This window comes from Chiloscyllium plagiosum, unplaced genomic scaffold, assembly GCF_037043375.1.
Source record: "Chiloscyllium plagiosum isolate Xiang-an unplaced genomic scaffold, Cpla_swu_hap1 HiC_scaffold_35, whole genome shotgun sequence".
NCBI lineage: Eukaryota > Metazoa > Chordata > Chondrichthyes > Orectolobiformes > Hemiscylliidae > Chiloscyllium > Chiloscyllium plagiosum.
The window spans coordinates 62,292,803-62,364,891 of record NW_028270173.1 but is presented as its reverse complement, the minus strand read 5'-3'; the positions used below and the strand labels follow the sequence as shown (position 1 = coordinate 62,364,891).

The 72,089-nt window shown below is 44.3% G+C and overlaps 2 protein-coding genes and 1 pseudogene across 3 annotated transcripts; 2 read left to right on the top strand and 1 right to left on the bottom strand.

The window, feature by feature from the left end:
- Positions 1–9,423: 9,423 nt before the first annotated feature.
- On the top strand, positions 9,424–11,849 carry LOC148141052 (putative G protein-coupled receptor 139). The gene is made up of 2 exons (XM_087979066.1): positions 9,424–9,493; positions 10,933–11,849. Exons 1-2 carry the CDS (start codon positions 9,424–9,426, stop codon positions 11,847–11,849), a joined length of 987 nt encoding a protein of 328 aa, XP_087835192.1.
- Positions 11,850–23,512: 11,663 nt separating this feature from the next.
- Positions 23,513–28,783, top strand: LOC148141051 (putative G protein-coupled receptor 139). The gene is made up of 2 exons (XM_087979065.1): positions 23,513–23,582; positions 27,867–28,783. Exons 1-2 carry the CDS (start codon positions 23,513–23,515, stop codon positions 28,781–28,783), a joined length of 987 nt encoding a protein of 328 aa, XP_087835191.1.
- A 14,170-nt stretch (positions 28,784–42,953) lies between these two features.
- LOC122541635 (uncharacterized) lies at positions 42,954–64,054 on the bottom strand (annotated as a pseudogene). Its single transcript, XR_015753122.1, has 2 exons — positions 63,866–64,054; positions 42,954–49,425 (listed from the first exon to the last, which is right to left on the bottom strand). The product of XR_015753122.1 is annotated as an uncharacterized LOC122541635 (transcript).
- Positions 64,055–72,089: the final 8,035 nt, after the last annotated feature.

Genomic DNA, 72,089 nt, shown 5'->3' with positions numbered 1-72,089 from the left:
TTCTGTTTGTTATTTTTTCGGGCAACAGTTTTTGTTTTTGTTAAAGACGTTGACATTAACATTCCTGTGCAGATATTTTCAGTGACTGACCACCATGGTAACCAAACTGAAGCAATACACTTCTTAATATATCGAAACAGTTTAAACTCTGGCATCTGATTTGCCCAATTTTACAGTCAGTGTAGTCCAGACGACACCCTTTCAAAATACCAGATGTTGTCTCTCTCTTAAAATTGAATAGAATATTTCTGCAAAGACAAATTTGAATATTAACTAAAGTCCTACACCTTACCTTCTCCGCTCTCACCTATCTCCCAATCCATTTAACACATAGCTCCTTCAGCTCCACGCACGTCATTCAAATGCTTTGGTCTTGCTACCAGGAGGCGACTATTCCTGCAATGATACTATGAGGTCCTGATTATTAAAACAACACATATCTACAGAGTGTCGAAAAGGTATTATGGCTCACAGTTCTTCTGCAAGACCTCTGCAGATTCACTGATCATTTTATTCGGATCTCTACCCCCTGCGTTCCGTTGATCATTGTCATCTCAATTCTGAATTATCATCAGTTCAGTTTGATGCTGTGCTCTGCGACATACAGATGAGCAGCAGGGATGTAGGAGAAAGGTACATTGTAGACCTACATGGCACCATGACACCATGACTCTCATACTTGAGGAAACATGTTCTCCACGTCCAATCTGTTCAGGCCTCTCTGCATTCAGTAAGTTTCAAACAGATCCCCTCCCTTGACCTTCACTATTCCATCCAGTGCAGAGTCCTCAAACGCTCCTCATATGACAAGCCCTTAATCCCCGAAATTGTTCTTGTTAACATCCTCTTGATTACGTTCAACTCCAGGGCTTCCTTCCTCAGATGTGGGCCCTAAAACTGCTTACTATATTCCACATGCAGTCTGACCAGAGCCTATGCAGTCTCAACAGTACATATCTTCAAGTGAATTCTATCCTTCTTGAAATGAATGCGAACGCTGCATTTTTTCCCAAACTCCCAACTGAACCGCGTCAAGACTGTGGTCAGGCTAACCAGTCCATTGTCTCCTGCCTTCTGCCTCCCACCATTCTAAAACAAGGGTGTGACATGAGCCATTTTCCAGTCCCCTGAGATCCTCTCTGACTCCAGTGATTTACTGAAACTTTGCGATCAATGCCTCTACAAGTGATAACTAGCTTAATCAGAACTCTCGGGTGTATTTCATCTTATCCAGATCTTCAGATCTTTCAGCTTTCCCAGCATCTTCTTATTGATGGCCCTTACACTCACGTCCGCTCCCCAATTCTCTTGAAGTTCAGGTATACTGCTGGTATCTTCCATTCTGAAAACTAATGCAAAATTCAGTTCCTCAGTCATTTTTTTGTTCCCCATTACTATTTTTTCCAGTCTCATTTCGAAATGGTCCAATCATCCCCGCTTGCCACTTTATTCTAGTTTAGATATCGAAAAAAATACTATTGCAGTCTTCTTTTATATTACTAGTTAGCTTCGTCTCACGTTTTATCTTGTGCCGCTTCTTGCTTTTTAAAGTTCTCCTCTGTGGGTCTTCTGATGTGCTGTCAAATGTGTTCAAACATAGACTGCGACGCTGATGTCTGTTTGAAACTCTGGGAGGATGACGAATGCTATTCCCACACGAGAAATCTGTTTCAAACATTTAACAGGTTGTCTGTGAAAGCAGCTGCAATAAGTGAGGCTTCATTCAGATGGGACAATGAAAAGTTTAAATTTCCACCTCAGAAACAAGAACAGAAGTTGCTGGAAAAGTTCCGCGCGTCTGGCAGCATTTGTGCAGAGAAATCAGAGTTAACATTTCGGAGCCGGTGATCCATCCTCAGGGATGTTCTAAGGAAGGATCACTGGATCCGAAACATTTACTCTGATTTCTCTTCACAGACACTCCAGATCTGCTGAGCTTTTCCAGCAACTTCTGGTTTTTTTTGGATCTGATTTGCAGTATTCGCAGTTCTTTCTATATTTTTATTAAATTTCCACACAAGATCTGCTGATTAAAGTCACCTCCATTTCCCCGGTCAGTTTCCCAAGTTTCTGGAAACGCAAGCTGCACCACAAAGATTTGGATTGATTGTGAGAGACGTCAATCAGAGAGCCCACCCACTCTGCCCATTGTCTCCTCTTCCTCTTCCAGAGCTGGTTCACTTCCTATAGGGACTGAAGACCAAGGAGGAGATGGTGAGTGAAGGAGAAGCTTTTATACAAATTATATCCCGTAATATCCACACCAATCTTCAGGCAGTCTGAGTATCCTGTGGGCAACCAGGATGGAAATCTCCCTAATGCTGTGCAAGAAGATCCAGCTAAGAGAGCTTTGTGTTGAACTGTTTGACTGGAGCTCTGTGTTGGATGTTGAACGTTTTATTGGAAGCATTTCCCTCTGATTTCCAGGCTGAGCTTTTTTTTTAGATTACATTACATTACAGTATGGAAACAGGCCCTTCAGCCCAACAAGTCCACACCAACCCGCCAAAGCGCTACCCACCCATACCCCTACATTTGCCCCTTCACATAACACTACGGGCAATTTAGCACGGCCAACTCACCTGACCTGCACATCTTTGGGAGGAAACCGGAGCACCCAGAGGAAACCCACGCAGACACGGGGAGAATGTGCAAACTCCACACAGTCAGTCGACTGAGGCGGGAATTGAACCCGGGTCTCAGGCGCTGTGAGGCAGCAGTACTAACAACTGTGCCACCGTGCCACCCACGTTGTTGATGGCTCATTCCTAAACATGTGAAGATGAGGTATAACTTTGTCAAATTTCTGTTTTCAAATCCCACAAGATCTCCCACAATACTATTTTTGTACTTCCTCAGAAAGGTAATTTAATATTTGCATTTATATGGAGCGTCTCACAATAAACATGTATTCAAAAGCATTTTATAATCAATTCCGTTAACCTCGCACCATAGTCATTCAGCTGCTGTACCTGGAGACACCATCATTTGAATGTGTTGTCATGTGTTCTTGTGAGTTTGGATTTGATAGCGTTTCTCAGTGACGTGGCTGTTAGCTGAATTTGGGATGTTCTATCTTTGTGAATGTAATGTATCGAATTTCTCAGGAGAAATCAGGTCCGTTCAATCAGCTACATCGAAGCAATATTTTCCTCAAGTTTCAAGCACTTCCCACTCAGAGTGCTTTCTTCAATCACATTTTTAAAGCAAGGGGAGAAATTACATATTGAATTGTATTAATATTTCCCTGAGGACTGTTTTCTTAAAATGATCTGCTGATAGTGATCATTTACAATTTAACAAATTGACGACATAACTGTTCCTCACTTACCCGTTGACTGTTTGAAGGCCGAGAATACGCTCCTAACAGCAAGATTACTCCCCTTAAACTCCTAAGTATTACCCACACCGCCTCAGTTGACAACCCATCAAATATGTTATCCCCATGCTGCAATCACTGACTTCCTCTCATGCCTGACCACCACCTCTCATGTCTGACAATCCTACCTTCCTGAATGATAACCTGCCAACCTTGTCCCTCCTTCGAACACGTTCGTGAGATAGCACAAAATTGCTGCTCCGTGCGTCAATCCACGCACTTAATCCATCTGTCTTGTCTCTAATTCTCCCGGGATTAGGTCAGAGCCCCTACAGACTCACTCCATTCCTTTGAGAGACCACATGACTGAACTCACTTGCCTTGGTTCCTGTTCTAACCTATGCTGTGTTGCTATTGAAAACAGTGTCCCTTGCCCCTACTGAGCTGGTTGAAACGCCTGCTAACAGCACAAGCAAACCTTTACACCAGGATATTCGCCCCATTCTGAATTAGATGCGGACTGTCCCACTAATAGAGTTTGCACCTTTCACCAGAAAGGTCCCATTGATCGAGGAATCGCACACCCTCCCTCCTGCATCAACTGTTGAGTCATATATTCTTTTGCTTTCTTCTTATATTTTTATGCATGCCAGCACGTGGCTGTTGGAGTAATCCTGCCATTCCCACCTTTGAGGTTTTGCTTCTTAATCTATTTTTCTCGCTGGACTTTTGCTGTATGTTATAGTACCAGTATGCCCCACGATCTCTTTCTTTTCACACTCCTCTTCAGGATACCCTGCAAACACTCAATGACATCCTTGACCCTGGAGTCACGTCCACAACTGCAGAAATACCTAAATAATGAATTCTTATCATCATTGTTCTTCCTACCTTTTTCCTCTCCTCCCGTATAGTCAGACTATTTGTGGAACAAAAGCCTGGCTCTCATTGCACTCTTTAAAGGTACCAGCTCCATCCTCAACTTCCAGAATAGAAAAAAGAAGAATTTGTGACCAGGTAACTCCTACCTGATTCACTGAACTGCCTGATGATCACACATTCCCTTCTTTTCAACAGTCACTGTAAATGCAGTGTGACCACCTCCCTGAGCTGTTATCCACTTACCTCTCATTCTCGTGGATGTGCAGTGTCTCAGAAACGCAACTGAGCTCGAAAACCTGGGACTATAATTTGGGCATTTCCTGTACACATGATCATCCTGAACACTGGTTGGGTCAGTGACTTCACACCCGCAGCAGGTCTCATTTCTATACTGCTGCCTTCACGTGCTAGGATCTCACTATCCTTAGTCTTCCTTCCACTATTATTAGCTGAAGTTAACTTTGTTCTTCAATAATTTTATGTTTTCTCAAATAAATGTGATTTCAAAAGAGTTCCTAAATGCAATTCCCTTACCAGCCATTCAACTCGTTGCTTTGCTGTGACATCACTTCTAGTTCAGCATTTTCCATTTGTTTGAACATAAGGTTTTTCCCAGACTTGCCTGAACCAATTCCGAGGAACGAACCGCATTATTAGCCTACTTCTGTTATCTGCAGAAACATCCGTCTGGCGACACTTTTGAATCAGAACCAACCTGCAAATAATGTCTAGTCTTGGTCTCATGAATAACTTTTTTTTGTTTGTTGTGTTTATTATCTAGTGCAAGTTGTTAATCACACTCTATAGGTTAACCTTATCTCACAGTTCCCAATTCAAATCTCCAAACCAAAATTCACAGATGGATAAAAGCTTAAAATAATAAAAATTCAGCGAGGGCTCTAATACCGCTGACATTTATTGCACATCACCGAGACTTTCGGCTTCCTTGACAACACTTTCTCACATGGCGACAGTGAGTACTGCAGATGCTGGAGATTAGAGTCAAGAGTGTGGTGCTGGAAAAGCACAGCAGGCGAGGCAGCATCTGAGGAGCAGGAATATCGACGTTTCCGGCAAAGTCCATTCATCACTTTCTCACACCGTGCTCTTGTCGGGACACCACTGCATTATCCGACGGTTCACAAGTCCCGTTGCAAGTGTCCCCATGATTCCTTTTCCACGATGAAACTTTACAATGGACCTCCTTTCCAGCTCATCAGCAAACTGCCTGCCCATTAACGCCCCAACGCCCTCACCACCCTGACAATTGGAGATGACAGGGCATTCCGCCTTGTCTGACCCACACCCTGCATTTAAGCCTTCAGCTGTCATCTAACTTTCAGAAAAGTGACAGTGATCCCTTTGTCCCCGTTTTCCATTCCAACAGCTTCTATTTGAAAGATTCATTCTCCGTTATATCCTCCAACTGCATTGTGATGGCACCAGTGAATATGTCTTCACTTTGGTCAGAATTACGACGAGACCGTTTCCCGTTTTGACATACTTTTCATTCCTTTGTCACTGAGAATCTCAAACAATACAAACTGTAACTTGTTCCATTGACTCCTCTCTCCTCAATTTTCTGCACCCATCTTCGGTGGAGTATCAATTCATTTGCATCTCTTTCAATCAGGTTTACTGTACAACTGCTTGCAATATTTTCCGTGGACACGGAACTCCACAGAGGAAACGAGCTTTCTCAGATTCTGTCAGTTTTATAATTGAAGATAATTGATATTGAGAATCTTCAGTTCAGGCAGATGACACAGAAAACACCGGCGAAAGTATGGAGTTTTATGAAGATAAAGTTACAGATTCATACAGCTTCAAAACAGACCATTTGGTCCAATCAATCTCTGCCGACCATCATTCCAAATTAAAGTAGTCGCGCTGGCCTGCACTTGGCCCCATATGCCTCCAAACACTTGTTAATCATGAACCTACCCAAATGTGTTTTAAACTTTCTAATTATACCCGCATCCACCACTTTTTCTGGAGGTTCATTCAGCACACGAACCTCTCTGTATGTAAAAAAATTGCCCCCATATCTTTAAAATCTTTCTCCTGGCACCTTAAAAATACGCCACATGAAAGTCCCACCCGAAGGAAAAGACACCAGCCATTAAACTTATCTATACCCGCATGATGCTATTAAACTCTATAAGGTCATGCCTAAACGTCCTGTGCTCCAGTGGAAAAAAAAGCAGCCAATCCAGCCTCTCCCAGTAACACGAACCCTCCATTCCTGACAACATCCTGGTAAAACTTTTCTTAATGCTTTTCAGTTTAATAATAGTCTTCCGATAATAGGGCGAGCAGACTGAGTATGGAATCCAGAAGAGGCCTTCCCAACGTCTTGTATAACCTCAACATAACTCCTGTGCTCAATGGTCTCATCCAAAACAGTTGGTTTCTGGATTTAATGAAGAGAAATTCTGATACACATCTTTCTTGCTGCAGTTCATCTTCCTGTGCCGTGAAAATATATATAACAGTCAGAGCATTGACCAGCAAGATGGAAGCAGTGATCAAAAACAATAGTTAATTCAACTAAATCCGACTCTTCCATGTAACTGCTGTGTAATTTTCGAACTTCCAATCGCAAAATCAGGATGCATTGTTGATGTAAATCAGGTGTTCAAATCGAACGCCGAAGACAACGATTTTAAAACAACCGACAGATCGTTCCTTTCACGGCTACTCACATTTACTTTGTGCAATGACTTATCCTCCAGTTCTGGAAGTTAAGTCGTCATCAAATTTTCAACAGCACTAGCAACTACTGTGCAAACCCGAATGTTAGCGATTGAATGAACCAATGAGTTGCTGAAACGGGACATGAAAGGTTGACGTGAGCAATTAACGATGATTAATCCGCCAAAGTAACACCAATGATAACAATCAACAGATATGCCGATTACATAGTCACCGGAGTGTGATTGAGACACCCTGGAGAAACCACGTTCACACCAGATGAGGATTGCAATCTTCATTACATCAGCTGCAAAAGGAAACCAAACAAAAGCTGGTAATCGCCAGCAGTTTAAACAAACACAAAATGACTGACTTGCATCATATTTATGACAGGATTATGGCATTCGAACCCAATATTAGCATGGTTAGAATTATGCATTTGGAAGGATTTTGACATAATTTGAAAGCACAACATATGAAATACATTAGTCAAGATAAGCAAATTCAACAAATAACATGGAATAACATAAGTTGAGTGTTTCCTTGAGATTTTAAAAACATTTTCTTTGGGGTTGACCCTGTTCTCTTGCAATGGGAAAATAAAAAAGAAACGTGCAGGAGATGTTTGGTCAATTAGCTGTGTGAATAAAGGGACGGCGGAAAAAGCAGCTGTAAATATTTTAAACGCAACAGACAAAAAATACAACAGTATCATCTGAAAATAGTGAACATTGAGCTGAACGAAAGTGTGATAAATGGCAAGCAGTCACGACCAAAAATGAGATTTAAAGCCATGTTAACAATGTGGCCACAAGAGATGGTCAGAGATTAGGAATCTCGGGGTAAGTATCTGTCACCACAAAGATTGCCTATCATCCACAAGTCAGGAATGTAATGGAATATTTTCCACTTCCCTGAGCAGGTGTATCTCCTGTCGCACTCAAAATGCAGGCCAACAATCAGAACAAGGCAATCTGCTTGATATAAGTCGCACCTACCGCCTTACATATCAACTTATAGATATACAGTTGCATTAGGGTGTTCTAGTACAAGAAGTGTTACAGTAGGTCATCTGTACGGGCTTTCAAAACCATTCCCTCAACAATCTAGAAGGATAAGCACAGTACAATCATGGGAATGCGATCAGCTGTACATTCCTTTTTAGCCACATTGGACCATGACGTGGAATGGCATATGGCCTTTCCTTAACTGTTGCTGGATAAATTTCCTGAACCTCAATTCCGAACAGCACTGTGTGTCGCTACACCCCGCTGAGTGTAATAAGTCACGAAGGTGACTCATCATTCCCTTCATCATTCACTTCTGACTTCCGAAGTGTTGTCCAATTATCAGACACTTGCTTGTCGTCCAATACTGGTTAATCAGAAATTCCTTTCAACTATCTGTTGGGAAGCCTGAAACAACTGCATTCCGTCTCCACTACAAGCCTATTCCGTTTCCTGATTTCATCCTTCTGCCTGGCAAAACATTGACAGTAAGGTCGTGTGGCCCCAAGCATGCTGCCACATTTGCTTTCAACGTGAGTTTCTAACCTCACATTCATGCCATCAACAAAACCGCGCATTCCAGGATTTGTAACATTTGTATCACCATTATCTCAAAACCTACAGCTGCAACCCTCCTTCAAGTCTCGTTTCCTTTGGACAGGACAATTTCCACACATTCAAGTCACCTTACACTATAATTACCCTGTATAAACTCCGGACAAATCCAGTCCCATTTTCTCCCTCGCCCAATTATTCTGAGACGTTGTCACTCCTCTAAATCTTTGCTCTTGAGCATGCTCCACTTTGCCTCTCCCAATTACACAACGATCTCACCACACCAAGTACTTTGTGTACCCACTCAAATTTCTGGGAGTTAACTGCTGCTCACAATTAGGGGGAAAAAGAAAGGATTTGGCAAACGTCAGCTACTTGGCGAGCTTATTGATGATTGGGACCGTTATCCAGTGTGGATTATATGGAGGTAGTGGGGTCGGATCGAACCTGGTACAAGACTTCCTATCGAACAATGCACATGCGATGCATGATTACTTTGACTGTTTACAAGGATTGATCACTGTTTAACCAATACTGCGAACCACAAAACCTTTTCTTAATCAGTTCTGCATCCAGATCAAGAATAAAACCATTACAAGTCAAATGCTCCTCCTATAAACGTTGGAGTCATGGTAAACACCGCTGTTATCCAGCACAAAACTAACTTAATGGCACTGTCGCTGTTGATCAGTTTTTGACACGAGAGATTCTGGCACATTTTGGAAGAATTTAAAATAAATGTGAAACAATTCTGCTTTGTATCTTCCTAATTTAATATGCTAATTGGATATTTGCCTTGGAAGAAAAAAAAATTATTAAGGCATAGAATGACTCATATTCCCTTGATGCCTGTACCTGCGGGGATTTCTTCCAAACATTTATAAGGAATCGCCTGGAAACGCATTGGCAGTCATACAGTCAACACCCTGTTCCTGGTAGATCAGAATTTGGTGTTTCTAAACAGAGATGGGTTATCCTGTAATTTATCAGATAGATCTAATTTTCTACCCGGTACTTGCAGTCATCGGTATTCCAGGTAAGACACTGAAACGGAATGGTATTGTTGGGAATGGATGGCAACTGTCCATGTTATTGATTGGCAGTTAGTTAATCACAATTAAGTGTACAATCCTTGTTTGGAGAACTGTTTTTATTCACTCATCGACATGGGTATCAATGGCTGGACCAGCATTTATTGCACGCCCGTAATTGTCCTTGAGAACATGGCGGTAAGCTCCCTTTTTGAAGCTCTGCAAACCTTGTGATGCATGGTGGGAAATCTAGAACTTTGACCCAGGGAAGCAACCCTGACAAATGTCAACGTCAGGACTGTGACTGGCTTGGAAGGGAATTTTAGTTGGCGAGGTGGGGTGGGTGGGGGTGTTTCCATGTATCTGCTGCCATTGTACTTCTCGATGGAAGTAGACATCTAGTTTATAAGGATGAGTTGTAACGTGTGAACAGGTTGATTGAAATTATCAAACGTCATTGTCTTGATTCTCACTGCAATTTTTACCCGAAATAATAAACTTCAGCGCTCACTACAAGGTTAAAACGATCTATACTTTACACACAAGCATTAAACCTTTTCCCAAAATGTGTCAATTACGCAAGACCCGGAAACAAATTATCTTTTTTGAAAAAAAGAAACTAAACCTTGGATTTGACTGCGAAATGTGAATATTAAATAATTAAGCAGTTATAATCTTACTTCGTGTTCATATGTTGTTTCAAGAGAAAAAATTCAGTTGTTACCCAATTCCAAACTTGATTTCATTGTATTTGTGACTGATTTAAATGGAAGTGGAATTCTGATCATTTCTGCTGTTCGCACATATTTTTCTTGCCAGATTTTGCATTTTGTATTCTTTCAGGTTTTACTTCACAAAAATTTTTGCAGATCAATTCTGGTCATCATCAACAATCCAGGTCACTGTATGAACTGACAGACTGTCATAAAATATCGTAACCTAACCCTAATTGTCTCACTATTGCATAGACAATGAGAAAACAAAACACAATTATGATGTCTATATTCAATAAGACTTTCCAATATGTTGCGCGTGTACTTCGCATCAGCACAAACCAATCTGAACATGGGTTATGTGCACTCTATGTTTAATATCAACAATAACATAACTATTCGAAGGTTTGCAGACAACAAGGCGGTAGGGAACCTTTGAAGCCTGGGTATTTCATTTACGGGAAAATGCCAGAGGCGGGACATTGGTTAGACACATCCTTGTATTTATTTTTTGCGTTAGTAACGTTGCCACTATCTGAAATGAAACTCTTAATTTAAAGTGAATGTGTTCATAGCCTTTCATAAATTTGCTACTGATTTCTGTGCCTACCTGAGCACAGCACTTGAGCACACTTTATTTCAATGCTTATAAAATCAAATTCAGTTGATGCAATAAAAACAAGATATTGGGAGAGTATGAAACTAAAATTTAGATCTCACGTTCTTTACAGTTAACTTGGTGGCTATTGTGATACTCATTCGAGGGAAGTGTGGTCTCTCCAAAAGCGTCACTTGGTACCTAGGATCTATGGCAGCAGCAGACCTAGCAGTAGTTATCATTGATGTTCTATTACACCGGATCAATAACATGTATTTGCCGATTAGTTTCCTATATCTGACTCCTATTTGCACTGTAAACTTTGTCATGTATATTATAGCTGTGGACTGCTCTGTCTGGTTCACTGTTGCCTTCACTTTTGATCGCTTTGTAACAATTTGCTGTCAGAAATTACAAACGAAATATTGCACTGATAAAACAGCCAAAATGGTTATCGTGACTGTGTGCGTGTTGAGCTGTCTGAGGAGCATTCCATTTTACTTTTCAGATGAACCTGCCTTTATCATTGACGACGTACCATGGCATTGTGTGCCGACCACTGCCTATCTGTATTCCCCCTTATGGAAGGTATACGAATGGGTTGACAGCATCATAACTCCTCTCTTGCCATTTTTGTTAATTCTGATATTCAATGCTCTGACTATTAAACATATTATATCAGTGAATAAAGTTCGTATGCATCTGCGGAGTAACAGTGCGAATCAGAACGACCCAGAGATAAAGAATCGGAGAAAATCCATGATTTTGCTTTTCACTATTTCGACCAATTTCATACTCTTGTGGTTGACATATGTTGTGTATTCGGTAAACTGGCCAATGATTAACTTTAATTATATTGATAAATATTACAACAACTCGACATATATTCTACAGCAGGTTGGGTTCATGTTGCAGCTCCTCAGTTCTAGCAGCAATACTTGTATCTACGGACTAACGCAGAGGAAGTTCAGGGAGGAGCTGAAGAATGGGGTGAAATATTTCTTCACACTGAATGGAAAATTATGCAAGCAACCAGGAACGAGCATTTAATTTTAAATTTTACTCCCTTTCATATTCCTTCAATTTCAGTGAGCACCTGAGAATTAAATAGAAGATTTAATGCCATTTTCCATAATTACATGCAATGCCTAAAACGTTCAGAATGTATTTTATCAGGAAAGCAAAAATAATCAATGTGCATAGATTATGGAACTATCGGATCTCATTTGCTGTCTGGTGCATTTTGGTTTCCAAAACTATTACTTTGTCGGAAAATTGACATTGACCAGCATGAAACACTGTCCTTGAGCATCGGTTCTTCTAACATACCCTCGAATAAATGTTTGGATCAATTCATGTAATGATTTGTTTCGGGGCTAACCTGATGGAAATGTGAAATTTGCAGAAACGGGTTTCTCAGAGAAGAGACCAAAGTAGCATCAAATGCGGTCGAAATCTATGATCGTGATTGATACCATAATTCCCTTCTTCCCTGAGAACATGTGCAGAAAGCCCCCAGATATTTCAGTCCCTCGACTACAGATCCAGTGCTATACCGAATCTACAACACAAAGTGATCATGCCAGGTGGATTCTCGCTCAATTCTCGCAATATTGGTCTTGAAGTACACAGCAAAGCACATCATTATCACAATCGAAAATGCTTTGAAATGTCTTTACGATGTTTTCACTATCTCCGTTTCAAAAGGTGTTTGAAGTTCGAAGGCTTCGTCACTGCAATATTTTCCCTCAATTTTGATTGAATCCTGCCTTATCTTACCTCTTAATCCTAAATATCCAAGGCCATAGCTATATTTATCCTGAGCAGGATGGTTCCATATTTGTGTCTTTATCTCCTGCCAATCTGTCTTCAGAGAATAGTCCTGTGCATGAATTCAACATGCTGCTCCTTGCGCTCATTTCCTCTCCACTAATAACCACTCACCACCTCTTCAACCGCATCCAAAATGGGCAATTTTAATCTTAGAGCACAAAATCATGAGGGGTAAGAATGGAGTGAATACACACGGTCTTTTCCCCGGGGTGGGGGAGTGCATACTGGAGAGCGTAGGTTTAAGGTGATAAGAGATAAATTTTAGTGGGGACCTAACGAGCAACATTTTTCACGCAGAGATTGGAAGGTGTAAGGAATGAGTTGCCAGAGTAAATGGTGGAGGGTGATGCAATAACAACACTTGAAAGGCAACTGGATGTGTATATGAATAGGAAGGGTTGAGAGGGATGTAGGACGAACGGTCGCAAATAGGACTAGATTAATTTACGGTATCTGGTTGCCACGGGCGAGTTGGATTGAAGAATCTGTTTCCGTACTGAATAACTGTGTGATCCTATAATGTGACCCTGTTACCTTTGGCTCATTCCACTTCTGGTAACGCTCAATTCATGTACATTGTTAATGAAAGATGCCGGTACTGGTGGTAAGTGACCTTAATTTGGCTGGTTTGTGAAGCAGATTTTAGCCAAAAACTCGGATTCAATTCACTTACCGGTGAGATTACCAGGAGGTTTACAACATCTCAACCTCGGTCCTCATCCGTGGCATCGTGACCCCCAGGTTAAACCACCACGTGTCATCTCTCTCTCGTGGGAGAGCAGCGTTGTAGTCCTCTGGGACTGTGGCAACTTTGTTAAAGTAAAGGTAATTTGGCTTTTGGATTTAGTACTGTGATGAGTACATGCTTTGTTAAAAGTCCCGGAAGTAGATTTTCACTGGCGATTTCAACACACTTTTTAAGAAAGCGTGCATGTAAAGCAAATTGAGATATATTGAAATAAAAACGGAAATGCTGGAAAACATCTCAAAGTGTCTGGCAGAACTTACTGGGAACGAAACTGAGTTAACTTTTCAAATCTAGTATGACTAATCTTCAGCACTTCGGAATTTCATCAGAATTCGAGCGTTCACAGCGTTTTGCTTTAATTTGACGAGATGAGCTACATGGGGCGTTAATTAGAGTCATAGAGTCAGAAAGATGCACAGCATGGAAACAGACCCTTCGGTCCAACCCGTCCCACCTGCCAGCACCAGGCCCATATCCCACAAAACCTTTCCTATTCATATACCCATCCAAATGCCTCCCAAAATGTTGCAATTGTACCAGCCTCCTCCACTTCCTCTGGCAACTCATTCTATTCACGTACTCTCTGCGTGAAAACGTTGCCCCTTAGGTCTCTTTTATATCTTTCCCCTCTCACCCTAAACCTATGCCCTCTAGTTCTGGACTCTCCGACCCTAAGGAAAAGTGTTTGTCTGTTTGTCCTATCCATGCCCCTCATAATTTTGTAAACCTCTATAAGGTCACCCCTCAGTCTCAGACGCTCCAGGGAAAACAGCCCCAGCCTGCTCATCGTCTCCCTTTTGCTCAGGTCCTCCAACCCTGGCAACATCCTTGTAAATCTTTTCCAGATGGGCCAATGGGCTGAGAAGTGGCAGGTGGAGTTTAATTCAGATAAATGCGAGGTGCTGCATTTTGGGAAAGCAAATCTTAGCAGGACTTATACACTTAATGGTAAGGTCCTGGGGAGTGTTGCTGAACAAAGAGACCTTGGAGTGCAGGTTCATAGCTCCTTGAAAGTGGAGTCACAGGTAGACAGGATAGTGAAGAAGGCGTTTGGTATGCTTTCCTTTATTGGTCAGAGTATTGAGTACAGGAGTTGGGAGGTCATGTTACGGCTGTACAGGACATTGGTTAGGCCACTGTTGGAATATTGCGTGCAATTCTGGTCTCCTTCCTATCGGAAATATGTTGTGAAACTTGAAAGGGTTGTTGAAATGTCCTAATTTACGTCTCCTGGCAAACAGATAAACAGATGACCAAATCAGGTTTCAGTGGAGAAAATTAATGTCAACAGAAAGATGAAGTGGTGGCAATCTCCAGGCTTTCAAAGCTGGAAAGAAGGCGCCAGGCTTTCAGAATTGGAAAAAAATCAACCGTTTTTAACTGTTCAATTGGACAGCGAGTTTCCTGAAAATGAGTTCGGGAAAAAACATCATTGGATTATTTGCTCCGTGTGTATATTGCAGACTGAGCAAGAGCAGTGAAGAAAATCGCATCTGATCAAAATGTAGAAAGTCTGAGGGGTATGTTTTGCAAGCTTGTGAATTGAGTAACAAATTACAGTTAAGGTAGGAGTGATCCTTCACTGACATTAACTGACTGTTGTGAGGATATTGAGATGGAAGAGAGTTGATTCTCTATTTTCTTGCTTCTGTTTCAGAAAATATATTTGTGCTTTGTCTTACTAAATAGAGCTTTTTTTCTGTTTGTTATGTTTTGGGCAACAGTTTTTGTTTTTGTTAAAGACGTTGACATTAGCATTCCTATGCGGATATTTTCAGTGATTGACCACCATGGTAACCAAACTGAAGCCATACAATTCTTAATGTGTCGAAACATTTTAAACTCTGGCATCTGATTTGCCCAGTTTTACAGTCAGTGAAGTCCCGACGACACCCTTTCAAAATATCAGATGTTGTCTCTCTCTTAAAATTGAACACAATATTTCTGCAAAGACAAATTTGAATATTCACTAAAGTCCTACACCTTACCTTCTCCGCTCTCACCTATCTCCCTATCCATTTAACACATAGCTCCTTCAGCTCCACGCACGTCATTCAAATGCTTTGGTCTTGCTACCAGGAGGCGACTATTCCTGCAATGATACTATGAGGTCCTTAATATTAGAACAACACATATCTACAGAGTGTCGAAAAGGTATTATGGCTCACAGTTCTTCTGCAAGACCTCTGCAGATTCACTGATCATTTTATTCGGATCTCTACCCCCTGCGTTCCGTTGATCATTGTCATCTCAATTCTGAATTATCATCAGTTCAGTTTGATGCTGTGCTCTGCGATATACAGATGAGCAGCAGGGATGTAGGAGAAAGGTACAAGATAGACCTACATGGCACCATGACACCATGACTCTCATACTTGAGGAAACATGTTCACCATGTCCAATCTGTTCAGGCCTCTCTGCATTCAGTAAGTTTCAAACAGATCCCCTCCCTTGACCTTCACTATTCCATCCAGTTCAGAGTCCTCAAACGCTCCTCATATGACAAGCCCTTAATCACCGAAATCATTCTTGTTAACATCCTTTGGATTACTTTCAACTCCAGGGCTTCCTTCCTCAGATGTGGGACCTAAAACTGCTTGCTATATTCCACATACAGTCTGACCAGAGCCTATGCAGTCTCAACAGTATATATCTTCAAGTGAATTCTATCCTTCTTGAAATGAATGCTAATGCTGCATTTTTTTTCCCAAACTCCCAGCTGAACCGCGTCAAGACTGTCGTCTCCTGCATTTGTGCAGAGAAATCAGAGTTAACATTTCGGAGCCGGTGATCCATCGTCAGGGATGTTCTAAGGAAGGATCACTGGATACGAAACATTAACTCTGATTTCTCTTCACATATACTCCAGATCTGCTGAGCTTTTCCAGCAACGTCTGTTTTTTTTTGGATCTGATTTGCAGTATCCGCAGTTATTTCTATTTTTTTATTAAATTTCCACACAAGATCTGCTGATTAAAGTCACCTCCATTTCCACGGTCAGATTCCCAAATTTCAGGAAACGCAAACTGCTCCACAAAAATTTGGATTGACTGTGAGAGACGTCAATCAGAGAGCCCACCCACTCTGCCCATTGTCTCCACTTCCTCTTCCAGGTGTTTACTGGAATCATTTCCCTCTGATTTCCAGGCTGAGTTTTGTTGATAGCTCATTCCTAAACATGTGAAGGTGAGGTATAACTTTGTCAAATTTCTGTTTTCAAATCCCACAAGATCTCCCACAATACTATTTTTGTACTTCCTCAGAAAGGTAATTTAATATTTGCATTTATATGGAGCGTCTCACAATAAACATGTATTCAAAAGCATTTTATAACCAATTCCGTTAACCGAGCACCATAGTCATTCAGCTGCTGTACCTGGAGACACCATCATTTGAATGTGTTGTCATGTGTTCTTGTGAGTTTGGATTTGATAGCGTTTCTCAGTGACGTGGCTGTTAGCTGAATTTGGGATGTTCTATCTTTCTGAAAGTAGTGTATCAAATTTCTCAGGAGAAATCAGGTCCGTTCAATCAGCTACATCGAAGCAATATTTTCCTCAAGTTTCACGCACTTCCCACTCAGAGTGCTTTCTTCAATCACATTTTTAAAACAAGGGGAGAGATTACATATTGAATTGTATTAATATTTCCCTGAGGACTGTTTTCTTAAAATGATCTGCTGATAGTGATCATTTACAATTTAGCAAATTGACGACATAACTGTTCCTCAATTACCCGTTGACTGTTTGAAGGCCGAGAATACGCTCCTAACAGCAAGATTACTCCCCTTAAACTCCTAAGTATTACCCACACCGCCTCAGTTGACGACCCATCAAAGATGTTATCCCCATGCTGCAACCACTGACTTCCTCTCATATCTGACCAACACCTCTCATGTCTGACAATCCTACCTTCCTGAATGATAAGCTGCCAAACTTGTCCCTCCTTCAAACACGTTCGTGAGATAGCACAAAATTGCTACTCCATGTGTCAACCCACGCCCTTAATCCATCTGTTTTGTCTCTAATTCTCCCGGGATAAGGTCAGAGCCTCTACCGACTCACTCCATTCCTTTGAGAGACCACATGACTGAACTCACTTGCCTTGGTTTCTGTTGTAACTTATGCTGTGTTACTATTGAACTAACACAGTGTCCCTTGCCCCTACTGAGCTGGTTGAAACTCCTGCTAACATCACAAGCAAACCTTTACACCAGGATATTCGCCCCATTCTGAATTAGATGCGGACTGTCCCACTTTTCGAGTTTGCACCTTTCGCCAGAAAGGTCCCATTGATCGAGGAATCGCACACCCTCCCTCCTGCATCAACTGTTGTGTCATATATTCTTTTGCTTTCTTCTTATATTTTTATGCATGCTAGCACGTGGCTGTTGGAGTAATCCTGCGATTCCCACCTTTGAGGTTTTGCTTCTTAATCTATTTATCTCGCTGGACTTTTGCTGTATGTTATAGTACCATTATGTCCCACGATCTCTTTCTTTTCTCATTCCTCTTCAGGATACCCTGCAAACACTCAATGACATCCTTGACCCTGGAGTCACGTCCGCACCTGCAGAAATACCGAAATAATGAATTCTTATCATCATTGTTCTTCCTATCTTTTTCCTCTCCTCCCGTACATTCAGATTATTTGTGGGCCAAACGCCTGGCTCTCATTGCACTCTTTGAAGGTACCAGCTCCATCCTCAACTTCCAGAACAGAAAAGAGAAGAATTTGTGACCAGGTAACTCCGACCTGATTCACTGAACTGCCTGATGATCACACATTCCCTTCTTTTCAACAGTCACTGCAAATGCAGTGTGACCACCTCCCTGAACTTTTCTCCATCACCTCTCAGCCTCGTGAATGTGCAGTGTCTCAGAAACGCAACTGAGCTTGAAAACCAAGGACAATAATTTGTGCATTTCCGGTATACATGATCATCCTGAACACTGGTTGGGTCAGTGACTTCACACCCGTAGCAAGTCTCATATTCTATACTGCTGCCCTCACGTGCTAGGATCTAACCATCCTTAGTCTTCCTTCCAATATTATTAGCTGAAGTTAACTTTGTTCTTCAACAATTTTACGTTTCCTCAAATAAATGTGATTTCAGAAGAGTTCCTAAATGCAATTCCCTTACCAGCCATTCAACTCGTTGCTTTGCTGTGACATCACTTCTAGTTCAGCATTTTCCATTTGGTTGAACATAAGGTTTTTCCCAGACTTGCCTGAACCAATTCCGAGGAACTAACCGCATTAGTAGCCTACTTCTGTTATCTGCAGAAACATAATACTATTATCCGTCTGGTGACACTTTTGAATCGGAACCAATCTGCAAATAATGTCTAGTATTGGCCTCATGAATAATTTTTTTTGTTTGTTCTGTTTAATGTCTCGTGCAAATTGTTAATCACAATCTATAGTTTAACCTTACCTCACATTTGCCAATTCAAATCTCCAAACCAAAATTCACAGATGGATAAAAGCTTAAAATAATAAAAATTCAGCCAGGGCTCTAATACCGCTGACACATCGCCGAGACTTTCGGCTTCCTTGACAACACTTTCTCACATGGCGACAGTGAGTACTGCAGATGCTGGAGATTAGAGTCAAGAGTGTGGTGCTGGAAAAGCACAGCAGGCCAGGCAGCATCTGAGGAGCAGGAATATCGACGTTTCCGGCAAAGTCCATTCATCACTTTCTCACACCGTGCTCTTGTCGGGACACCACTGCATTATCCAACGGTTCACAAGTCCCTTTTCAAGTGTCCCCATGATTCCTTTTCCACGATGAAACTTTACAATGGACCTCCTTTCCAGCTCATCAGCGAACTGCCTGCCCATTAACGCCCCAACGCCCTTACCACCCTGACAATTGGAGATGACAGGGCATTCCGCCTTGACTGACCCACACCCTGCATTTAAGCCTTCAGCTGACATCTCACTGACAGAAAAGTGACAGTGATCCCTTTGTCCTCGTTTTCCATACCACCAGCTTCTATTTGAAAGATTCATTCCTATTTGAAAGATTCATTCTCCATGAAATCCTCCAACTGCACTTTGATGGCACCAGTGAATATGTCTTCACTTTGGTCAGAATTATGACGAGATCGTTTCCCGTTTTGACATGCTTTTTCATTCCTTTGTCAATGGGAAACTGTAACTTGTTCCATTGACTCCTCTCTCCTCACTGTTCTGCACCCATCTTCGGTGGAGTATCAATTCCTTTGCATCTCTTTCAGTCAGGTTTACTGTACAACTGCTTGCAATATTTTCCGTGGACACGGAACTCCACAGAGGAAGGGAACTTTCTCAGATTCTGTCAGTTTCATAATTGAAAATACTTGATATTGAGATTCTTCAGTTCAGGCAGGAGACACAGAAAACACCGGCGAAAGTATGAAGATAAGGTTACAGATTCATACAGCTACAAAACAGACCATTTGGTCCAACTAATCCATGCCGGCCATCATTCCAAAATAAAGTAGTCGCGCTTGCCTGCACTTGGCCCCATATCCCTCCAAACACTTGCTAATCATGAACTTACCCAAATGTGTTTTAAACTTTCTAATTATACCCGCATCCACCACTTTCTCTGGAGGTTCATTCAGCACACGAACCACTCTATATATAAAAAGATTGCCCCCATGTCTTTGAAATCTTTCTCCTGGCATCTTAAAAATATGTCTCATGAAAGTCCCCACCCGAAGGAAAAGACACCAGCCATTAACCTTATCTATAACCGCAGGATACTATTAACCTCTATAAGGTCATGCCGAAACGTCCTGCGCTCCAGTGATGAAAAATGGCAGCCAATCCAGCCTCTCCCAGTAACACGTACCCTCCATTCCGGGCAACATCCTGGTAATTCTTTTCTGAATGCTTTTCAGTTTAATAATATTCTTCCGATAATAGGGCGAGCAGACTGAGCATAGTAATCCAGAAGAGGCCTGACCAACGTCTTGTATAACCTCAACATTACTCCTGTGCTCAATGGTCTCATCCAAAACAGTCAGTCTCTGGATTTAGATTAGATTAGATTAGATTACAGTGTGGAAACAGGCCCTTCGGCCCAACAAGTCCACACCGACCCGCCGAAGCGAAACCCACCCATACCCCTACATTTACTCCTTACCTAACACTACAGGGAATTTAGTATGGCCAATTCACCTGACCCTGCACATCTTTGGATGGTGGGGAGGAAACCGGAGCACCCGGAGCAAACCCACGCAGACACGGGGAGAACGTGCAAACTCCACACAGTCAGTCGCCTGAGGCGGGAATTGAACCCGGGTCTCTGGCGCTGCGAGGCAGCAGTGCTAACCACTGTGCCACCGTGCCGCCCACAAAGTGAAGAGAAATTCTGATACACATCTTTCTTGCTGCAGTTCATCTTCCTGTGCCGTGAAAATATATGTAACAGTCAGAGCATTGACCAGCAAGATGGAAGCAGTGATCAAAAACAAGAGTTAATCCAACTAAATCCGACTCTTCCATGTAGCTGCTGCGTAATTTTCGAACTGCCAATCGCAAAATCAGGATGCATTGTTGATGTAAATCAGGTGTTCAAATCGAACGCCGAAGACAACGATTTTAATACAACAGACAGATCGTCCCTTTCACGGCTACTCACATTTACTTTGTGCAATGACTTATCCTCCAGTTCTGGAAGTTAAGTCGTCATCAAATCTTCAAAAGCACTTGTGCAAACCCGAATGATAGCGATTGAATGAACCAATTAGTTGCTAAAACGGGACATGAAAGATTGATGTGAGCAATTAACGATGATTACTCCGCCAAAGTAACACCAATGATAACAATCAACAGATATGCCTGTGCCATCGTCACCGGAGTGTGATTGAGACACCCTGGAGAAAACACATTCACACCAGATGAGGATTGCAACCTTCATTACATCAGCTGCAAAAGGAAACCAAAGAAAAGCTGGTAATCACCAGCAGTTTAAACAAACACAAAATGACTGACTTGCATCACTTTTATGACTGGATTATGGCATTAGAACCCAATATTAGCATGGTTAGAATTATGCATTTGGAAGGATTTTGACATAATTTGAAAGCACAACATATGAAATACATTAGTCAAGATAAGCAAATTCAACAAATAACATGGAATAACACAAATCGAGTGTTTCCTTGAGCTTTTAAAAACATTTTCTTTGGGTTGATCCTGTTCCCTTGCAATGGGAAAATGAAGAAGAAACCTGAAAGAGATGTTTGGTCAATTAGCTGTATGAATAAAGGGACGGCGGAAAAAGCAGCTGTAAATATTTTAAACGCAACAGACAAAAAATACAACAGGATCATCTAAAAATAGTGAACATTGAGCTGAACGAAAGTGTGATAAATGGCAAGCAGTCACGACCAAAAATGAGATTTAAAGCCATGTTAACAATGTGGCCACAAGAGATGGTCAGAGATTAGGAATCTCGGGGTAAGTATCTGTCACCACAAAGATTGCCTATCATCCACAAGTCAGGAATGTAATGGAATATTTTCCACTTCCCTGAGCAGGTGTATCTCCTGTCGCACTCAAAATGCAGGCCAACAATCAGAACAAGGCAATCTGCTTGATATAAGTCGCACCTACCGCCTTACATATCAACTTATAGATATACAGTTGCATTAGGGTGTTCTAGTACAAGAAGTGTTACAGTAGGTCATCTGTACGGGCTTTCAAAACCATTCCCTCAACAATCTAGAAGGATAAACACAGTACAATCATGGGAATGCGATCAGCTGTACATTCCTTTTTAGCCACATTGGACCATGACGTGGAATGGCATATGGCCTTTCCTTAACTGTTGCTGGATAAATTTCCTGAACCTCAATTCCGAACAGCACTGTGTGTCGCTACACCCCGCTGAGTGTAATAAGTCACGAAGGTGACTCATCATTCCCTCTTCTGACTTCCGAAGTGTTGTCCAATTATCAGACACTTGCTTGTCGTCCAATACTGGTTAATCAGAAATTCCTTTCAACTATCTGTTGGGAAGCCTGAAACAACTGCATTCCGTCTCCACTACAAGCCTATTCCGTTTCCTGATTTCATCCTTCTGCCTGGCAAAACATTGACAGTAAGGTCGTGTGGCCCCAAGCATGTTGCCACATTTGCTTTCAACGTGAGTTTCTAACCTCACATTCATGCCATCAACAAAACCGCGCATTCCCTGATTTGTAACATTTGTATCACCATTATCTCAAAACCTACAGCTGCAACCCTCCTTCAAGTCTCGTTTCTTTTAGACAGGACAATTTCCACACATTCAAGTCACCTTACACTATAATTACCCTATATAAACTCCGGACAAATCCAGTCCCATTTTCTCCCTCGCCCAATTATTCTGAGACGTTGTCACTCCTCTAAATCTTTGCTCTTGAGCATGCTCCACTTTGCCTCTCCCAATTACACAACGATCTCACCACACCAAGTACTTTGTGTACCCACTCAAATTTCTGGGAGTTAACTGCTGCTCACAATTAGGGTGAAAAAGAAAGGATTTGGCAAACGTCAGCTACTTGGCGAGCTTATTGATGATTGGGACCGTTATCCAGTGTGGATTATATGGAGGTAGTGGGGTCGGATCGAACCAGGTACAAGGCTTCCTACCGAACAATGCACATGCGATGCATGATTACTTTGACTGTTTACAAGGATTGATCACTGTTTAACCAATACTGAGAACCACAAAACCTGTTCTTAATCAGTTCTGCATCCAGACCAAGAATAAAGCCATTACAAGGCAAATGCTCCTCCTATAAACGTTGGAGTCATGATAAACACCGCTGTTATTCAGCACAAAACTACTTTAATGGCACTGTCGCTGTTGATCAGTTTTTGACACTAGAGATTCTGGCACATTTAGGAAGAATTTAAAATAAATATTACATAATTCTGCTTTGTATCTTCCTAACTTAATATGCTAATTGGATATTTGCCTCGGAAGAAAAAAAGATTTATTAAGGATTGGAATGACTCATATTCCCTTGATGCCTGTACCTGCGGGGATTTCTTCAAAACATTTATAAGGATCGCCTGGAAACGCATTGGCAGTCATACAGTCAATACCCTGTTCCTGGTAGATCAGAATTTGGTGTTTCTAAACAGAGATGGGTTATCCTGTAATTTATCAGATAGATCTAATTTTCTACCCGGTACTTGCAGCCATCGGTATTCCAGGTAAGACACTGAAACGGAATGGTATTGTTGGGTATGGATGGGCAACTGTCCATGTTATTGATTGGCAGTTAGTTAATCACAATTAAGTGTACAATCCTTGTTTGGAGAACCGTTTTTATTCACTCATCGACATGGGTATCAATGGCTGGACCAGCATTTATTGCACGCCCGTAATTGTCCTTGAAAACATGGTGGTAAGTTCCCTTTTTGAAGCTCTGCAATCCTTGTGATGCATGGTGGGAAATCTAGAACTTTGACCCAGGGAAGAAACTGTGACAAATTTCAACGTCAGGACTGTGGCTGGTTTGGAAGGGAATTTTAGTTGAGTGGCGGGGGGCGGGGGGGTGGGGAGTGTTTCCATGTATCTTGTACTTCTAGATGGAAGTAGACATCTAGTTTATAAGATTCTGGATCAGTGCTGCTGGAAGAGCACAGCAATTCAGGCAGCATCCGAGGATAGGCAAAATCGACGTTTCGGGCAAAAGCCCTTCATCAGGAATAAAGGCAGAGAGCCTGAAGCGTGGAGAGATAAGCTAGAGGAGGGTGGGGGTGGGAATAGAGTAGCATAGAGTACAATAGGTCAGTGGGGGAGGAGATGAAGGTGATAGGTCAGGGAGGAGAGGGTGGAGTGGATAGGTGGAAAAGGAGCTGGGCAGGTCGGACAAGTCCGGACAAGTCAAGGGGATTGTGTTGCTGGAGGTTAGAAACTAGGATGAGGTGGGGGAAGTGGAAATGAGGAAGCTGTTGAAATCCACATTGATGCCCTGGGGTTGAAGTGTTCCGAGGCGGAAGATGAGGCGTTCTTCCTCTAGGCGTCTGTTGGTGAGGGAGCGGCGGTGGAGGAGGCCCAGCACCTCCATATCCTCGGCAGAGTGGGAGGGGGAGTTGAAATGTTGAGCCACGTGGCGGTTTGGTTGATTGGTGCAGGTGTCTCGGAGATGTTCCCTAAAGCGCTCTGCTAGGAGGCGCCCAGTCTCCCCAATGTAGAGGAGACCGCATCGGGAGCAACAGGTACAATAGATGATATTAGTGGATGTGCAGGTAAAACTTTGATGGATGTGGAAGGCTCCTTTAGGGCCTTGGATGGAGGTGAGGGAGGAGGTGTGGGCACAGGTTTTACAGTTCCTGCGGTGGCAGGGGAAAGTGCCAGGATGGGAGGGTGGGTCGTAGGGGAGCGTGGACCTGACCAGGTAGTCACAGAGGGAATGGTCTTTGCGGAATGCGGAGAGGGGTGTGGAGGGAAATATACCCCTGGTGGTGGGGTCTGTTTGGCGGTGGCGGAAATGTCGGCGGATGATTTGGTTTATGCGAAGGTTGGTAGGGTGGAAGGTGAGCACCAGGGGCGTTCTGTCCTTGTTGCGGTTCGAGGGGTTGGGTCTGAGGGCGGAGGTGTGGGATGTGGACGAGATGCATTGGAGGGCATCTTTAACCACGTGGGAAGGGAAATTGCGGTCTCTAAAGAAGGAGGCGATCTGGTGTGTTCTGTGGTGGAACTGCTCCTCCTGGGAGCAGATACGGCGGAGGCGGAGGAATTGGGAATACGGGATGGCATTTTTGCAAGAGGTAGGATGGAAAGAGGTGTAATCCAGGTAGCTGTGGGAGTCGGTGGGTTTGTAGAAAATTTATCAAGTCGGTCGTCACTGATGGAGATGGAGAGGTCCAGGAAGGGGAGGGAGGTGTCAGAGATGGTCCAGGTAAATTTAAGGTCAGGTTGGAACGTGTTGGTGAAGTTGATGAATTGCTCAACCTCCTTGCGGGAGCACGAGGTGGCGCCAATGCAGTCATCAATGTAGCGGAGGAAGAGGTGGGGAGTGGTGCCAGTGTAATTACGGAAGATCAACTGCTCTACGTAGCCAACAAAGAGACAGGCATAGCTGGGGCCCATACATGTGCCCATGGCTACCCCTTTGGTCTGGAGGAAGTGGGAGGATTCAAAGGAGAAATTGTTAAGGGTGTGGACCAGTTCGGCCAAACGAATGAGAGTGTCGATGGAGGGGTAGTGTTGGGAACCTCTTCCCACCCTAACTCTTGCAAAAATGCCATCCCGTATTCCGAATTCCTCCACCTCCACCGTATCTGCTCCCAGGAGGAGCAGTTCCACCACAGAACACACCAGATGGCCTCCTTCTTTAGAGACCACAATTTCCCTTCCCACGTGGTTAAAGATGCCCTCCAATGCATCTCGTCCACATCCCGCACCTCTGCCCTCAGACCCAACCCCTCGAACCGCAACAAGGACAGAAAGCCCCTGGTGCTCACCTTCCACCCTACCAACCTTCGCAGAAACCAAATCATCCGCCGACATTTCCGCCACCGCCAAACAAACCCCACCACCAGGGATATATTTCCCTCCCCACCCCTCTCTGCCTTCCGCAAAGACCGTTCCCTCCGTGACTACCTGGTCAGGTCCACGCCCCCCTACGACCCACCCTCCCATCCTGGCACTTTCCCCTGCCACCGCAGGAACTGTAAAACCTGTGCCCGCACCTCCTCCCTCACCTCCATCCAAGGCCCTAAAGGAGCTTTCCACATCCATCAAAGTTTTACCTGCACATCCACTAATATCATTTATTGTATCTGTTGCTCCCGATGCGGTTTCCTCTCCATTGGGGAGACTGGACGCCTCCTAGCAGAGCGCTTTAGGGAACATCTCCAAGACACCTGCACCAATCAACCAAACCGCCCCGTGGCCCAACATTTCAACTCCCCCTCCCACTCTGCCGAGGATATGGAGGTGCTGGGCCTCCTCCACCGCCACTCCCTCACCACCAGACGCATGGAAGAAGAACGCCTCATCTTCCGCCTCGAAACACTTCAACCCCAGGGCATCAATGTGGATTTCAACAGCTTCCTCATTTCCACTTCCCCCACCTCATCCTAGTTTCCAACCTCCAGCAACATGATCCCCTTGACTTGTCCGGACTTGTCCGACGTGCCCAGCTCCTTTTCCACCTATCCACTCCACCCTCTCCTCCCTGACCTATCACCTTCATCTCCTCCCCCACTGACCTATTGTACTCTATGCTACTCTATCCCCACCCCCACCCTCCTCTAGCTTATCTCTCCACGCTTCAGGCTCTCTGCCTTTATTCCTGATGAAGGGCTTTTGCCCGAAACGTCGATTTTGTCTATCCTCGGATGCTGCCTGAATTGCTGTGCTCTTCCAGCACCACTGATCCAGAATCTGGTTTCCAGCATCTGCAGTCATTGTTTTTACCTCGTTGTTTTTACCCCTTTTTATCTAGTTTATAAGGATGAGTTGTAACGTGTGAACAGGTTGATTGAAATTATCAAACGTCATTATGTTGATTCTCACTGCAATTTTTACCCGAAATAATAAACGTCAGTGCTCACCACAAGGTTAAAACGATCTATACTTTACACACGAGCATTAAACCTTTTCCCAAAATGTGTCAATTACGCAAGGCCCGGAAATAAATTATCTTTATTTTTCAAAAAAGAAACTAAACCTTGGATTTGACTGCGAAATGTGAATATTGAATAATTAAGCAGTTATAATCTTAATTCGTGTTCATATGTTGTTTCACAAGAAAAAATTCAGTTGTTACCCAATTCCAAACTTGATCTCATTGTATTTGTGACTGATTTAAATAGAAGTGGAATTCAGATTATTTCTGCTGTTCGCACATATTTTTCTTGCCAGATTTTGTATTTTGTATTCTTTCAGGTTTTACTTCACAAAGAGTTTTGCAGATCAATTCTGGTCATCATCAACAATCCAGGTCTCTGTATGAACTGACAGATGTCATAAAATATCGTAGCCTAACCCTAATTGTCTCACTATTGCATAGACAATGAGAAAGCAAAACACAATTATGATGTCTATATTCAATAAGACCTGCCAATATGTTGCGTGTGTCGCATCAGCACAAACCAATCTGAACATGTGTAGTGTGCACTCTATGTTTAATATCAACAATAACATAACTATTCGAAGGTTTGTAGACGACAAGGCGGGAGGGAACCTTTGAAGCCTGGGTGTTTCATTTATGGAAAAATGCCATATGCGGGACATTGTTTAGAAACATCCTTGTATTTATTTTTAGCGTTAGTAACTTTGCCACTATCTGAAATGAAACTCTTAATTTAAAGTAAATGTGTTCGTAGCCTTTCATAAATTTGGTACTGAATTCTGTGCCTACCTGAGCACAGCACTTGAGCACACTGTATCTCAATGTTTATAAAATCAAATTCAGTTGGTGCAATAAAAACAAGATATTGGGAGAGTATGAAACTAAAATTTAGATCTCACGTTCTTTACAGTTAACTTGGTGGCTATTGTGATACTCATTCGAGGGAAGTGTGGTCTCTCCAAAAGCGTCACTTGGTACCTAGGATCTATGGCAGCAGCAGACCTAGCAGTGGTTATCACTGATGTTCTATTACACCGGATCAATAACATGTATTTGCCGATTAGTTTCCTATATCTGACTCCTATATGCACTGTAAACTTTGTCATGTATATTATAGCTGTGGACTGCTCTGTCTGGTTCACTATTGCCTTCACTTTTGATCGCTTTGTAACAATTTGCTGTCCGAAATTACAAACGAAATATTGCACTGATAAAACAGCCAAAATGGTTATCGTGACTGTGTTTGTGGTGAGCTGTCTGAGGAGCATTCCATTTTACTTTTCATTTCAACCTGCCCTTATCATTGACAACGTGCCATGGCATTGTGTTCCTTCAACTGCCTATCTGTATTCCCCCTTATGGAAGGTATACGAATGGGTTGACAGCATCATAACGCCTCTCTTGCCATTTTTGTTAATTCTGATATTCAATGCTCTGACTGTTAAACATATTATATCAGTGAATAAAGTTCGCATGCGTCTGCGGAGTAACAGTGCGAATCAGAACGACCCAGAGATAAAGAATCGGAGAAAATCCATGATTTTGCTTTTCACTATTTCGACCAATTTCATACTCTTGTGGTTGACATATGTTGTGTATTCGGTAAACTGGCCAGTGATGAACTTTAATTACACTGACAAATATTACAACAACTCGACATATATTCTCCAGCAGGTTGGGTTCATGCTGCAGCTCCTCAGTTCTAGCAGCAATACTTGTATCTACGGACTAACGCAGAGGAAGTTCAGGGAGGAGCTAAGGAATGGGGTGAAATATTTCTTCACACTGAATGGAAAATTATGCAAACAATCAGTTACTGGCATTTAATTTTAAATTTTACTCCCTTTCATATTCCTTCAATTTCAGTGTGCACTTCACAATTAAATAGAAGATTCAATGCCATTTTCCATAATAGTGTGCAATGTTAAAGGGCTTGAAATGTATTTTATCAGAAATGCAAAAATAAACAATGTGCATAGATTAGGGAACCATCCAATCTCAATTTGCTGTCTGGTGCGTTTTGGTTTCCAAAACTATTACTTTGTCGGAAAATTGACATTACACAGCATGAACCACTGTCCTGGAGCATCGGTTCTTCTAACATACCCTCGATTAAATGGTTGGATCAATTCATGTAATAATTTGTTTCGGGTCTAACCTGATGGAAATGTGAAATTTGCAGAAACGGGTTTCTCACAGAAGAGACCAAAGTAGCCTCAAATGTGGTCGAAATCTATGATCGTGATTGATACCATAATTCCCTTCTTCCCTGAGAACATGTGCAGAAAGCCCGCAGATATTTCAGCCCCACGATTGAAAGTCCAGTGCCGTTCCGTATCTATAACACAAAAGGATCATGCAAGCTGGAGTGAGTATTACTTTCTCCAAATCGCTCAATCCTCGCAATGTTGGTCTTGAGGTACATCATTTTCACAGACCGCAATTCCCTTCCCACGTGGTTGAAGATGCCCTCCAATGCATTTCATCCACACCCGGCACCTCCGCCCTCAAACCACACCCCTCCAATAGTAACAAGGACAGAACACCTCCCCCACCCCACCCCCCCGTCCTCACCTTCCACCCTGCCAACATTCGCATAAACCGCATCATCCACGACATTTTCGCCACCTCAAAATGGACCCCATTGACAGGGATATATTTCTCTCCGCACTCCTTTCCGCTTTCCGCAAAGACCGTTCCATCCGTGTCTACCTGGCCAGGTCCACGCCACCCCCCTACAACCCACCCTCCCCTCCTGGCACCTTCCTCTGCCACCGCAGGAATTGCAAAACCTGCGCCCACACCATCCTATCACATCCATCAAAGTTTCACCTGCACATCCACAATGTTATTTATTGCTCCCTTTGCGGTCTCCTCTACATTTGGGTGACTGGATGACTTCTGGCTGAGCGCTTTAGGAACATCGAGACACCCGCACCAATCAACCCCACCGCCCGGTGGCCAGCATTTCAACTCCCCCTCCCACTCTGCGAGGACATGCAGGCCCTGGACCTCCTCCACTGCTACTCCCTCACCACCCTACGCCTGGATGGAGAATGCCTCTTCTTTTGTCTCGGAACACTTCAACCCCAGGACATCATGGACTTCACCAGTTTCCTCATTTCCTCTTCCCCTACCTTACACCAGTTCCAACTTTCCAGCTCAGCACCATCCTACCTGCCAATCTTCCTTCCCACCTATCCACTCCACCCTCCTCTCTGATCTATCACCTTCATCCCCACCTCCATCCACTTTTGTACACTTGGCTACCTTCTCCCCAGCCCCACCCCCTCCCATTTATCTCTCCACCCCAAAGGCTCCCTGCCTTCATTCCTGATGAAGGGCTTTTGCCCGAAACGTCGATTTTCCTGCTCTTTGGATGCTGCCTGACCTGCTGTGCTTATCCAGCACCACTGCAGTATCTGCAGTCCTGACTTTTGCCGACATCATTATCACAATCGAAAATGCTTTGAAATCTCTTTTCGATATTTTCCCTACCCCACGTTCAACAACAAGTGTTTGAAGTTCAAAGACTTCATCACTACAATGTTTTGAATCCTGCTTTATCTTGCCTCTAGATCAGAACTATCCCAGGACTTAGCTATATTCATCCTGAGCAGGATGGTTCCACAATTGTGTCTTTTATCTCCTGTCAACCTGTCTCAGAGAATAGTCCTGTGCATGAATTCACATCCTGCTACTTGCGCTCATTTCCTCTCCATCAATAACCACTCACCTCCTCTTCAACCGCATCCAAAATGAGCAATTTTGATCTTAGAGTATAAAATCAACAGGGGTAAGAATGGGTGAATAGACACGGTCTTTTCCCCGGGGTGGGGGAGTACAAAACTGGAGAGCATAGGTTTAAGGTGACAAGACAAAAATTTAAATGGGGCCTAATGAGTAACATTTTTCACGCAGAGGTTGGTAGGTGTCTGGAGTGGTAAAAACAATGACTGCAGATGCTGGAAACCAGATTCTCGACGTTTCGGGCAAAAGCCCTTCATCAGCGTGCATGCAAAGCAAACAGCGAGATAAATTGAAATATAAGGGGGGGGGGGGGGTAGGTATAGGACAGATGTTAGGGGTAGGTTCTTTACTCAGCGAGTCGTGAGTTCGTGGAATGCCCTGCCAGTAGCAGTGGTGGACTCTCCCTCATTATGGGCATTTAAGCGGGCATTGGATAGGCATATGGAGGATAGTGGGCTAGTGTAGGTTAGGTGGGCTTGGATCGGCGCAACATCGAGGGCCGAAGGGCCTGTACTGCGCTGTATTCTTCTATGTTCTATAAGCAGAAATGCTGAAAAAAAACTCGGCGTGTCTGGCAGAACTGAGCGAAACTGAGTTAATTTTTTGAATCCAGTGTGATTAATCTTCAGCACTTTGGAACTTCATCAGAATTCCAGCATTCACAACATTTTGCTTTAATTTGACTAGATAAGCTACATGGAGCGTTAATTGCTGAAATGTGTTAATTTACGTCTTCTGGCAAACAGACAAACAGATGACCAAGTCAGGTTTTAGTGGAGAAAAAAAAGCTTCATGTCAAAGAAGGATGAAGTTGTGGCAATCTCCATGTTTTCAGAACTGGAAAGAAATTTTCAACCGTTTTTAGCTGTTCAATTAGTTAGAAAAAAAAACAATCGTTGGGTTATTTGCTCCGTGTATACTGTATTGCAGAAAGTCTGAGAGGTATGTTTTACAAGCTTGTGAATTGAGTAATATTACAGTTAAGGTAGGAGTTGATCCTTCACTGACATTAACTGACTGTTGTGCGGATATTGAGATGGAAGAGAGTTGATTACCTTTTTTCTTGCTTCTGTTTCAGAAAATATCTTTCCGCTTTGTCTTACTATATAGAGCTTGCTTTTTGTTTGTTTTTGTTTTCGGGATACATGTTTTATTTTTGTTAAAGACGTTGACATTAGCATTCCAATGCAAATATTTTCAGTGACTGACCACCATGGTAACCAAACTGAAGCAATACAATACTTAATGTATCAAGACATTTTACACTCTGGCATGTGGTTTGCCCCGTTTTATGGCCAGTGGTTTCCAGAAGATACCGTTTCTCTCTTAAAATTGAACGCAATATTTCTGCGAAGACAAATTTAGGTATTCACCAAAATCTTACACCTTGCCTTCTCCACTCTCACCTAACCCCTAATCCCTTTAATACATAACTCTTTCAGCTCCGCACACATCATTCAAATGCTTCGGTCTAGCTACCAGCAGGTTAGTATTCCTGCAATGATACTATGAGACCCTGGTTATTATTATTAAAACAACACATCTCCACAGATGTATAAACGCTATTATGGCTCACAGTTTTTGCAGACATCTGCAGATTCTCTGCTCATTTTACTCTGCTCTCTACCCCTTGCTTTCAGTTGAACATAGTCATCTCAGTTCTAAAGTGTCATCCATTCAGTTTGATGCTGTGCTCTACGGACTGCAGATGAGCTGCAGGGATGCAGGAGAAAGGTACAAGATAGTCTTACAAGGCACCATGACACCATGACTCTCATACCTTGCACCATAGCCATTCAACTGCTGTACCTGGAGACGCCATCATTTGAATGTCTTGTCATGTGAACATTATTTTTTTTCCCAAAGGCTTACTAATTTCCCAAAAACCTGTGCTAGGATTTGATAGGTTTTCTGTGTCCTGTGGCTGTTAGCTGAATTTGGGATATTCCATCTTTGTGAATGTAGTGTATCAAATTTCCCAGGTCCCTTCAATCAGCTACATTGAAGCAATATTTTCCTTCAAGTTTCAAGTACTTCCCACTCAGTGTGCTTTCTTCAATCACATTTTTAAAGCAAAGGGGGAAATTACATACCGCATTGTATTAATATTTCCCTGAGGACTGCTTTCTTAAAATGATCTGCTGATAGTGATGTTATAGCTCATTTTACAATTTGCCCAACTGTCTTTTCTGTTAGTCACATTGTGCCTGGGAAGTTGGGAGGCTGGGCAGAGCAAAGAAAGGACACACATTGCCTGTTTCTGCTCACTATCCAATATCCTGTTGGAAATAGAAGAGGTTCTCAGCGAGTTGGAGGAGTGTGGAACGCCCTGCCTGCAACTGTTAGTAGACTCACCAAATTTAAAGGCATTTAAATGGTCATTGGATAAACATATGGATCAAAATTGAATAGTGTAGGATAGATAGGATTATTGGTTTAGCTCAGTTGGTTGGATTGTTAGTTTGAAAGCAGTATGATGCCAACAGCATGGGATCAATTCCCTTCACCAGTTTGAGGTTACCATGAAGGACTCCCCTTCTCAACCTCTTTCCTCGCCTGATGTCTGGTTGCCCTCAGATTAAATCACCACCAATCGCTTCTCTCTCTCATGAGAGAGCAGCCCCTATGTTCCGGTAAGACAATGGCAACACAACAAGGATAGACAGGCTTCAGATTGGTTCCACAGGTTGGTGCAACATCGAGGGCAAAGGGCCTGTACCTTGCTGTATTGTCCTATGTGAGACCGTGGACTGTGAGGAACAGAATTAATTTGTATCTGATTCCTCCACACAGGGGAACAGCATTGTGTAACAGTCTCTAACTGAGATGTCAAGTCCATCAACAAAGGAAGAGATCGAGTTGGAAGAAACGATGTTTCCTTTTCATGACTTACGAATGCCCTCAAATACACCAGAAAATGCAAATACAATGGATACTGCAGATTGATCACGACCAGTAGCTAAGGAACAACTGCACAACTGTGGGAAGACATCCAGTCCTTTCACAGTATTTCCCAACACAGGAAAGGCTGGACAGTGATACCAACATCTGGAAATCAGTTTCTCTCAACTGATCTGAAACTGGTCAGTGGTGTGGAGCCTTCATCAGAACCAAACTTTCTGAAGGTTCGGCTGTAGGTGATTGGTCAGGATGAGGTTGGGGAAAAGTGTGATTGTCTCCAAGTGTGGTGAAAGCTCTAATCCTTCATCAAGCCTCATAATCCACTGATTGATTCCTACAGGAGAGAAGCTGTTTAAGTATGAGGTGTGTGAGAAGGCTGCACAGGCTCATAACATCTCCTGACACAAGGTGACTCTGGAGCACAGTGACATGGAAAATAAACTTTTCAAGTGTGAGGTGTGTGAAAAAGTATTTGCTCGGTTATCCGTGCTTCAGAAACATCAACGCATCCACACTGGGGAGAAGCTCTTCACATGTGAGGTGTGTGACAAAGCACTCACATGGTAATTGAGTCTCAGGCTCCATTGGACCGTCCAGGCAGGGGCGAAATCTTTTAAGTGTACGGTTTGTAAGAATGCTTCTGCAACATCTACAAGATCCTAACGTATCAGAGGATTCATTCAGGTGCGAAGTTGTTCAGATGCAGGTCGTGCAACAAATCATTTTTAAATTCATCTGACTTTCACATGCACCAACGTTTTCACACAGTGGAGGAGCAGTTGTCACACAGTGAAAAACCCTTCACATGCAAGATGTCTGAGAAATCATTCGCTTTCAACCCTTCACGTACATCAACACATTCACACCGGTAAGAAACCTTTCACATTCCCGATCTGTAACAAATCATTCTTGGGACTCTTCGAACCTTCACAGACACCAACACATTCACACAGGGGAGAAGCCGTTCATACGCCTTGTGTGTGACAAATCGTTCTTGGACTCCAACACACACACAGGGGAAAAAACAGTCACATGCTGGTGTGTGGCAGATCATTCACTGATTCAGAGACACTTTGCAGACACCAACGCATTTACGCAAGGGAGAAACCATTCAAGTGCGATGTCTGTGAAAAGGCCGTCATGCTGTTATCAAACCTCATGGCCCATCAGATATTCCACACAGGGCAGAAACTCTTCAGATGGGGAGAATGTTGCAAACTCCACACAGAGAGTCGCCTGAGGCATAGGGAGAGACTTTAAAACTCATACAAGATGAATTAATTAGCTCATTCAGGGCTTTAGAGTTGAAGGCTCCAGCTCTATCAAAGTGAAATACCCTTACCATTCCAACAATAGGGATTAACTCTCTTTCAACATCAGCAAGAATATTGCATACACAGAACTTGACACCGAGGAGGTCAGGGAACTTTGTTTGTTATTGGTGTCCGAAATATGTTGAAACATCGTAATAATTACATCGCTAATTACACAGGGGAGCAATTTTCTGCAATATATAAAAAAAAATAATAAAACCCCGATGATACTAATTGATTCCATTGCGCAAGTAAAGTGATTAGTGAAGTTGGTGACAAACTGACCACATTCCTGGAATGATTTCAAATCTCTCTAATTTGAGGTTTTCGCCTAACATTAATTTCAACCAGAAAAGTTTGTCTTGCAAGGGGGTAAAGAGGGAAAAATATGAACAGCACTGTCTTCAATTCAAGGGGTAGACTGGACAAAGAGGTGGAAAATGAAGGAAGGTATGAAATGAGAACAGAAAGATAAAGATTCAGAGAGAATTCAGAAGCATGCAGCTGAGAAGGTTGAAGACACAGCTGTCAATGGCGAAGTGAAGAAAATGGGGTGGATTTGGTAAAGGCTGAAATTGATCTGAAAAGAACACTGGGCATTAATCTGAAAGATTGTACCTCTGACAAGGATCTTCGCCACCACCAGCACCACTCCATCTGCTTCCACCCTCCTCTCTGGGGTCCTACTCATTGCCGAGGGACTATGACACCAATTGTGATAGAAATTGTATGAGTTTTAAAGTCTCTCCCTATGCTGCTCACTTGTCCATAAACAGATTGTGATTTTCCCCTTCTTCTAAAGAGTGGGGAGCATTTACCATCGATCGCCTTTTTTTTTGGTTTATATTAGATTACTTACAGCGTGGAAACAGGCCCTTCGGCCGAACAAGTCCACACCGACCCGCAACCCACCACCCTACTTTTACCCCTTCACCTAACACTACGGGCAATTTAACATGGCCAATTCAGCTAGCCTGCACATTTTTGGATTGTGGGAGGAAACCGGAGCACCCGGAGGAAACCCACGCAGACACGGGGAGAATGTTGCAAACTCCACACAGAGAGTCGCCTGAGGTGGGAATTGAACCCGCGTCTCTGTACCACGTGCGGGACGTTATAAGGATTGCAACAACACTGGTAAAGTTAAACCTGAGGTACAATTTATTTCACACATTCTTAGATATTTAGGAATTGTTCACAATATATCCATGCTTACAAACATACATAAAGATGTAGAATTGCAACAAGTCATGACCCTGGTGGGAATAGTGCAATGAAAAACAAGCCTCGCGACTGAAGTTGTCACAAGTGTTAGGTATGTATAGTTGTATCTCTGGAATGGTTAATGCTTAAATGTGCAATCTAAGGTAAGCAAGGATGTATTAACTGTAGATGTCTGCACCAACATGTGTCAAAAGCAGATTAATTATTGATAAAATCTTTAACTCAACTGCCTTAAAATCCAAACGCACACACACATATACGATGGACAAGACAGACAGTCATGGTTGGAATATCGTTGATGGAAAATAGATAAGTCTGTGGATCAGATTCCAATCCAAATGCCATGACTCTCATGGTTTGTTGTTGTTTTTGTTACTGACATTATATTGTTGCTGACTGAAAATATCCTAAGTTCAGTAGCCACTGAATTAGATATAGGTCTTGTTTCTCAATTGAACGTTTTCTTTCTTCCAATGTCATTTCTTTCCCACATGACTAGAGAGAAGTGGATTTCACTTGCTGGCAGACTTGAAGACTGAGTCCCGACTCTCCACACAGTTGAGTGACAAACTACGTCTTAACAATTTGCCCTGTTGCTGGGCAAATTACTTTTTAATACAAGGACATCTGGTGCTGGTGTGTCCATAAAAGTATCGGAATGAGCTTCCAGGAAATGTATCTGCTCTTGTGTAACCTCAAAGTTACAATGAAGTTCTATTTTTCCTTTGAGTTATGAAAATAAGTAAGACTTTTTTTTTCAGTTTCTACTTCCTTATCTAGTGTGTCATTCTTAATTAATGAATAGAGAGTATTCAATTAGTAGCCTCTTTAGTACAAAACAAAACAACGATTTACCAGTTTATCAGCGCCTTTGCTTTTACAACTGGAGTTAATATTTCAAGTTCAATGTGGCTGTCCTTCTGAACCAGCTCAGACTCAAAATGTTCACCTGGTTCCTCTTTCCAGTCAATGCTGCCAGACCTGCGGAGTTTGCTGTTTTTTTTGCAAGGGTTAAGTGAAAAGTTATTAATACATCTTTATGTTGTGAGAGGAGCTTTCTTTGAGACCGTTTTCTTGTAGCAGATTAAAGCTCAACCCTCAACCATTAGTATTCCAGACCCATCTAGATGTACCTGGTGTCGAATGCCTGGCTCATGTTGATTTTGGAGAAGTTTCCATAAGATTATTTCTAATTCCAGTTAATTTATTACATCAGTAATATTTGCTGAGCAGTTTACTCATTTTTAAAACATTATCCGACTGTGTGCAGAGATGTATTTACAATTCTTTTTACATTTTGTGTGATGAAATAATGAAATGTGAGTGAAACAGGCTTGAGAGCAACCCCCATGCAGTAAGGACAATCAGCTATTAACACAAACTGAACAACACTGTACATAGACTGAGAAAGAGAGTCTGGCTTTGAGCTCCTTCCATTCACTGGGATGGTTATAAGCTACTAAAATAATATCTAAAGCAGAAACTGCAACCTGATATTTGTCAACACTGGCAGTTGATCATCAGTAAACAAGTATTGATCATAAGACATGACTGCCAAGAAATGCCTTTCAAAAAAATGTTCCACTGTTCTTCCATTGATCTCTTTAAAACAAAATCCAGAAATCCCCAATCTTTCAAATGCAAATCCAAAAAGAAAATAATTAACTATCAAATAGACGTTATGAATAATGTTGCATAAAGCCAAGTACTCTAGTGTTCAGGGATAGGAATTTAATGCAACCCTGTTCACTCTTAAACTGACCTGCATTTTCACAATGCCTTTCATAACCAATGTCCTACATCCCTCAACAGAGAATGAGTTACTTTTAAAAGTCAGTCATTTGTTACAGTGAACATGAACACTACAAGTGCGTGAAAACAACAGTGACAATGACCAGATAATCTGTCTTTTGTGGTGCTAGTACATCCAGAGCACAGGACAACTTTGAAAAAGTCACACGGGTCTGTTTACGTTCATCTGAGAGTGAAGACTATGTCTCAGTTTAAAGTGTCATCCAAAAGACAGCATCTATGACAGTGCAGCACTCCTTCCACTGCAGCTGAGTGCAACATGCAATAAAACACCACTGAACATACATTCCAACGAGAGAGGGGAAAATTCATCAATGGTGAATACTCTCGTTACTGGTAGGGAGTATGATTCTTTCCGAAGATATCCACTGCTATGACAGTTACTTTGTTAAAAGTTATGAGTAGAAATCTGTGGAATTCTACTAATCATTTCATAGTTCATGTTCTACTTGGTGTACAATTCTTCCAGTTTCAGGAGAAATGTGCTGACAAAGTGCAGGTGAGCATAGTGAACTATTCAGCTCATTGCTGGAGGAACTCCTTACGTTAGGCCAAGAAACCAGGTTGAAGTGTTGGTGCCATTTTCAATGAGAAGTTTTTTGACAAACTCACTTCAGTCTACAGTCATAAAATGATAATAATAAAAACAGCAAACTCCGCAGGTCTGGCAGCATTGACTGGAAAGAGGAATCAGGTGAACATTTTGAGTCTGGACTGGTTCAGAAGGACAGCCACATTGAACTTGAAATATTAACTCTGTTTCTCTTTCCCAGATGCTGCCAGATCCACTGACCTTCTCCAGCATTCTGGTTTTATTTCAGGTTTCCAGCATCTGCAATGTTTTACTTTTATTTTAGTCTTCAGTCAATTTGATTCATTTCACATTATATCAAGAAATCTCAGAGCCCACAGCAAGAGTCGTATCTCAGCTGAACTATTGAAGAGTTAAACTCCTTCAGGACGGCATTGGGTTATCAGGCAAAATACTTTGGCATGAGATTTGAACTCATAACATCTGACTCAGGGGTGAGAGTTGCATTTCAGCTGATCTATTGAAATTACAGTCTTTGAAGAAGGAGACCATCTGGGTTGTACGGTATTGGAACTGGTTCTCCTGGGAGCAGATACGGCGGAGACAAAGGAATTGAGATTATGGGATGGCATTTATACAGGGGGCAGGGTGGGAGGAGGTGTCGTCTAGGTAGCTGTGGGAGTTGGTCGGTTTATAGTAAATGTATTTCCCTCCCCTCCCCTATCAGCGTTCTGAAAAGACCACTCCCTCTGTGAATCCCTCGTCAGGTCCACACCCCCCACCAACCCAACCTCCACTCCCGGCACCTTTCCCTGCAACCGCAAGAAATGCAAAACCTGTGCCCACACCTCCCCCCTTACTTCCCTCTAAGGCCCCAAGGGATCCTTCCATATCCGCCACAAATTCACCTGCACCTCCACACACATCATTTATTGCATCCACTGCACCAGATGTGGCCTCCTCTATATTGGGGAGACAGGCCGCCGACTTGCAGAACATTTCAGAGAACACCTCTGGGACACCCGGACCAACCAACCCAACCACCCCATGGCTCAACACTTCAACTCCCCCTCCCACTCCACCAAGGACATGCAGGTCCTTGGACTCCTCCATCACCAGACCATAGCAATACGACGGTTGGAGAAAGAGCACCTCATCTTCCACCTAGGAACCCTCCAACCACAAGAGATGAAGACAGATTTCTCCAGTTTCCTCATTTCCCCTCCCCCCACCTTGTCTCAGTCAAATCCCTCGAACTCAGCACTGCCTTCCTAACCTGCAATCTTCTTCCTGACCTCTCCGCCCCCACCCCCACTCCAGCCTATCACCCTCACCTTGACCTCCTTCCACCTATCGCATTTCCAACGCCCCTCCCCAAGTCCCTCCTCCCTACCTTTTATCTTAACCTGCTGGACACACTTTCCTCATTCCTGAAGAAGGGCTCATGCCCGAAATGTCGATTCTCCTGCTCCTTGGATGCGGCCTGACCTGCTGTGCTTTTCCAGCAACACGTTTTCAGGTATGGGCTACTGGCACAACCAACTCATACTTAGCCACTAATGGTCCCCTTTATCAAGTATTGATTCTCCCAAGCTGACCTTTACTCATTTCTTTCTATGGAGGACATGAGGACTGCAGATGCTGGAGATCAGAGTCAAGAGTGTCGTGCTGGAAAAGCAGAGCAGGTCCAGTGGCATCTGAGGAGAAGATGAATCGACATTTTGGGCAGAAGCCCTTAATCAGGAATAAGGCGTTTGGGCCATTGGGGTAGCTCCATCACCAAACCCTAACAACCGACGCCTGGAGGAAGAACGCTTCATCTTCTGCATTGGGACCCTATGACTACCTGGGAGCAATGTGGATTTCACCAGTTTCTTCTTTTCCCCTTCCCCCACCTTATCCCAGTCCCAAGCCTCCAACTCAACAATGCCCTCTTGACCTGTCCATCTTCCTTCCCACCTATCTGCTCCAACTTCTTCTCCGACCTATCACCTTTGTCCCCACCACCTTTATATACCTATCACATTCCCAGCCACCTTTCCCCCCAGCTCCACCCCCTCCCATTTACCTCTCAGCCCCCGCCCACAAACCTCATTCCTCCCGAAGGGCTTATGCCCAAAACATCAATTCTCCTGCTCCTCGGATGCTGCCTGACCTGCTGTGCTTTTCCAGCACCACGCTCCTCATACCTTTCCGTGTCCAATTGCTGTTCTTTCTCTCACTGGGCTCCATCTCCACCTATCATGTGTTCCTCCACCTCCCCCACCCCATCTTCAGCAAATATTCCAACATTTTCTGAACTACAATCAGCCTGAAGAACAGTCACTGGACACGAAATGTTAACTCTGATATTTCACCACATATGCTGCCAGACCTGCTGAATTTTTCCAGCATTTCTGGTTTTGTTTCTGATTTAGAGCATCCACAGCTCTTTAGTGGGATTAGCAGATGCTAAGGAGGGAGGGAATCAAGAGGAAGGACAAAGAAGGAGAGGGGAGGCTCTGGGATTGACCATATATAGGGAACTGTAGCACCTATCGCTACAGTCATTCTCAGATTGACCCAGTGATGCCAAGTATTTTGGGGAATGATCCCTCACTCTGTTGCAGATCTCTCTGCTATCCTTTCAACCCTTGCCTGTTGACAATCCCTTCCATGATATCACACACAGCCTCTCCCCACCCACTTGACTAATGTCCCACCTCACGATTTGGAGGTGACATTCTGTTGAAGGACTTGGATGAGGAACAAAGCAGGTCACTCGTTTACATGGACTGGGGGGGGGGGGGGGGGGGGGGCAAGTGAAAACAACAGATTCAAAGGAGGGAAGAACAACATCTGAAGAAAGAGACCAGGAATAATATTGGCTAACACTCACTCACCAGGTCACATACACTTTCAGATCAGGATCAAGACTACCGATCCTCTGTGACTCTCACATTACCAGCCTCACTGTTATTGGATGCATTTGTGTGCAACACAAGGGCAAACAGGGGTAAGTCTGTCAGATACAGTGCATATAGTGGTGAGAAAACCCACTGCAGTTCAGTCTCATTGAAGAACATAAGGGATTTTTGGATGGTTGTTCTGGAGTGATGTTGTATAGAGGTTAGTGAGATTTAAGATGGTTCGATGTTGGGGGGGGGGGGATTGTTTGGGGATCCTCAAACAGTACCTCATCTGTAGGAAGTTCCTCACTCCTGAAGTCTACTCTTTTCTCTATTAGTTTCCCTTCTCCTGACCTCCTATATACATGCAAATATTACCTCACAATTTCAGTCTGTCTTGCGTTCTCATTCCCATCTCTGAGTCAGAAGGTTTGGATTCAAGTCTTACTCCAGAGACTCGAGCACTGAAGCTGAGCCATTACTGTGAATTGGAGCATACAATTTATGAAATCAGTTACTTGCAATCCTTCACGTCATAGTCGAAAAGGTGCTTTTTGATCTCCTAAAGTTGTGGAGACTGATGTATGAATGCAAGTCTCCATTTTTTTAGGGAGATGAATGCTTCCTGTGAACTACCAATTATAAACTAATTGATAGAGGAAAGGGGCTTACAGATAAATAAGAGGGTGGGGACGGGTGTGATGGGAAAGTAGCTGGGAAGGCAATAGGTAGATGCAAGTGGAGCAGGGATAGTGAATAGGTTAGAGGGGTAGGTGGAGCAGATAGGTGGGAAGAAAGATGGACAGGTACGACAGTTCAAGGGGGTGGTGCCAAGTTGGAGGGTTGGATCTGGGATGAGAGGAGAGTAGAAGACTAGTGAAGTTGATGTTGATGCTGTGTGGTTGGAGGGTCCCAAGGTGGAAAATGAGACGCTCTTCTTCCAGTTGTTGGGTGGCTTGGATTTAGTGGTGGAGGAGGCCCAGGACTTGCATGTCCTTGGAGGATTGGGAGGGGGAGTTGAAGTGATTGGCCAATAGGGCGGTGGGGTTGTTTGGTGCATGTGTCCCAGAGATGATCCCTGAGATGTTCCATCAGTTGGCATTCTGTCTCCCCGATGTATAGGAGACCACATCGTGAGCACCAGATGCAGTAGATGAGAAGGGTGCATGTGCTGGAAAATCTCTGTCAGATGTGATAAGATCCGACGGCACCTTGAACAGAGGTGAAAGGGGAGGTGTAGGTGCAGATTTTACACCTCTTGCGGTGGCAAGGAAAGGTGCCGGATGTAGGGTGGATTGATGGGAGGCATGGACCTAATCAGGGAGTCACAGAGGGAATGGTCTCTGTGGAATGCAAATAGGGGTGGAATGCAGATAGGATGCGTTGTATCCAAAGATGAGTGGAATGGAAAGTGGGAACTGGGGGAGTTCTATCCTTGTTGCAGTTGGAGGGTTGTGGCTTGAGAGCAGAGATGCAGGAAGTGGAGGAGATGCACTGGAAGGCATTGTTAATCACGTGGGAGGCGAAACTGCGGTCATTGAAATAGGAGGCATATGGTATGTCCTGAGTGAAATTGTTCCTGAGAAATTAGATCACTTGGCTTAAGTGAAACAGTGAATTTATTAAGAGTTCTAAATCTACACAGAAGATAGACAAACAACAATACAATATTCAGCTTACATCAAAATGTGATTCAACCAAAATAACAGAGTATTTGAAAGTGACTCAAGTTCATTCACAAAACATGAATATAATTTTGAAATGATTCTCATCACACTAAAATTTTTATGTTCAGGTATAATGGATTGAGGAAGCTCAGGTCTGTCAAAGCTAACTCCACTGCTTCCCTGTACTCAGAATAGTAGTCATCCCAGACAGGGGAGTACAAACATTCCCCACAGTAACAGCCGTCACCTGACAAGGATCTATCTATACTTCACATCACCAACTAAAGAAGGGTCTTATTCTACCCCATACCCACTCCTGAGATCTGGCTCATTTTACAAACACATGCATCGCACCTTTAAAACCAGAGCCAGGCTGTTTAGGAGTGATTTAGGAAGTATCAGGAAGGAAGGACTCCTAAGTGTATCTCACTCTCCAACCAGTGTTGAGCTCTGAATCCTGATGAATGTCATAAATAATCAGGAGAGTCCATGGCACCATAGCTGGCTCAACCGAACAGAGGGACACACAGAAGACTGGAAAAGTAATCGTGATAGGAGACTTAATATTGACAACAAATGTTCCTGTGCCATAGGCATGAATCAAGGCATTAACCTGCTAATGCCAGGATTAAGGATGTCACTGAAAAGTTGCAAGTGTCAATGGGGGTACCTTTAGGGGATGGTGATCACTGTATCAGAGGGTTTAGGTGTGGTGACACAGAAAGACAAGGAACAATTCGGAATAAGAACTAATTTCAGGAAAACCAACTGCAATGAAATAAGAATGCATCTGACCAGATAAATTGGAATAAAAGACTGAGGTGAATTAGTACATGAACGATCGCTGCCTTTAGACCATAAGACATCGGAGCAGAAATTAAGCCATTCAGCCATCGAGTCTGCTGCTGAGAAGATTATTTGGCTGGAGTGAGAATTCTGGAGGCACTGCCCAATTTTCCAGTTTTCCTGAGAATTGGGAGAAGGAGAATGGGAGAATTGCAAATTGTTATTTGCATTTAAAAATATGTAAAGACAAATGCAGCAACAACCTGTTAAGTTATTCAGTTTAACATTAGTGTTGGGAAAGCTCCTGAAACAATAGTTGAGAAGGAAGTGAAATCACTTGGGTAAGTGTTGGTTAATTAACAAAATGCAAAACAGATTAGTAAAGGGCAATGATAGTGTAATGACTTCTGTAAGTCATTTGCTGAGGTAACTGAGAGGTTTGATGAGGGAACACAGTTATTTTGATGCCAAAAGGCATTTGAAAACATGCTGTACGGTGGATTTGTGAGATAAGTTACAACTCACAGAATCAAAAGGAAAGTAGCTTCACAGATACAAAATGGGCCAAGTAACAGAGACAGTGAGGAATGGTTGAAGTCTATTTCTGAGGCTGCAGGAAGTTTGAGAATGGGGTTCTCCAAGGGTCACTGTGTCTTGGGACACAGCTTTTCCTGAGATGTAATTAATGATCTTGCTGCACAAGACACAATAACGACATTTTACCAAGTACAGAAGTTGAAGCTGTCATGAACTTTGAAAAGGTCAGCGTGAAATATCAAAAGGAGACAGGTTAGTCGAATGGGTGGAGACGTGGGAAAAGAAATTTTATGTAGAAAAGTGTGAAGTGATTTATTTTGCCATAAAGAATGCACAATCTAAAACAGAGGTAGAGTTCCAAAAGAGTGTAGGATCAGGCAGACCTTGGTGCATCTGTTGAAAATCTCTGAAGTTGGCAGGACAGTTTGCGAAAGTATTTAAAAAAGCAAATGGCTCCATTTGCATCCATGGATTTATCAATACAGCTACAAAAAGTGTGTTTATTCACTAATACAAGGGAAATGTTTAACATTTCTTTGGAAAATGTTTAACATTTCTTTGGAAAATGTTTGGTGTATTTTTACAATGATTATTACAAATGACATTTTTCTGATCCAAGTTGCTTTGGTCATTTCAAATAAAATGTAAATTCATGTGTTTTCTCAATGATTGGAACATGTCCACTTGGAAACTCCTGCAAGTTCTAATACTGAACACCCCTGGAAAGCTTTTTAGTATTACATGTTCCCAGAGTAGATATCAATTCATCCTCAGGTGACTGTCTGTCTGAAGTTTGTACATTCTTCCTGTGTGTGGATTTCCTCTGGATCCTTCGGTTTGCTCCCACAGTGTAAAGATGTGCAGATGAGGTGGACTGGCTATGCTAAATTGCCCAGAGTGTCCAGAGCTGTGCAGGCTAAGTGGATCAGGAACATGCAGGGATACAAGGATAAGGTAGTGGTGTGGGTCTGGGTGAGATAACCTTTGGAATGTTGGTGTGGAATCGACGGGTTGAATGACCTTCTACCACTCTGTGGAGATTCGATGATATCATGATTGAGGAGTAGTAACTCTTACCTTTGACAATTCAAATTTACACCATAACAACACCCTGTTTGTCATTCAGGTCTGGTAGGTTTTATTGAGCACTTTCAATGTCAATTAAATAGCTACCTGTTCTCTTTCCTTCAATTCTGCTGTTGTGGCAGCTCTCCTATCCAAAGTCAGCCTCCTCAACAACTTTTCATCACTTTCTGACATGACTGATTTGCAATTGCTCTTTTGGAAGAACTAACCAATGTATTGCGGGATTCCCCTGCCGGAGATCTTTTCCCCAGGATAAGGGCGTCCAAAACTAAGGGCACAGGTTTAAAGTGAGAATAGAAATATTCAAAAGGGAGATTTTTCACACACAAGATGGTGTGTATATGGAATGAACTGCCAGAGAAGTGGTAGAGGTGAGTACAATCACAACATTTCAAAGACATTTGGAAGGGTACACAGATAGGAAATGGGCCAAATGCAGGTAAATGGGTCTTGCTCAGTTTAGGAAATCTGGTTGGCATGGATGAGTTGGACCGAAAGACCTGTTTCCATGATGTATACCTCCAAGATTCTACATGGTTGCACTCGTGAAAGGACTGAGGAGGAGGGAATACGAGTTTCAGGTGATTGACAAAAAGAGACGCTGGTGACATGAGGAAAAACATTTCAATAAGCCAGTGGTTGGGGTCTGGAATGCTCTGTCTGAGAGTGTATTGGAGGCAGGTTCAATGGAGACATTCAAGAGAGAACTATTATCTACAAAAAACAATGTACGATGGAGAGAAGGGGTATGAGGGGTAAAAAAAAGTCTGTCACACACTCTCAATGATTACTCTGGCAACTCTAGTTCCTCAAAGACATTATGAAAGCTTGAATGTAAATCTCACACTTGAATAATTTCTCTTCGATGTGTAAACAGTACTTTGAATAGGGGTGCCTTGGCCATTAAAAGATCTTTAGAATTCCCTCCTTAACTATCTCTGTGTTTTCTTTTCTCTCTCCCATTAGGACAAGTTGAACCCATCCTCTTTGGCTATTTCCGTTCATCCTCTCCTAATCTCTCTTCTGTCTTACTGTTAATTCTTGGCTGATTATGTCTTCTGATACACTTTAGGATGTTTTACTATAATAAGATACTCAATAAATGTTACCTGTTGGAGGATCGGCTGTGGACATGAATTGGCCTCGAGTGCTCTGTTTGAGTGGCCATTCAGCACATGGACAACCAGACAGTGAATGTTGTGAGTCAATGGAGACTGTCACAGCCGAGATACACCCTGCCCTACCCAGCTAGGCTCACCGATGAGAAATGGGATTGCTGTCTGATTCTCCATCTACCTAGACCAAAGACAGTGAATCTAACTGAGGTATCCATATTATTTCAGCAGTGGCTCCTCCCTGGTTCCTTCTGCTGAAAGTTCAGAAGCTGAAGCCCTTCTAACCACTGAGTATCTGATAGTTATCTTGGTTAGAATCAGAATCAGTGAGAGACTTTTACCTAACAGAGTACTGAAAGGAAGCTGAGTTTATACAGATGCTTCTATACATATAGATTTCATCTTCTGGTGATGTTTGGAAAGCTGATGAAAGGCTAAATCATTCTTCTTGAAATATTGGTGAGAGAGGTTTGAAACAGACCCTGCTGAGACAGACAGATAGTACTTTGCAATGACACTCTCCTGTGTAAGCACTGCAGGGTAATCAACACAGGCGGCTCTCAGTGCAATGGACACAGGTGACTGGCACCAAGTATGTGTAGATATGTTAGCGTATGGACAAAGAGGAGGTGGGGTAAAATAATGCTAACACGTTACACTAGAAGGCTTCATCTCCTGTGTGGGTTCACTTATATGATTAGATTAGATTACTTACAGCGTGGAAATAGGCCCCTTGGCCCAACAAGTCCACACCGATCCTCCAAAGAGCAACCCACCCAGACGCATTCCCCTACGTTTACCCCTTCACCTAACACTACGGGCAATTTAGCATTGCCAATGCACATCTTTGGACTGTGGCAGGAAACCAGGGCACCCGGAGGAAACCCACGCTGACACGGGGAGAATGTGCAAACTCCACACAGACAGTAGCCTGAGGTGGGAATTGAACCCAGGTCTCTGGCGCTGTGAGGCAGCAGTGCTAACTGCTGTGCCACCGTGCTGCCCTTCCTGGAACTTATGTTCCAGGAGGTCTGACAATTGCATGAAGGTTTTCTTCCACAACTCTAACCAATAGTGTTTCTCTCGTGTGTGAGTGTGTTGATGGACCAGGAGGTACGCTGACTGTATGAAAGCCTTATAAACACCGCACACTTGAATGGTTTCTCACCTTTATGGGTCCTCTGGCACTTCAAGAAATTGGAAAAGTGCATGAAAACCTTAAAACAAATATGATGTTTGAAGGCTTTTGTCCTCCTCTGTGAACCCTCTGGTGTCTCAGGATGCTTAAAGAACCTTCTTCTAAATCTCACACCTGAAGAATCACCTCAATGTGTTGGTTCTCTGATGGAGCAAAAGCATAGACGAGTTTGAGAAGATTTTTTCCCATTCTTCAGAGTGAATGCATCCATGATGCATCAGGCCCAATCATTGTCCACATCGCTCGTCAAACACTTCACCCTCGAACGATTTCTCCTCAGTGTGAACGTGTCCATGTTTTGCAAATGTCTCTGGCAGTGGGAAGGCACGATCTCACACCTCATCATTGAATAGACTGATCCCTGAATGAGTCATCTGGTGTGTCAGGAAGGACATTGTGAAGCCTTTGTCACAAACGTCAGACTTAAGCCACCTTCCCTCAGTGTGGGTGTATCAGTGTTTGCTGATTGTCACTGACTGTGTGAATGCTCAGTCACACATCTCACTTGGCTTCCCTGACTGTGTGAATGCGACGGTGATCCAACATTCCCCACAACTGTTCAAACTCCTGATTACACACCTCACAAGTGAATATTTTCTTCTCCCCGGTGTGAGTGTGTCGGTGTTTCACCAGGCCTGACAACTGTGCAAAGCTCTTTTTACACACCTCACACTTGAATGGCTTCTCCCCAGTGTGAAGGCGTTGGTGTTCACGGAGGTTTGATGACAGTGAGAATGATTTGTTACACACTTGGCAGGTGAATGGTTTCTCTCCAGTGTGAACACGTTGGTGTGAGTGAAAGTGAGATGACTCAGAGAATGATTTGTCACACAGCCGACACCGAAAAGGTTTCTCCCCGGTATGGATGCTCTGGTGTAACAGAAGTCTTGTAGATGTTGGAAAAGCTTTATCACAAACTTTACACTTGAAAGGTTTCTCTCCTGTGTGGATTGTCTGATGGAGCAAGAGGCTCGATGACAGTGTGAAGGCTTTATGACAGACCTCACATGTGAATGGTTTCTCTCCTGTATGAATGCGTCGGTGTCTGTGGAGATTCGATGACTGCGAGAATGATTTGTTGCACACTTCACATGTGAATGGTTTGTCCCCTGTATGAGTTCGCTGGTGTATAAGAAAGTGGGCTGTGCGTGAGAATGATTGGTCACACACCTCACACTTGAATGGCTTCTCTTCCATGAAGCTGCCCCAATATTAACGTTATAGAACAGACACAGCTTGTGTATGAGGAGACTTTCTGAGCCTGTCCACGTTTCACACCTGACACTTGAACAGCCTCTCCCCTGTATAAATGAGTCAGTGGTTCATGAGGCTCGATGAGTGATTGAAGCTCTCACCCCACACTTGGAGCCACTCTCACTTCTTCCCAGCCTCACCCTGACCGATCACTCACAGATGGTTGGTTCTGATTGAAGGCTCCACACCACTGACCACTTTCAGATCTGATAATATGTCAAAGCTCCCTTGACCAACTGATTTGCCGGTGATAGTTTCTCTGCCCAACTTTCTCCGTGTTTGAGCAATACTGTGAAGGGACTGGATGTCTTCGCACAGTTGTGCAGTTGTTGTCAGGGTGATGGTTAGGAAATATTTGCAGCATTTACCCTGTCTGTATTCGCTGGTGTAGTACCGTGCAATCCTTCTGTAAAACAGAAAAAGGAAACATGACTTTCTCCAACTTTCTCTCCACTTTTGCTGAAGAGCCCGACTCCTCCCTTAGACACTATTCTACACTGAGTGCCAGTCTACTGTTCCGCTGTGTTGGGGAATCAGATTCCTCACTTTAGTGCTGCACACACCCCTATTTCCAGCAAGGACATTGAGTCGTGAGCAGAGTGGGAAATGTAGCTACATTTCTTTCCTCCAAGACCCGCACTGTGTCGGCAATGGAAAACCCATTCTGGTCGGGTACAAACCATGTAGTGAATTCAATGTGAACTTGTATCACTGAATTGGATCAATCCAAGAATATCCCACACTCCTCCGCATTACCATTCCTGGCAACGTGCCATCCCACAATATTGACACCATGGAGGTGTCTTCAAGTGTAACAAGTTCAAAGAAAACTACCACATCCCTCCATACTGATGAATGTACTTCACCATGTTCATCATCACGAGCGAAATAGACTAACGACAAATCCCAAACTTTGGTGCAGTGAGCCATCAGCAGCAGCTGGACTCAACAGAGAATCTCTCCAAAGATCATCCGACCGACACCCACCACCCTTTTTCCTGTAACTCTGCATTTCCTGTGGCTGACCCAAGTATCTGTGGCCGCTATGGGCAATTTAGCACGTCCAATTCACCTAATTTGCACATCTTTGGACTGTGGGAGGTAACCGGAGTACTCAGAGGAAACCCAAACAGACCCAGGGAGAATGTGCATCCGTATCCCTGGAGCTGAGAGTCAACAGTGCTAACCACTAAGCTACCAAATTGATTATGCTCCATCCCAATCTCACAGTCCTCATTCCATCAAAATCATAAAACCAGTAATTAGACAGTTCAGGGGCAGCACTGGGTGTAGTCAGACAGGTCAGGGGCTGCACTTGGTATAATTAGAGAGGCCAAGGTGCAGCATTGGGAGTAAATAGACAAGTCAAGGGCAGCACTGGGTGTAATTAGACAGGTCAGAGGCAGCACTGGGTGTAATTAGACAGGTCAGGGGCAGTGCTGGGTGTAATTAAACAGGTCAGGGGCGACACTGGGTGCAGTCATACAGGTCAGGGGGAGGACTAGGTGTAATTAGACAGGTCAGAGGCAGCGTTGGGCGTAATTAGACAAGTCAAGGGTAGCACTGGCTGCACATAGAAAGGTCAGGGGCAGCACTGGGTTTAATTTGAGAGGCCAAGGGGCAGCACTAGGAGTAAATAGACAAGTCAAGGGCAGCACTGGGTGTAATTAGACAGGTCAAGAGTAGCACTGGCTGCACATAGAAAGGTTGGGGCAGCACTGGGTATAATTAGACAGGACAAGGCTGCACTGGACGTAATTAGACAGGACGAGGCTGCACTGGGCGTAATTAGATATGTCAGGAGCAGTGCTGGGTGTAATTAGACAGGTCAGGGGCAACACCGAGTGTAGTCATACAAGTCGGGGGAGCACTAGGCGTAATTAGACAGGTCAGAGGCAGTGTTGGGCATAATTAGAGAAGTCGGGATGCATTGGGAGTAGTTAGACAGGACAGGGGTACACTGGGTGTAGTTAGACGGGTCAGGGGCAGCACTGGGTGTAATTAGACATGTCGGGGCAGTGCTTGGTGTAATTAAACAGGTCAGGGGCAACACTGGGTGTAGTCATACAGGTCAGGGGGAGCACTAGGTGTAATTAGACAGGTCAGGAGCAGCACTAGGTGTAATTAGACAGGTTAGGGGCAGTGTTGGGCGTAATTAGACAAGTCAGGGGCTGCATTGGGAGTAGTTAGACAGGACAGGGGTACACTGGGTGTAGTTAGACGGGTCAGGGGCAGCACTGGGTGTAATTAGACAGGTCAGGAGCAGCGCTGGGTGTAATTAGAGAGGTGAAAATGTGTTGCTGGAAAAGCGCAGCAGGTCAGGCAGCATCCAAGGAGCAGGAGAATCCTGAAGAAGGGCTCATGCCCGAAACGTCGATTCTCCTACTCCTTGGATGCTGCCTGACCTGCTGCGCTTTTCCAGCAACACATTTTCAGCTCTGATCTCCAGCATCTGCAGTCCTCACTTTCTCCTGAAATTAGAGAGGCCAAGGGGCAGCACTGGGAGTAAATAGACAAGGAGAAAGTGAGGACTGCAGATGCTGGAGATCAGAGCTGAAAATGTGTTGCTGGAAAAGCGCAGCAGGTCAGGCAGCATCCAAGGAACAGGAGAATGGACGTTTTGGGCATAAGCCCTTCTTCAGGAATCATTCCTGAAGAAGGGCTTATGCCTGAAACGTCGATTCTCCTGTTCCTTGGATGCTGCCTGACCTGCTGCGCTTTTCTGGCAACACATTTTCAGTTCAGTAAATAGACAAGTCAAGGGCAGCACTGGGTGTAATTAGACAGGTCAGGGACAGCACTGGCTGGACTTAGAAAGGTCAGGGGCAGCACTGGTTATAATTACACAGGTCAGGGTACCACTGGGGTAATTAGACAGGTCAGGGACAGCACTGGGTTTAATTAGACAGGTCAAGAGCAGCGCTGAGTGTAATCAGACAGGACAAGGGTACCACTGGGTGTAATTAGACAGGTCAGGGGCAGCACTGGGTTTAATTAGAGAGACCAAGGGGCAGCACTGGTAGTAAATAAACAAGTAAATAGCTCTGATCTCCAGCATCTGCAGACCTCACTTTCTCCTCAAAGATTTCAACCTACTGCGAATCCTCTTAGAAGGATGCCTTTCTTGAAGAGGCTCTCTTCCTCCAGCTCTGATCTCCAGCATCTGCAGACCTCACTTTCTCCTCCAGTAAATAAACAAGTCAAGGGCAGTACTGGGTGTAATTAGACAGGACAAGGGCAGCACTGGGTTTAATTTGAGAGGCAAAGGGGCAGCACTGGCAGTAAATAGACAAGTCAAGGGCAGCACTGGGCGTATTTAGACAGGTCCGGGGCGGTACTGGGTGTAATTAGACAGGTCCGGGGCGGTACTGGGTGTAATTAGACAGGGCTGGGCAGCACTGTGTATAATTAGAGATGTCACAGGTCGCACTGGGTGTAATTAGACAGGTCAGAGGTAGCACTGGGTGTAATTAGACAGGTCAGAGGTAGCACTGGGTGTAATTAGACAGGTCAGGGGAGCACTGGGTGTAATTAAACAGGTCAGGGGCAACACGGGGTGCAGCCATACAGGTCAGGGGGAGCACTAGGTGTAATTAGACAGGTCAGGGAAGCACTGGGTGTAATTAAACAGGTCAGGGGCAACACTGGGTGTAGTCATACAGGTCAGGGGGAGCACTAGGTGTAAGTAGACAGGTCAGGGGCAGCACTGGGTGTAATTAGACAGGTCAGAGACAGCGTTGGGCGTAATTAGACAAGTCAGGGGCAGCATTGGGAGTAGTTAGACAGGTCAGGGGTAGCACTGGATGGAATTATAAAGGTCAGGGACAGCACTGGGTGTAATTAAACAGGTCGGGGGCAACACTGGGTGTAGTCATACAGGTCGGGGGAGCACTAGGTGTAATTAGACAGGTCAGGGGTAGCACTGGGTGTAATTAAACTGGTCAGGGGCAGCACTGGGTGTAATCAGACAAGTCAAGGGCTGCATTGGGAGTAGTTAGACAGTACAGGGCTACACTGGGTGTCGTTAGATGGGTTAGGGCAGCACTGGGTTTAATTAGAGAGGCCAAGGGGCAGCACTGGGAGTAAATAGACACGTCAAGGGCATCACTGGGTGTAATTAGACAGGTCACAGGCAGCACTGGGTATAATTAGACAGGTCAGGGGCAGCACTGGGTGGAGTCATACAGATCAGGGGGAGCACTAGGTGTAATTAGACAGGTCAGAGGCAGCGTTGGGCGAAATTAGACAAGTGAAGGGTAGCACTGGGTGTTGTTAGACAGGTCAGGGTCAGCACTGGGTGTAGTTACACAGGACACAGGTAGCAATGGGTGTAATTAGACAGATCAGGGGCAGCACTGTGTGTAACTAGACAGGTCAGTGGCAGCACTAGGTGTAGTTAGACAGGCCAGTGGCAGCACTGGGTGTAGTTAGACAGGTCAGCAGCAGCACTGGGTGTAGTTAGACAGGTCAGTGGCAGCACTGGGTGTAGTTAGACAGGTCGAGTGCAGTACTGGGTGAAATTGGACAGGTCAGGGGCAGCACTGGGTGTAATTAGACAGGTCAAGGACAGCACTGTGTGTAGTTAGACAGGTCAGGGGTAGAACTGGGTGTAGTTAGACAGGTCAGGGGCAGCACTGGGTGTAATTAGACAGATTGGGGCAGCACTGGGTGTAATTAGACAGGTCAAGGACAGCACTGTGTGTAGTTAGACAGGTCAGGGGTAGAACTGGGTGTAGTTAGACAGGTCAGGGCAGCACTGGGTGTAATTAGACAGGTCAAGGGCAGCACTGGGTGTAGTTAGACAGGTCAGAGGCAGCACCGGTTGTAGTTAGACAGGTCAGGGGTAGCACTGGGTGTAATTAGACAGGTCAGGGGCAGCACTGAGTGTAGTTAGACAGGTCAGAGGCAGCACTGGGTGTAGTTAGACAGGTCAGGGGTAGCACTGGGTGTAGTTAGACAGGTCAAGGGCAGCACTGGATGTAATTAGACAGGTCAGGGGCAGCACTGGATGTAATTAGACAGGTCAGGGGCAGCACTGGATGTAATTAGATAGGTCGGGGCAGCACTGAGTGTAGTTAGACAGGTCAGTGGCAGCACTGGGTGTAATTAGACAGATTAGGAACAGCACTGGGTGTAGTTAGACAGGTCAAGGGCAGCACGGGTGTAATTAGACAGGTCAAGGTCAGCAGGGTATAATTAGACAGGTCAGGGGCAGCACTGGGTGAAATTGCACAGGTCAGGGGGAGCACTGGATGTAATTAGACAGGTCGGGGCAGCACTGGGTGTAATTGGACAGGTCAGGGGGAGCACTGGATGTAATTAGACAGGTCAAGGGCAGCACGGGTATAATTAGACAGGTCAGGGGCAGCACTGGGTGTAGTTAGACAGGTCAGGGGCAGCACTGGGTGTAATTAGAGAGATCACGGGCCGCACTGGGTGTAATTAGACAGGTCAGGGGGAGCACTGGGTGTAATTAGACAGGTCAGGGGCAGCACTGGGTGTAATTAGACAGGTCAGGGGCAGCACTGGGTGTAATTAGAGAGATCACGGGCCGCACTGGGTGTAATTAGACAGGTCAGGGGGAGCACTGGGTATAATTAGACAGGTCAGGGGCAGCACTGGGTGTAGTTAGACAGGTCAGGGGCAGCACTGGGTGTAATTAGAGAGATCACGGGCCGCACTGGGTGTAATTAGACAGGTCAGGGGCAGCACTCGATGTAATTAGACAGGTCGAGTGCAGTACTGGGTGAAATTGGACAGGTCAGGGACGCCCTGATTGAAGTTAGACAGGTCGGGCAGAACTGGGTGTAGTTAGACAGGTCAGGGGCAGCACCGGTTGTAGTTAGACAGGTCGGGCAGAACTGGGTGTAATTAGACAGGTCAGGGGCAGCACTGGGTGTAGTTAGACAGGTCAGGGGCAGCACTGGGTGTAGTTAGACAGGTCAGGGGCAGCACTGGGTGTAGTTAGACAGGTCAGGGGCAGCACTAGGTGTAATTAGACAGGTCAGGGGCAGCACGGCGTGTAATTACACAGGTCAGGGGCAGCACGGCGTGTAATTACACAGGTCAGGGGCAGCACTGGGTGTAATTAGACAGGTCAGGGGCAGCACTGGGTGTAATTAGACAGGTCGCGGCAGCACTGGGTGTCGTTAGACAGGTCAGGGGCAGCACTGGGTGTAATTAGATAGGTCGCGGCAGCACTGGGTGAAGTTAGACAGGTCAGGGGCAGCACTGGGTGTAATTAGATAGGTCGCGGCAGCACTGGGTGAAGTTAGACAGGTCAGGGGCAGCACTGTGTGGAACTAGACAGGTCAGTTGAAGCACTGTGTGTAATTAGGCAGGTCCGGGTAGCACTGGGTGTAATTAGACAGGTCGAGTGCAGTACTGGGTGAAATTGGACAGGTCAGGGGCAGCCCTTGTTGACGTTAGACAGGTCGGGCAGAACTGGGTGCAGTTAGTCAGTTCGGGGGCAGCACTGGGTGTAATTAGACAGGTCAGGGGCAGCACTGTCGTAGTTAGACAAGTCAGGGGAGGCACTGTGTGTAACTAGGCAGATCCGGGTAGCACTGGGTGTAATTAGACAGGTCAGGGGCAGCACTGGGTGTAATTAGACAGGTCAGGGGCAGCACTGGGTGTTATTAGACAGATCAGGGCAGCACTAGGTGTAATTAGACAGGTCAGGGGCAGCACTGGGTGTAATTAGACAGGTCAGGGGCAGCACTGGGTGTAATTAGACAGGTCGAGTGCAGTACTGGGTGAAATTGGACAGGTCACGGACCGCCCTGGTTGAAGTTAGATAGGTCGGGCAGAACTGGGTGCAGTTAGACAGGTCGGGGGCAGAACTGGGTGTACCCAGACAGGTCAGGGGCAGCACTGGGTGTAATTAGACAGGTCAGGGGCAGCACTGGGTCTAATTAGACAGGTCAAGGGCAGCACTGGGTGTAAGTGTAATTAGACAGGTCAGGGAAGCACTGGGTGTAATTAGACAGGTCGAGTGCAGTACTGGGTGAAATTGGACAGGTCAGGGGCTGTACTGGGTGTAGTTAGACAGGTCGTGGCAGCACTGGGTGTATTTAGACTGATCGGGGCAGCACTGGGCGTATTTTGACAGGATGGGCAGCACTGGGTGTAATTAGACAGGTCAGGGGCAGCACTGGGTGTATTTAGACAGGTCAGGGGAAGCACTGGGTGTAATTAGACAGGTCAGTGGCGGCACTGGGTGTATTTAGACAGGTCTGTGGCGGCACTGGGTGTAGTTAGACAGGTCAGGGGCAGCACTGGGTGCAATTAGACAGGTCAGGGGCAGCACTGGGTGTAGTTAGACAGGTCAGGGAAAGCACTATGTGTAACTGGACAAGTCAGTTGAAGCACTGTGTGTAATTAGGCAGGTCCGGGTAGCACTGCGTGTAATTAGACAGGTCAGTTTGGGAGTTCTTGGGGGAGTTTTTGCTACTGCTGTTGGGGAGGTTTTAAACTAATGTGACAGAGGGCTGGGAGTCAGAAGAGAAGACAAGTAGACAGTGAGGTGGAAACTGGAGACTGTATGAATCATAAAGTTAACATTAATAAGGGGAAGAGTAGGCAGGAAGCAGATGAACGCAAAATAACTGGTGGCCTGAGGTGCATCTACTTTAATGCAAGGAGTATAGTGGGTAAGGCAGATGAACTTAGGGCTTAGATTGGTGCCTGGGACTATGACGTTATTGCAATCACAAAGACTTGGTTGAAGGAAGGGCATGAATGGCAACTAAATGTTCCAGGATATAGACGCTTCAGACACAACATGGAGGGAAGTAAAAGGGGGATGGAATTGCGTTGCTGGTCAGTGATGATATCAATGCTGTGCTAAAGGAGCACACTATGGAGGGCTTGAGGAGTGAGGAATTATGGTTGGAGCTGCGAGATAATAAAGGTGCAGTTACATTGGTGGGGCTGTATTACAGGCCTCCCAACAGTGAGCGTGAGGCAGAAGAATAAATAGGTCAACAGATTAGAACATAGAAAAATACAGCGCAGTACAGGCTCTTTGGCCCTCGATGTTGCGCCGATCCACGCCCACCTAACCTACACTAGCCCACTATTCTCCATATGCCTATCCAATGCCCGTTTAAATGCCCATAAAGAGGGAGAGTCCATCACTGCTACTGGCAGGGCATTCCATGAACTCACGACTCGCTGAGTAAAGAATCTACCCCTAACATCTGTCCTAAACCTACCACCCCTTAATTTAAAGCTATGCCCCCTCGTAATAGCTGACTCCATACGTGGAAAAAGGTTCTCATGGTCAACCCTATCTAAACCCCTAATTATTTTGTACACCTCTATTAAGTCACCCCTAAACCTTTTCTCCAATGAAAACAGCCCCAAGTGCCTCAGCCTTTCCTCATACGATCTTCCTACCATACCAGGCAACATTCTGGTAAACCTCCTCTGCACCTGTTCCAGTGCCTCCACATCCTTCCTATAGTATGGCGACCAAAACTGCACACAATACTCCAGATGTGGCCGCACCAGAGTCTTATACAACTGCTACATGACCTCAGGACTCCGGAACTCAATTCCTCTACCAATAAAAGCCAGTACGCCGTATGCCTTCTTCATCGCACTACCTACCTGGGTGGCAACTTTCAGAGGTCTGTGTACATGGACACCAAGATCCCTCTGCTCATCCACACTACCAAGTATCCGACCATTAGCCCAGTACCCCATCTTTTGTTACTCTTACCAAAGTGAATCACCTCACACTTACCTACATTGAACTCCATTTGCCACCTTTCTGCCCAGCTCTGCAGCTTATCTATATCCCGCTGTAACCTGACACACCCTTCCTCACTGTCAACAACTCCACTGACTTTCATATCATCCGCAAACTTGCTCACCCAACCTTCTAGCCCCTCCTCCAGGTCATTTATAAAAATGACAAACAGCAATGGTCCCAAAACAGATCCTTGCGGAACACCGCTAGTAACTGCACTCCAAGATGAACCTTTGCCATCAACTACTACCCTCTGTCTTCATCCAGCCAGCCAATTCCTAATCCAAACCTCCAACTCACCCTCAATGCCATACCTCCGTATTTTTTGCAGTAGCCTACCATGGGGAACCTTATCAAACGGCTTACTAAAATCCTGAAGAAGGGCTAATGCCCGAAACGTCGATTCTCCTGTTCCCTAGATGCTGCCTGACCTGCTGCGCTTTTCCAGCAACACATTTCCATCTCTGATCTCCAGCATCTGCAGACCTCACTTTCTCCTAAAATCCATATACACCACATCTACCGCTTTACCCTCGTCCACTTCCTTAGTCACCTTCTCAAAGAATTCAATAAGGTTTGTGAGGCATGACCTGCCCTTCACAAAACCATGCTGACTATCCTTGATCACATTATTCCTATCCAGATGTTCATAAATCCTATCCCTTACAATTCTCTCTAAGACTTTGCCCACAACAGAAATGAGACTCACCGGCCTATAAGTACTAGGGTTATCCCTACTCCCATTCTTGAACAAGGGAACCACATTTGCTATCCTCCAATCTTCTGGCACTACTCCTGTAGAAAACGAGGACATAAAAATCAAGACCAATGGCTCTGCAATCTCCTCCCTTGCTTCCCAGAGAATCCTAGGATAAATGCAATGTTGTCAATTATCTCAAGGGGGTTGGAATATAAAAGCACTGTTGTGCTATTGAGACATTATAAAGCTCTGGTTAGGCCCCATTTGGAGTACTGTGTCCAGTTTTGGTCCCCACACCTCAGGAAGGACATACTGGCACTGGAGCGTGTCCAGCGGAGATTCACACGGATGATCCCTGGAATGGTAGGTCTAACATACGAGGAACGGCTGAGGATCCTGGGATTGTATTCATTGGAGTTTAGAAGATTAAGGGGAGATCTAATAGAAACTTACAAGATAATACATGGTTTGGAGAGGGTGGACGCTAGGAAATTGTTTCCGTTAGGCGAGGAGACTAGGATCCGTGGAGACAGCCTTAGAATTAGAGGGGGTAAATTCAGAACAGAAATGCGGAGACATTTCTTCAGCCAGAGAGTGGTGGGCCTGTGGAATTCATGGCCACAGAGTGCAGTGGAGGCTGGGACGCTAAATGTCTTCAAGGCAGAAATTGATAAATTCTTGATGTCACAAGGAATTAAGGGCTACGGGGAGAATGCAGATAAGTGGAGTTGAAATGCCCATCAGCCATGATTGAATGGCGGAGTGGACTCGATGGGCCGAATGGCTTTACTTCCGCTCCTATGTCTTATGGTCTTAAATGCCATCAGGCCCAGGGGACTTATCTATTTTCACCCTTTCCAGAATTTCCAACACGTCTTCCCTACATACCTCAAAGCCGTCCATTCTAATTAATTGTGACTCAGTATTCATATCGGCAACAATGTCCTGTTCCTGAGTGAATACTGACAAAAAGTATTCATTCAATGTCTCCCCAATCTCTTCAGCCTCCACACGCAACTTCCCACTACTATCCTTGACTGGACCTATTCCTACCCTAGTCATTCTTTTATTCCTGACATACCTATAGAAAGCCTTTGGGTTTTCCCTAATCCTACCAACTAAGGACCTTTCATGTCCCCTCCTTGCTGCTCTTAGCTCTCTCTTCAGATCCTTGCTGGCTATCTTATAACTCTCAATCGCCCCAATTGAACCTTCACGCCTCAACTTTACATAGGCTGCCCTGTTCCCTTTAACAAGGGATTCCAATTCCTTATTAAACCACGGCTCCCTCACACGACCCTTTCCTCCCTGCCTGACAGGGACATACTTATCAAGGACACTCAATAGTTGCTCCTTGAACAAGCTCCACATATCAATTGCGCCCTTCCCTTGAAGCCTACTTTTCCAAGCCACGCATCCTAAGTCATGCCTCACCGCATCATAATTTCCCTGCCCCCAGCTATAACTCTTGCCCTGCAGTGCACACTTATCCCTCTCCATCACTAGAGTAAAAGTCACCGAATTGTGGTCACTGTCCCCAAAGTGCTCACCTACTTCTAATTCTAACACCTGGCCTGGTTCGTTGCCCAGAACCAAATCCAGTATGGCCTCACCTCTTGTTGGCCTGTCTACATATTGTGTCAGGAAACCCTCCTGCACACATTGGACAAACACCGACCCATCTAGCGAACTCGAGCTATAGCTTTCCCAGTCAATATCAGGAAAGTTAAAGCCCCCCATAACAACCACCCTATTACTTTCACTCTTCTCCTGAATCATCCTCGCAATCCTTTCTTCTACGTTTCTAGGACTATTAGGAGGCCTGTAGAAAACTCCTAACAGGGTGACCTCACCTTTCCTATTCCTAACCTCAGTCCAAATTAACTCAGCTGGCAAGTCTTCATCCATCGTCTTTTCCACCGCTGTAATACCATCTTTGACAAGCAATGCCACACCTCCCCCTCTTTTACCCCCACCTCTGACCCTACTAAAACATATAAACCCTGGAACCTGCAACAGCCAATCCTGTCCCTGTTCTACCCATGTCTCCGTAATAGCCACAACATCGAAATCCCAGATACCAACCCACGCTGCAAGTTCACCTACCTTATTTTGTATACTTCTTGCATTGAAGTATACACACTTCAAGCCACTTTCCTGTTTACAGGCACCCTCCTTTGAGATTGATGCCATGTTCCTAACCTCCCTACACTCCAGGTCCTGCACCCTAAAGCTACAGTCTGGGTTCCCATGCCCCTGCAGAGTTAGTTTAACCCCCCCCCCCAAGAGCACGAGCAAACCTCCCGCCAAGGATACTGATGCCCCTCAGGTTCAGGTGCAGACCATCCTGTTTATAGAGGTCCCACCTTCCCCAGAAAGAACCCCAGTTATCCAGATACTGGAATCCCTCCCTCCTGCACCATCCCTGTCACCATGCATTTAACTGTTCTCTCTCCCTATTCCTCAACTCTCTATCACGTGGCACGGGTAACAAACCAGAGACAACAACTCTGTTTGTTCTAACTCTGAGCTTCCAACCTAGCTCTCTGAAAGCCTGCCTAACATCCTCAGCGCTCCTCCTACCTATGTCGTTGGTGCCAATGTGGACCACGACTTCGGGCTGCTCCCCCTCCCCCTTAAGGACCCAGAAAACACGATCAGAGACGTCACGTACCCTTGCACCTGGGAGGCAACATACCAAACGTGAGTCTCTCTCGCCCCCACAAAACCGCATATCTGTGCCCCGAACTATCAAGTCCCCAATTACTATTGCTCTGCTCTTCTCCACCCTTCCCTTCTGAGTAACGGGGACAGGCTCCGTGCCAGAGGCCTGAGCCCCGTTACTTACCCCTGGTAAGTCGTCCCCCCACAAGTATCCAAAACGGTATACTTGTTCTTGAGGGGAACGGCCGCAGGGGGTCTCTGCACTGGCTGCTTCCTCCCAGTCCCCCTCACTGTCACCCATCTGTCTGCAATCTTTGGAGCTACTACTTCCCTAAAGCTCCGATCTATGACCCCCTCTGCCTCCCGAATGATCCTAAGTTCATCTAACTCCAGCTCCAGTTCCCTAACACGGTCTTGGAGGAGCTGGAGATGGGTGCACTTCCTGCAAGTGTAATCAGCAGGGACGTCCATGGCATCCCTCACCTCAAACATGTTGATAGAGGAACATTGCACTGCCTTCACTGCCATCCCTCTAAAAGTAACCTTTTAAAAAAAAAACTAGGTCTAAAGAATAGAACAAGCAAAATGCAGCACTTGCCTACTTACCACAACGGGTCTTATTATTAGGTTAGAGGAGGGGGGCGGATGGGAGGCACTACCTCTGTAGTGCCTCAGGTTCCTCTCCTGCGTGCTTTTATAGGGAAAAAAAACTACCCAGGTAAGCTTCCGGGTCCGCTCCACACATTTTAAAAAAAAAAACTTTCAAATTTAAATCGTTAAAACAAACGTCACCGAGCCTTCAAGCAGCCACTGCCAAACAGCCCTTACCTGCTCCGCTGAGAGAGTGAGGAACGGCCGCTGAGAGAGTGAGGAACGGCCGCTGAGAGAGTGAGGAAGATTATGGATAGATGTAGAGGCAAAGGGGTGGTGGTGATGGGAGACTTTAATTTTCCGAGCATTGACTGGGATACACTTCGTGTCAGAGGTCTGGACGGGGCAGAATTTGTAAAAAGCATCCAAGAGAGTTTTCTACAGCAGTATGTCAATAGTCTGATGAGGGAAGGGGCCGTTTTGGACCTGGTGTTGGGGAATGAGCCAGGTCAGGTGGTAGAAGTTACAGTGGGGGATTTCTTTGGGAACAGTGACCACAATTCTGTAAGTTTTAGAATACTCATAGACAAAGATGAGAGTGGTCCTGAAGGAAGAGTACTAAACTGGGCCAAGACCAATTCTATCAAAATTAGGCAGGAGCTGGGAAATGTGGATTGGACACAGCTATTTGAAGGGAAGTCCACATTTGAGATGTGGGAGGTTTTCAAAGATAGTGCAGGATAGGCATGTCCCATTGAAAGCAAAGGATAGGAAGGGTAAGATTGGTGAACCGTGGATGACAGGAAAAATTACAACTAGGCAAGAGGAAAAGGGAAGCATACGTAAGGTTCAGGCAGCTTAGAACAGAACGGGCCCTGAAGGAATATCGGAAGAGTAGGACCAGTCTTAAACGAGGAATCAAGCGGGATAAAAGGGGTCATGAAATAGCTTTAGCGAGCAGAATTAAGGAGAATCCCAAAGCCTTGTATTCTTATATAAGAAGCAAGCAGGTAACTAGAGAAAGGATTGGTCCACTAAAGGATAACGAAGGAAGGCTGTGTGTCGAAACTGAGCGAATGGATGAGATTCTGAATGATTACTTTGCATCAGTGTTCACTGAGGAGAGAGACATGATGAATGTTGAAATTAGAGACAGAAGTTTGATTACTCTGGATCACGTTGACATAAGTAGGGAAGATGTGTTGGGTAAGTTAGAGGTTATTAAGGTGGACAAATCCCCAGGACCGGATGGGATCTATCCCAGGTTGCTGAGGGAGGCAAGAGAGGAAATAGCTGGGGCCCTGACAGATATCTTTGTAGTATCTTTAAATATAGGTGAGGTGCCGGAGGACTGGAGGGTTGCTCATGTTGCCCCCCCCCCCCCCCCCACAGTGCCTCACAGTGCCAAGGGCCCAGCTTCAATTCCAGCCTTGATGATTGTGTGGAATTCACACGTTCTCTCCACATAAGCATGAGTTTCCTCCCACAATCCAACATTGTGTAGGTTCGGTAGATTCACCATGCTAAATTGCACCATAATGATCAGGGATGTGCAGATTAGATGGAATAGTCATGGTAAATATGGGGATGGTGTAGGTTTGGGAGGGATGCTCTTCAGTGGGTTGATGGAGACTCAATGGGCCAAATGGCCTCTATCTATATTTTAAAGATTCTCCATCTTAAAATGTGCAATCTTCGGTGATTCTGTCACTGGGATTTCAAATCTATTTTAAAAAATTTCAATCCCTCCAGGGAGTACACAATTCACTTAATAAACAGTACTAAAAAGCAGATTATCAGGCTATTTTCACTTTTTTGTGTGTAGATATTTGCTGCAAACAAATTAGATGCCACATTACTGACATTACAAGGAGAAATAGATTTCAAAAGTACTTTGTGAGCTATAGTGTGTTTTGGAATATCCGGTTGTCCTGAAAAGCGAATTTTTAATGCAACTTGTTCTGAGCTTTTCTGAGGATATTGCACAGATGGTGGAATAGGAGGGAGGAGGGGTGAAGGTTAGGACAGCCTACATCTCCATAGAGAACTAACAATTCACAATCTGGGGATGATAACCAGCTCCCAATACACACAACTCAACAACAGGAAATCAGTGAGAATTGTCAGACACCTCACCTTATATTCAGGAATGAGCCACCAACAAACCTCAGCCTGGAAATCCGAGGGAAATGCTTCCAATAAACACACTCAATATCCAACACACAGCTCCAGTCACACAGTTCAGCACAAAGCACCGAGTAAACAGCTCTCTCAGCTGGATCTTCTCACACAGCATAAGGGACATTTCCACCCCTGACTGCCCACAGGATAGTCAGACTGCCTGAAGATTGGTGTGGATATTATGGGATACAATTTGCATAAAAGCTGCTCCTTCACTCACCATCTCCTCACTTGGTTTTCAGTCCCTATAGGAAGTGAACCAGCTCTGGAAGAGGAAGAGGAGACAATGTGCAGAGTGGGTGGGCTCTCTGATTGACGTCTCTCACAGTCAATCCAAATAGCATCTTTATCCTGAAAGCTTTTAAACTGACAACATAATTGTGGAATATGTCGCTTCCCTCTACTTGAAGCAGTTCAGAAATGAGCGGCAGTGCCCCAAAACACAATGGAATCAGTGTTTGGATCAGCACGTAAACAGGAGAGAAGGGACAAATTGTTCTGGATTACTCAAACTATTCCGGCTTCCAAATTTAATAGTGCAGGATCTCAGTGTGTTTCATCCCAGAGTGTCCTCTCTATCACTGGTCGGCTTTGTAATGAATATTCACCACATTTCACTCCCAAACTCACTTTGGCTGGGGACATAAGTTTATGGAAAAAGGGAATATGTTTAAATGGGATGTGAGGTGCAACTTTTTTTGCGCAGACAATAGTAAGTGCCTGGAATATGCTGCCAGAGGAGGTGGGGGTTGGGGGGGGGGGGGGGGGGGGCGGAGCAGATACAATAACAATATTTAAGATGCATCTTGTCAGATATATGAACAGGCAGGTAATAGAGGGATACAGACCAAGTAGACACAAAATGTTTTTTATTTAGAAAGGCATTGTGTGTTAGCACAGATGCTCTCTGGGCAGTCCGATCTTCCAGCTGAAGGAGTTGACCCCGACTGAGTGTTGCAGACTGGCACATTCCAAGGTCCAGGACTACGTGTTGAGGGACGCGTTGAAGCTTGGGGCAGCTGCCGCCAAGGTGCGGTGGGGAAAGACCACCGTGTAACAGCTGCCTGCCTAAAGAAGAACAGGGGGCCCACACAGTCATTTGGGCTCCGCTGACACCTCAGCTAAATATATGGATATAGGATTGATAAACGGTCAGACCTATATATACAAATGATAAATTCTGACCTCTTTATGCAAAGAAATGGAATGTTTCCGTATGTATGGCATGACCAACTGTACAGACCATCAAAATATTTTATGAATAAAGTATATTTTTGAAATAAAGAAAATTGTGTGTTAGCACAGTCTTGGTGAGCTAAAGGATCTGTTCCTGTGTTGTACTATTCTTTGTTCTTTGACATTGGACATGTCCTGATTAGTTCGCCTTTTAGTATCCTGATTGGTTCTTGGTCAGAATGCGCTGATTGATAATCAGGGATTCTGGGACATGTTCATGTGATGTCAGTCTAAACACATTCTCCCGCATGCGGCGGAATAATGGATGGTCAAAAGAAATCACTGACTTGACCAAAGTGTATCCATTCAGGAAATCAGCTCATAGGAAATAATCGCTTTGAAAGGGAAGGGGAAATGTCAAGGGACGAGGAATGGTGGGTATTTTGGAGGATGGGATATAGGTAAAGTAGTGTTACTTCTGCAATTATAATTACTTATGCAAGGTAAATGAACTCACACCAGTGTGTAATTGTTTCAACTGAGTCAACAAGAATGGAAACAATGTGGAGGAAATACATAATTGTTTTTGTATTAGCTAAAATTGTATGCAAGAATGAAACGTGACTGCAAAATAATGGTAGATGTTACAGACAAATAGATAAGGTGCTGTGAGGATGTAGGTTAAGCCAGATATGCTTGTACAAACAGTAGTTCTAAGCATCTGTTTCCCACTTTTACAGAAACACAGGAACAAACCCCAATTAAAAGGATCAGTATGGTTGGGGAAAGCACAGATGGAGGGAGTAGATAATGGTGAAGAAAGGATATACCTAACAATGAGCCACAGTGGGATGTGGTCAAACGGCCCTGTGAGGTCAGAAATAAGCATTTTGTCACAGACAAGGTCGAATAAGGCAAAAGATAAACAGGAGTAATGGGCGCCGGCCTTCGAGAAGTGGAAGATGTAAACTGGGAGGAGCAATGGGATAAAAAAAAACAAATTACATAAATATCGTGTATTAGTCGAATTCAGTGTGTGTGTGTGTGTGTCTGCCTTGTAGACAGTGGACATCGCACCCTCTTGCAAGAGTAAAATAAATGACACTACTGATTCAGATCTTGTCTCGGACTGAAATTATTGAAGTGAGTGAGCTTTGTTTCTCACAGAAGGTTTGAGACATACACCACTGTAATAATTGGAATATGGTCTGCTCTGGGATTGATGAATCACCCTGGCCAAGTCTGTGCTGTACTGGGCAGGACAATCTCTGACAGCTTTGTGTTCCTCAGGGATATAATGGCCTATGTACAGGACGGTGTGTGTGTGTGTGTGTGAATGCCTGCCTCATCAACCTGAATGAGGAGAAGGCCTTTGACACGATACCATGCTCGTACATGTGGGACATGTTCTCCAAAATGGGCTTTGGGGACGGAATCTGTAATTGGATCTGATTGTTATACACCAACATTGTTAGCACAGTAACAATAAATATTGGGCGGCATGGAGGCTCAGTGATCAGCACTGCTGCCTCATAGTGCCAGGGTTCGGTTCCAGCCTCAGGCGATTGTCTGTGTGGAGTTTGCACATTCTTCCCCTGTCTGTGTTTCCTCCAGGTGCTCCGGTTTCCTCCCACCATCCAAAGATGTGCAGGTTAGGTGAATTGACCATGCTAAATTGCCCATAATGTTCAGGGATGTGGAAGTTAGGTGCATTAGTCAGGGGTAAATATAGGATAATAGGGTAGGGGAATGTGTCAGGGTGGGACACTCTTTGAAAGGTCGATGTGGACTTGTTGGACCAAAGGGCCTATTTCCATATTGTAAGGATTCTATGATTCTATAAAATGCATGGGAATCAGAAAGCTTCCCAATCAGATTCAGAGTCAGGCATGGCTGCCCACTGAAGCCTGCCTTGTTTATGTTGAAAACAGTCCATTGCTGATTCCATCAGAAAAGATGTGAGCTTGAGGGGTGGCTATTCCAGATAGCAGATGCCTGCAGGTCACAACCTCGCCATTTTCTGCTCTGATTCACTGTCACTACAGATTCATGAGGATATGCAGATACATTGAACTGGCCTCAGGAGCCAATGTTAATCAAGGCAAGAGCAAGGCCATGTTCTTTGGGAACTGGGCCAATCAATCTTTCATTTCCTTCACCGTCATGACAGATTATCTGAAGGTGCTGGGATTATGGGGCCAGGCCATTCATAAAATCTTGGGAGGATCGCATTGCCAAAGTGAAGTAGAAACTGGTACTTTGGGAGCAACGCTGTCTCTTCATTGTTGGTAAAACCTGGTCATTAGGTGTGAGGCACTCTTTCTGTTGTTGTACATAGCACAGGTCTGGCCCACTCTCAGAAACAGCACTGTTTGAGTCACCCAAGCTATCTTCCATTTCATCTGGAAACGTAAGATAGACTGAGTGTGTATGGAAATCATGTACAAAACTCTGGATAATGAGGGTAAGAACATACTCAATGTTGCCCTCATCCTGATGGCCACCTTTATGTGTGGTTGCATCAAGCTGTGTGTAGAACCTCAGCATGCAAACACCAAGTGTCACGACATACTGGGGCGGCATGGTGGCTCACTGGTTAGCACTGCTGCCTCACAGCCTCAGGGACCCAGACTTGACTCCTGCCTGAGGCGACTATCTGTGTGGAGTTTGCACATTCTCCCCGTGTCTGCGTGGGTTTCCTCCACATGCTCTGGTTTCCTCACATAATCCAAAGATGTGCAGGTTAGGAGAATTGATTTTGCCAAATTGCCCTTAGTGTAGGTTATTAGTCAAGCGTAAATATAGGGTAGTGGAATTGGTCTGGGTGGGTTACTCTTTGGAGGGTTTGTGTAGACTTGTTGGGCTGAAGGGCCTGTTTCCACACTGTAGGAATTTTAATTCAAATTCAAAATGAAGTTTGATCTGTCCTTGCCGTTGGGAAGGATGGGACTGGCCTTACTGCCACGGATTGCTCTAAGTAGTTGGAATGTTCCGTAACACCTGTCCTTAATAGAGAAATTTGCAAAGAAAAACACCAAGTCCGTCAGGAAATGGTCAGTACGCAGTGCTCTTGAGACCCTGAGGGAAAGGAGAGGGTGGATCCTGTTATTTGGTTCCCTGAGCAGATTGTGAAAATCATTTGGCAGAATGCTTCATTACCAGACCCTTCTAACAAGCACCAAGACATTGCTTGGCTGGTGGTGAGAAGGACAGTACCTGTGAGATCCTTTATGTACCCGTGATTGATCTGCGCCACCACATGCTGCCCGCAAAGTGGCTATGTGAGGATTGGGACTGTCACACACCTCCTTCTGGAAAGTGCCTTTGCAAAGGAAATCTGGAGGAAGATGAAGCGGTTTGTGTCGAGGTTCATCCCAAGCAGTTCTGTGACCAGGGACTCTGTGCTCTACAATGTGTTACACATCAAGACAAGCATCAACTATGCCTGGATGACCATCAGCTCAGTGAAAGACACTTTCTGGTCTGCCCAAAACTTGTTAGTCTCCCAGTACAAGGATTTGACTCTGACTAAGTGCTGCAGACTGACACATTCCAAGGTCCAGGACAATGTTCTGAGGGATGCACTAAAGCTTGGGGAAACTTCACCAAGGCACTGTGGGGAAAGACCACTGTCTGAGGTTCTCCTGCTGAAGATAAATGGGGGTGCAATCAGTTATCAGACCTTCGTAGTACCTCAAATATATGTAAATGTATATGTGTGTAAGTGAGGTCTTTGTTTTTTTTGGATAGAGTCAAAGTCTAGCATTTTGTTTATTTACTTTATGTGCAACTGTACAGAACTGAACTGCTTTTGTGAGAATGTTCATATACAAAGAGTTTTTTTCTGACTAAAATATATTTTTGAAGTTAAAAAAAAGCTGGAATATGCCTTTGCAAACTCACACATTCCAAGGTCCAGGACAACGTGCCAAAGTCAAATGCATTGGGGGTGGGTCTCCATTCAGTTATCAGACTATCCCAGGGCCTCAAATACATGTAAATATAGTCTGGTCTTGTGCAAGTAAGAGGTGCCTTTGATTTGTTTATTGGCTACAGTCAGACTTCAAACTTCATTTGTTTTCTTGATGTGCTATTGTTCAGAACCTCTCTGCATTTGTGCCTATGTAAAAACAGATATATTTTACAGATAAAGTATATTTTTGAAATTTAAAAAATGCTGGAATGTGCCTATGCAAAGGAAGCCTGGAGAGTGATAGAACAAAGAACATAGCACATAGAACATAGAACTGTATAGCACAGGCCCACATTATCATGCCGAACATAAGCCAAATGAAACTAATTCCTTCTGCCTGCCCTTGGTACAAATCCCTTCATTCCTTGCATATTCATGTGCTTATCTAAAAGTCTCTTAAATGGCCTTATGGCATCTGCCTCTACCACCACCCCTACTAATCTCTGTGGAAAAACTTGTCCCTCAGGTCTCCTTTGAATTTTCACTCTCTTACCTTAAATGCATGTCCCCTGGTATTAGACATTTAAACTCTGGAAAAAACGATTCTGACTCAATCATTGAAAAATTTTACAGAATTCTATCAAGTCTCCCCTCAGCCTCACTGCTCCAGACAAAACAATCTGAGTTTTTGTAACCTTGTCTTCAAGTTCATACCCTCTAATCCAGGCAGCATTCTGGTAAATCTCTTCTGCACCGTCTCCAGAGCCTCCACATCCTTCCTGCAATGTGGCCCCCAGAATTGAACACAGTACTCGAAAGTCTTATAAAGTTGCAACATGACATCCTGAGTCTTGTATTCAATTCCACAACCAATAAGGGCAAACATGTCATGCACCTTATTACCCATCCTATCTATTTGTGTGGCCAAGTTCAGGGAGCTATGGACTTGAACTCTAAGAGCCTTCTGAATGTCAATGCTGTTCAGAGTCCTACTATTAACTGTATACTTTTCTTTAACATTTGATCTTCCAAAGTGCAGCACCTCACACTTATATGGATTAAACTCCATCTGCCATTTCCCCGCCCATATTCACAACTTATGTATAGCCCACTGTGTCCTTTGACAATCTTCAACACTATCCATAACTCCACTGATCTTTGTAGCATCTGCAAACTTACTAACCCAGTCATTTTATATATATATAAAATATACCACAAACAGTAGAGGTCCCTTGCGGAACGCCACTAGTCATAGACCTCCAGCCTAAAAAACACCCTTCCAACACTTCCCTCTGTTTCTAGGGGCAAAACAATTTTGAGCCAAGTCACCATGGATCCCATGCACCTTAATCTTCTGGAAGAGCTTATCATGAGGGGTCTTGTTGAAAGCCTTACGAGAGTCTATTTTTACAGCATCTCTATCCTCATCAATCACCTTTGTTACCTCCTCGAAAAATTCAATCAAGTTAGTGAGACATGACCAGTCCTGCAGAAAACCATGCTGACTGTCCCTAATTAGGCCATGCTTTTCCAATTGTGTGTTAATCTTATCCCTAAGAATTCTCTCCAATAGCTTCCTAATCACCGATCTGAGACTCACCGGTCTGCAAGTTCCTGGATTATCCCTATTTTCCTTCTTGATTAGAGGAACAATATTCGCTACTCACCAATAGCTTCCTAACCACCGATCTGAGACTCACCGGTCTGCAATTTCCTGGATTATCCCTATTTTCCTTCTTGATTAGAGGAACAATATTCGCTACTCACCAGACATCTCCAGTGGCTAGCAAGGATACAAATATCTTGGTCAAGGCCCCAGCAATCTCCTTTCTTGCCTGTCTCAATAACCTGGGGTAGACACTAATGGGATCCAGGGATTTATCATCTTCATGCTCTTCAGGAGATCCAACACCACGTCTTGCTTGACCTCAAAATACTCTAGTTTATTGGCATGCTCTACACAAATCTCACTATCCTCCATATCCTTGCTGAGTGAATACTGACGCAAATTACTTATTTTAGATCACATCCACTTCCTCTGCCTCCAAGCACAAGTTCCCTCCTTTATCCTTGAGTGGTCCGACTTTCTCCCTAGATATCCTGTTGTTTTTAATGTATCTATAGAATGCCTAGGGATTCTCTTCAACCCTACTTGCCAAGGTCATTTCATGGCCCCTTTTTGCTCTTCTAATTCCCTGCTTGAGTTCCTTCCTACCTTCCTTATATTCTTCATGGGCCCTGTGCGGTTTTACCTTCCTGAACATTACATATATGTATTTTCTCCTTTTGGCTAAATTCACAACCTCCCTCATTAGCCAAGGATTCCTTATCTTGCCATCCTCGTCCTTTCTCCTTACTGGAACATGCTGGTCTTGAACTCTCCCCAGCAGGTCTTTTAACAATCTCACATGTTAAATGTGGACTTGTCTGATAACAGTTCCTCCCAATTAAGACTCCCTAGCTCCTGCCTAATAATGTACTAATGTAATTTGCCCTCCCCCTATTTAGTTCCTTGCCACAGGGTCCTGATTTATCCTTTTTCATAGCCAACTTACAACTTAAGGAATTATGATCACTATTTCCAAAATGCTATTCCAATGAAAGGTCAGTCACCTGGCCAGGCTCATTAGCCAATACAAGGTCCACTTTGGTCCCTCCTCCAGTTGGACTGTCCACATACTGTTCCAAGAAACCCTCTTGGATGCACCCAACAAATTCCACCCCATCTGAGCCTCTTGCTTCAAGCAAGTCCCAATCAATATTGGGAAGTTAAAGTCACTGCCTGTGACAACTCTGTTTTTTTGCAACTTTTCATAATCTGCCTCTATACTTGCTCCTCAATGTTTTGGTGGCTATTGGGGGGGGGGGGGGGGGGGGGGGGAGGGGCTTGGATTATAATCCAATCAGATTGATTGATCTATCTTATTTTTGAGCTCTACCCATATTGCCTCAGTGGATGAGCCCTCCAGCATGTCCCCTCTGAGTACAGATGGAACATACTCGCCGCTAAGTAATACAACTCCTTTGACTCTCCTCTCTACCTCAGCTAAATCAATGAAACCCGGGAGCATTGAGCAGCCAGTCCTGTCC

Excerpts from the sequence above, each read along its gene's own strand:
- LOC148141052 (XM_087979066.1), top strand. The coding sequence starts at position 9,424 with ATGGGTTATCCTGTAATTTATCAGATAGATCTAATTTTCTACCCGGTA. Across the intron at positions 9,494-10,932 it reads TGCAGTCATCGGTATTCCAG|TTAACTTGGTGGCTATTGTG; the intron begins GTAAGACACTGA and ends CGTTCTTTACAG.
- LOC148141051 (XM_087979065.1), top strand. The coding sequence starts at position 23,513 with ATGGGTTATCCTGTAATTTATCAGATAGATCTAATTTTCTACCCGGTA. Across the intron at positions 23,583-27,866 it reads TGCAGCCATCGGTATTCCAG|TTAACTTGGTGGCTATTGTG; the intron begins GTAAGACACTGA and ends CGTTCTTTACAG.